The 72,089-nt window shown below is 35.3% G+C and overlaps 1 protein-coding gene and 1 pseudogene across 1 annotated transcript; one reads left to right on the top strand and one right to left on the bottom strand.

The window, feature by feature from the left end:
- Positions 1-18,120: 18,120 nt before the first annotated feature.
- LOC117694911 (eukaryotic translation initiation factor 4B pseudogene) lies at positions 18,121-22,142 on the bottom strand (annotated as a pseudogene).
- Positions 22,143-32,806: 10,664 nt separating this feature from the next.
- On the top strand, positions 32,807-61,957 carry LOC117695257 (uncharacterized). The gene is made up of 5 exons (XM_076918454.1): positions 32,807-33,548; positions 51,693-51,725; positions 53,869-54,063; positions 58,797-58,973; positions 60,430-61,957. Exons 1-5 carry the CDS (start codon positions 32,921-32,923, stop codon positions 61,905-61,907), a joined length of 2,511 nt encoding a protein of 836 aa, XP_076774569.1. The 5' UTR covers positions 32,807-32,920; the 3' UTR covers positions 61,908-61,957.
- Positions 61,958-72,089: the final 10,132 nt, after the last annotated feature.

Here is a 72,089-nt window from a genome sequence, read left to right as displayed (position 1 = left end):
TGTTTAGATGCTTTATCTGCTCCTGATTTAATTTTGATCCTTGGTATCTGTCTAGGAAATTGTCCATTTTATCCAGATTTTCCAATTTTGATGAGAATAGGCTTTTGTAGTAGGATCTATTTTTTTTAATTTCCTCAGTTTCTGTTTTTATGTTTCCCTTTTCAGTTCTGATTTTATTAATTTGAATACTGTCTCTGTGCCCTTTGGTTAGTCTGGCTAAGGGTTTATCTATCTTGTTGATTTTCTCGAAGGACCAGCTCCTGGTTTTGTTGATATTTAGTATAGTTCTTTCTGTTTCTACTTGGTTGATTTCAGCCCTGAGTTTGGTTATTTTCTGCTGTCTACTCCTCTTGGGAATATTAGCTTCTTTTTATTCTAATGGTTTCAGGCGTGCTGTCAAGTTGTTAGAGTATGCTCTTTCCAGTGTCGTTTTTTAGGTACTTAGAGCTATGAGTTTTCCTCTTAGTACTGCTTTCATGGAGTCCCACAAGTTTTGGTATAATGTGTCCTCATTTTCATTAAATTCTAAAAAGTCTTTAATTTCTTTATTTCTTTCTTGACCAAGTTATCATTAAGTCTGGGCTGGCATTTGTGTTCTCTTAGAGTCTGTATAATATCAGTCCAGGATCTTCTTGCTCTTATAGTCTCTGGTGTGAAGTTTCGTGTAATTCTTAGAGGTTTGCCTTTATATGTCACTTTACCTTTTTCCCTTATTGCTTTTAGTATTTTTTTCTTTGTTTTGTACATTTGATGTTTTGATTATATGAGGCAGGAGGTATTTCTTTTCTGGTCTAGGATATTTGGAGTTCTGTGGGCTTCTTGTATATTTATGTACATCTCTTTCTGTAGGTTAGGAAAGTTTTCCTCTATAATTTTGTTGAAGATATTTACTGGTCCTTTAATTTGGGAGTCTTCCCCCTCATCTATACCTATTATCTTTAGGTTTGGCCTTCTCATTGTGTCCTGGATTTCCTGGATGTTTTAGGTTAGGAGCTTTTTGTATTTTGTATTTTCCTTGACAGTTGTGTCAATGTTTTCCATGGTATCTTCTGCACATGAGACTCTCTCTTCTATCTCTTGTATTCTGTTGGTGATACTTGTGTCTATGACTCCTGATCTTTTTCCTAGGTTTTCTATCTCCAAGGTAGTCTTTCTTTATCATTTTTTTTTATTGTTTCTACTTCCATTTTTAGATCTTGGATGGCTTTGTTTAATTCCTTCACCTGTTTGTGTTTTCTTGCAAACACAAGGCAGGTGGGTGTCCATTTCAGGGACCAGGCCCAGGCAAGCAGCTTAAGGGGCTATTCTGCATTCTTGATTGGCATCATACTTATTTTGTAGATAAGGATTACCTTAACCATCTGATTCTCCTGCCTTTACCTTTAAAATCTGATTTTACAATCATGCAAAATTATGTCTTGGTAATGCAGTTTTACAAGCAGAATATGAAGTTTTGTGTACAATGGACAAGTACTCTACCAACAGAACTACAACCTCAACCATAAAATTTTATTTATAAACATTGACATATATCTTCTTCATGTACTAGATACTTTATTTGCTAACTATATGGTCTTATTAATAACTGACCAACTTTACCTGTAAAAATAGTCATTTACAACACTAAACCAATAGGCTTGGATATATTTCAAGAAAATATTTTTTACTAAATAGGTGGATTGAATACTTACTTTTTAATGAAAAGTTTGTGCTATGATCTTTTTTGTTATGATAGCATAAATAAAGTAATAGTTACTGAAGTGCTTCATTGGCAATGAGCATTTTATAACTTTTGGAGAATCTGAGACATAAAGTAAAAATACATATGTGAAGATTTTTCTTTTCTTTTGGTTTTAAATGAGGAAGATAATTAAGCATGCAGTGAAAACAGCTAACCATTGAACTGACCATGGGGTTTCCAATAGAGAAGTTAGAGAGAAGACAGAGGAGCTGAAAGGGTTTGTGGCCCAATGGGGAGAGCAACAATACCAACCAACCAGAGTGCCCCAGGGTCTAAACCACCTGCCTGGGAGCACATAGGAAGGAGAGCATGACTACAGTTGTATATGTAGGGGAGGATGGCCTTGTTGGGCATAGGTGGGACAGGAGATTCTTGGTCCTGTCATGGTTGGATGTCCCAGTGTCAGAGCAATTCGAGGGTTGGGAGGTGGGAGTGTGTGGGTGGGTGGGTGGGGGCACATCCTCATAGAAGCAGGAGGAGGGGGGATGGAATAGGTGATTCCTAGGTAGGGGAAATGGGAAAAGGGGATAACATCTGAAATGTAAATAAAATATCCAATTAAAAAACCATGCAGTGAACAGAAGGAAAAGAACAGAAATAGCAAGTAACAAATAGAAGCAGTGTGCAGATAGCAAAATATCAAGTCAGAATTTACAACTGGGAAGATTGAAATGGACTGACTGAAACCAAGGTTATATCATAAAATAGAAGGCTTGAAACCCTGCAGTAAAAATCTACTTAAGGAGCCTGAGGTAGTCTGCTTGCTTTCTATACTGAGCTCTCTCTCCTTAAGTAAGTCTTACACAGCTAAATTTCTTTGTTTTGCCTGTTCCCCAACTACTCAAGGGCATTTTACATGTAATTATGTGATATTATATAATAATTTTGGAAGCTAAAAATATATTTTAAAAGATAAGTTTATATTTAATGATAACTTTTATGAATAACTCTCAGCATTTCTCATTTTATTTCATGTTTAGCTTACTTTAGCTTAAAAATATTTACATATTAAGAAAAATCCTATAGCAAGCTTTAAATATATTTAGTATAATATTTCAGTGCTCTTAAGTTATACTTTCATCATTAAAATTCTTTTTATATTTAAAAATGTCTTTAGCATTATTTTCTTTTTTAAAATTCTTTTTGTTATTGTATTTATTTATATCTCAAAATGTTATCCCCCTTCCTGGTTTCTGCTCCACAACTCTCCAATCCCACCCCTCCCTATCTGCTTCTATAAGGATGCTCCTCCACCCACCCACCCACTCACCTACTCCTGCTTCACTACCCTAGCATTCCTCTAAGATGGGGCATCAAGCCTCCACAAGACCAAAGGATTTCCTTCCCATTGATGCCAGAAAAGTCAATCCTCTTCTACATATGCAGCTGCAGCCATGTGTACTTTTTGGTTGGTGGTTTAATCCCTGGGAGCTCTGGTAGGGGGTCTGATTGGTTGATATTGTTGTTCTTCCTATGGGGTTGCAAACTCCTACAACTTCTTCAGTACTTCCCCTACCTCCTCTATTGGGGTCCCAGTGCTCAGTCTGATGGTTGGCTGCAAGCATCTGTTTTCTATTGGACAAAGTATAGTAATGATTGGAAATCTCATCACTACACTATAAAGATTTTTCTAGAGAAACGGACAACAGGTGAACTAAATAAAGTAAAGCAGTCCCAATATAATAAAAGAACTTTTAGTGGTATCATCATCCTTGATTTCAAGCTGTTCTGCAGAACTATAATAATAAAAACAACATGATATTAGCCTAAAACCAAACAGGTTGATCACTGGAATAAAATTGAAAACAGAAGTAAATCTACACACCTATGGCACTTGATTGTTTTAAAAGAACCAAGAAATATACAATGGAAAAAGAAATCATCTTCAACAAATGTTGCTAATCTAACTTGATGTCTGCATGTAAAATACAAGTAGAATTATATTAATCATCATGCATAAGACCTAAACATTAAATCAGATACAATGAACTTGATAAAAGAGAAAGTGGTGAATAGTCTTGAATTCATTAGCAAAGGAGTCAATTTCCTGAAGATAAAAATGATAGCACAGGCATTAAACAATGATGAAGACATCATGAAACTAAAAGGCAAAAGAAACCTTCAATGGGACAAAACTTCAGCCTACAGAATGGAAAAATAATTTTACAAGCTCCACATCTGACAGAAGACTAATGTCCATATATATAAATAACTCAAAAAATTAGATGTTAACAAACTAAATAATCTAATTAAAAATTGAGCAAAAATCTAAACACAGAATTTTCAGAGTCAAACAGAAATCTCAAATGGCTAAGATATATTTAAAGAAATGTTTAACTATTTTAAACATTAAGGAAATGAAAACCAAATGACTGAGATTCTATCTTATACCTGTCAGAATGAGTTAAATCAGTAACAACAAGTGACAGCTCATACTGGCTAGGATATGGGGCAAGAAGAAACGTTCCTCCATTGCTGATGCGAGTGCAAATGTGTACAGCCACTTTGGAAATCAAAATGATGGTTTCTTAGAAAACTGGCAATTGATCTACCTAGTGACCCAGCTATACCACTTTTGGGAATATACCCAAAATAAATTATGCTCTATCACAAGAAGACATGAGTAACTATGTTCATAACAGTTTTATTTATAAAATATTGAAACTAGAAATAATCAAGCTGTTGCTCATCCAGCAAATGAATAAAGAAAATGTGATATATTTCCACAATGGAGAATTATTCATCTGTTACAAAGAATAACATCATGGAATTAGCAGATAAATGTGAGGAACTAGCAAAAGGAATTATCCTGACTGAGATAACCTAGACCCAGAAAGACAAACAATGTATGTACTCACTTATAATTGGATATTAGCTGTAAAATAGGAGATAGTCATGTTAAAATCCACAAACCCAGAGAGGATAGCTGTGGGGCACTGAGCTGAGAGACAACCGGGTGCCTGGTCGAATGAGCTTTTGAACCCCGGAGACCCCCTGGGATGGAAGGCGTTCAGCTCTGTTCCTGGGCCCCTGCCTCTCTGAGCTTTTGCCCTTCACATCCCTTCCCACAGGTTGAGAGGTCTAAGATCATCAACCATTGGGTCATGTAGGAATGGTGCCCCAGGCTCTCCTCACATGCATATGAGGCATCCCCAAAAACCTCAGACTAAGCCAATGAGGTTACCTGCTGCTAAAACCTTCACCCACCCCAAACTGTATATATTGAGCTTAATTGAGAAGTAAAGCACACACAAGAACCATCCTGTTGTCTGAGAGCCTGAGAGCGTCCGTCCGTCATGAACCCTCCCCTCTTCGCCAGTTAGCTGCTCCAGAGCTGTTAACACTGGGCAAGGGATTTACTGCCTTTCCCTGCTACCTGGCCAGCACTTCCCGGCTTAGCAAAGAGCTTTAACATTTCGGAACCTGCCTGGGAAACCAGGCTGCCTCCTTGTCAGCTAGTTGGCTCCTTATTGGCCTAGCGGGCCTGGACTTGTTCAGCGCAGAGAGACAGGAGTAACACCTGGGAGAGACCGGTCAGCGATAGGGTGCAAGAGGCAGCAGCAGGGGCAGGCAATCCCCCCTCCTGCTCGCTCTCTGTGTCCTTTGTCTTCAAACTCCCACATCAGGTCAGGACAGAGATCTACAGACAGCAGAAATGCAGGCCGGAGGCATCGTGGAGACAGTAGTGAGCCCTCCCTGCTCCCACCCGGTCCCCAGCCAGGAGATCATTGTGGGACACCCTTCAGAACAAGGGTCCTACAGATAGCAAAATGGGAAATTCAAAGTTTAGAGTGACATGTAACTCTGCCTAGGAAAGGGACAGAGAATAGATTTTACAGGTGAACTAAAGGCAAAATGGTAGCAGAAAGAGGAGGGTACAGTTTGAGGGATGGAGGAAGAGAGTACTGAGAAAGTCAACTATGGGGAACATCTGTGGGATAAGGTAGAAACCTAGTGCAATGAAAATTCTCAGGAATCTACAAGGGGGACTCTAGAAGAAAACTCTTATCAGTGGTGGATAAGGAACCTTAACAGTCCATCTCCTGCTACCAGGAGTTATCGGAACACCACAAAAACAGACAAACAAACAAAAAAAAAAAACCTTTTTTCTACAATTTTTTTTATTCCTGCCAGATTGCAAGGGTAAAAAAATGGCACAAAACTTGTAGCAATGTCCAAACAATGACTGGCCCAACTTAAGACTCATGCTATAAGATGAAGCCCACATAAGACACTGTCTGGAGGCCAAGAGCCAGAGGCTGAACAGCCTAGACACCTAGGATAGAACCCAGAATGAATGGCAAAAAAAATGGAATGAAATGATTTGATGCATGATATTTCATCACACTGTGAACACCTTATACTGTGTTATTTACTAAAAAACTGTTTCTAGTTGTGGTATGGCTTAGATTTCAGCACACACCTTTAATTCCTCTGGCTGGAATACTTATCCTTATTATACACGTTTAATTCCAAACAATAATAGTAGAGTTTGGTTGTAGAAGGAAGCACCCATGTTTGAAACTGATGTCTAATTTAATGGAAGACAAAGAGAAAGATTTGATATAATAGGATATGCCCAAATCTCTTGAGAAGAGAGAGGAAGGGTAACCTACTTTAGGGGGCTGTCAAATAGAGGAAGAAGTCAGTTATAGGGGGGACAGATTTCAGAGAGAGAAAACGTTTCTCACAAATGAAAACAAACTGGCCAGAGAATGAGAAGGAACCAGACAATTAGGACAGATTTCCAGAGTTAATTTGGAGTCACAAAGAGCAATTCAGAGGCCCAGAGAGAAGCTATATTGAATCAGTCAGCCTGGAGAGGAGCTGGAGCCAGAATAGATGAGTTGAATTGCCATCCAGAGTTCACAAAGAACTAGAAAGGGTGAGTTTGTTCATCATTAAGTCTCAGAGGATGAAAACATTCTAGGCCTATATTAGATTGTATGGCAGTTAGAAGCTTCAAGGACTAGGCCTAGGTTAGCAGATGGAAGCAGTAAGCCTCAGAGATAAAAATTATATCAAGGAGAATAAAAGTTACTTCAAAATGATTCTTAATGATATTCTGCTATACTTCTAGACAGGAGCCTATCGTAATTATTATCTGAAAGGCATCATCCAGGAACTGATGGGAGGAGATGCCAAATGTTAGGAACTGCTCAGGGAATCCTGTGGAAGAGGGGATGGAAAGATTGTAGGAGCAAGTAGAGTCAAGAAAACCCATAGAATCAACTAACCCATATTTATAGGTTTGCACCAAGACTGAACCAACAATCAAGGAGTATGTATGGGTCTGACCTAGGTCCTATACACTGATGTATGGTTGTGTAGCATGATGTTCTTATGGTACATTTAACAATGGAAGCCTGCTTTTGTGACCCTTTCCTCTTCCTACTCTGGTGCCTCTTCCAGCTTTAATATGAGGGGATATGCATACTTGTTTTGTAACATGATATGTCATATTTAGTTGGTATCCATTGGTAGCATGCCCTTTTCCAAATGGAAATAGAGAAGAAGTGGTTCTGGGGAAGAAGGAAGGTGGGGGGAAAGAAACTAGGAGGAAAGTAAGAAGGAGAAACTACTGTTGGAATATAACATATGAAAGAAGAATAAATTTAAAAATAAGATGTTCATTAAAAAGATAATACAAGCAAACAACAAAAAAAAACCCAACCACAAACAATCTATCTGTCTATAGTAAAAGAAGATGATAGGAATATCAGTGAAAACAAAAACATAAAGCTTCTCCCAAATTTAATATTCTGTGATTATATAACTGGTTCCAATTTTAAGACTATATCATTTTACTGAGTAATCAGCTAAGCTCTTATTCATTTCTGAGCTTCTCAGAATACATGAATAGTTGATAATTCTAACTTCTCATTGATGGTCATTTTTACATTAAAATAAAGGTGGTTACTCTGCAGAAATGTATTCAGTATGTATTGAATGCTACTGTAAATTTAACACCACTAAATGTTTAACAATATGTATTAATATCCTTACATTTAAAATAAATGTCATGTAAGGGTGTTAGTGCTGTTTGAAGGAAATAAACTGATTAAATTTTTATATATATATATATATATATATATATATATATATATATATATATTTATGTGAACTTATTCCTTTCAAAGTCACTGTTGAAAGTGTGTTTCTATGAAGTATATACACACTCCACATATCAAAATTAAATGTACTTTGACAAATGATAAAATGATCACTTACTTAATCATATTGTTTAGTATATTTAAAATTTGAGAAAGAGGAACCTAAATTGAGAAATGTTTCAATAAGTTTGTCCTGTAGGCAGATCTTTGGGTGTAGTTCCTTGATTTACGATTAATTAATGGCATCCAACCCACCAATAGTAGTATCAGTCCTGGGGAAATGGTTCTGCCTTATATAATACCTAGGCATGAACTGAGGAGTCAAAAGCAATGACATATACTTCTGTAGATAAAGCAAATAGCAACAGTTCTTTGGTTACTTTTGTATTTTTCAGCTATTGAAAATAATTCTAAAGCATATGTAGGTTAATATTTTGTATGAAGTTAATAGATTCTTTTATAACCTGAACTTCCACTTTAAATTCTATTTGTTGTTTAAAACATTTTTATATATGGAGTTAGATTGCAGTACAGTATAAAAGTATTCAATGAAGCAGATTACCTCTAAATGTAGAATGTAAAGCCAAATCATGAGTGTCTGTGTTTAGGCAATAATGATGGGATCAGTAAATGATCCAAGTATTTGGTAGGCCTTGTCCTGGCAGATAATCAAACTGGCATCAACTAGAGTCAGTATTTTGGTATATTTTGGCAAATTTGTGTTGTCTAGCCTTTGAAAGTATATAGTGCCTATTTGAACATCTCTTTAAAAGCTTGAAGAACTTGGGATTACACTTAGTGTGGAGAAAAACAATTATTATTTTAACATTTTTCTAGAAAGAGACTTTAAAATGGTTTAGATATAGGCCCTCCACAGAAGTCTGAGTTGATTTGACAATCTGACAGGTTAAGGGAAGTATCAAGAGGAGAAGAAAAGGAGAAGGTTCATTGAAATTTAAAGTTGAGAGTATTTAAGTATAATTCTGGCTAAATGGTTAATTAGCTTAGGACTTTCTACAAGGAAGCTATACATGCAGGAATTGTTAGACTTTCCACTCAGGGATCTGAGCCCTTCTCACTGCACAGGCAAGGAAATTTAATAGTTTAGTAGACATGTAAGTTAATAATGGACCCACAGAAAGAAAACAGTTACCACAGGGGGTTAATTCAGAAAATGGGCTATATTTCTAAGTATTTTTCCATTTCTTTCTGGGATGATTGACAGTAGTTATTGAGTATCCAGAACTTGGCAGTAGTTATTGAGTATCCAGAAAGACCTCAGTGCTGCCTTGCACTTAAACTTCTGATAGGGACAATTTCTGTGATGGTTCTGGCAACACATAGTGCCTTCTCAATGTGAAATGACATAACCAGTAGGTGTTAGTAAAATTAACGGAGTAGTTTGATTAATAATAAACACTAGGATCTCTTGCCAACAGTGTCTAAATAAAAGAAATGTATAGAAGCTTAGAAAAATGATAAAGGTCAGCAGCCATATTGAAGCCATGTTTATCCTAGTGTTTTATTTTTGATTGTTTTCTGAAGAGCAGTTCTAGATCTCCAGGTAGCTCACAGTAGTACTCCATTGTCACTGAATATTTGTAGTCTTGGATGGGCTTAACTATGAAAAGATAAATCTAGATTTTCATCCAAATACACTTCAGTGACATCAAGGTAATGGGGATGAGACTGTAAGATCTTTTCATTTGGAGTAAGTTGGTCTAATGGGAGCCTTCCTTCTATATCATTATTATTTCTTATTCCCCAAGGCTAATCTTGAGATCAGTGGAGCTATGATCTTGGATGGAAAAAGAGTGAGTACCAAAATTCTCCAATTGCCTTCTGAAATTGTCCCGAATTCAAAAGGAATCTTAGAATTTGTTTTATCTATGGGCTTTTAGGTCTTTATATAAAAATGGCCTTGCATATAACATCTCTTGAGATACTTTCCTTTTTGTTCTTGGAGTGTCTTAAGTTTTTATTAAGGTGGTGAGTAAAGTTGGGTGTTTTCTGAGGTTGTTTTACAAAGATTTTCTAGGATACACTTTTAGATTTGATTGACTCTGCAGAAGACTGTGTTTGTCCAAGAATAATGTAAGTAATAATGTTGAATGACTTAGTCATTTTCTCAGTTTATGGAATTTTTTTTGTAAAGTGAAGGAAGGTATATTGTCATTTTGTAGTAACTGAGGGTTTGATTAACGCAAAGAGAGGGATACCTTTTATTATTATGTCAAGTTCAGATAGAAAATACTACCTACACTGCAAAGGCATCTAACAGTAATAACTGGAGGCTACAGTCTTTGAAGAATGGTATATGAGTAAAATCTAATTGTCAGGTTTCTCCAGGGAAATGCCTCAAGTCTGAACTACATTTAGCAATAGTTGTGGTTAGAGTCTTGTGTGGTTAATCATAATTATGTGGAAGCCTGACATACTAATCTTATAGTGATTCTCAGTTCTGATTCCTAAAAACACCTTTAAACAATCACTGCATGAAAGAAAGTGATAACTCTTCCATGTATACAACAAATCCCCTCACTAGAATTTCTTCTAATTTCTGGGTGACAGGAGAATAAGAAACACAGATGGTGTTTTTAGGACAACTAATTAGCTTTTCTATTCCCTTCAAAATTTCACTACTATCTTGTTGACAGCCATTGCAGGGAACCATTGCAGGCAGCCATTGAAGTCATATTGTTAGGAATATGACTTCTATTTTGACATTCCACTCCAGTAAGAGTTGTGGACAGAGAAGATTGTCTATATATGAGTGGTCTTTAGAATATTAGACATTTTGCTTTATCCAGGAGTTATGGCATTTAATTTCCAATGCCAAGTGTTTGAGCTAGGTTTTCCACAGACACAAAAGGAGAGTGTGAGATACCTGATGCAGTCTTTTGCTCACTGCCAAATTTTCTACCATTTAAGCAAGCTCTCTGGGCCTTTTAGGGATCTATTAAAAACATTTACAGTTATATGTACCATAATTTTGCCTTGAATTTTATCTCTGCCTTATTTTCTTTTCTAAGTAGCACTTATGAAAGATAATGAAAGTCACATCCATCAGCTTGTCCCTCTAGGAGGGACTTTTTCCTCAGAATGAATACCATGTTTCCCACTGCAGAGATTCATGTTTGTAATTCTCTTGGCTCCAGTTAACTATCTTAAAGGAATGTGCCTTGTTTGGCCCAGAGTGTAGGGTTCCCTTGTCAGCATATTGGGGAAAAAAGCCTGACTTCCTACTTCTTGGGACTCAAAAGGATTATGTCCTAATGTAAAAATCAGTGAGTCAAAAAAGTACCATTCTTTAACATTTCCTTCTTCAGAATCTGAAAAAAAAAAAGAAAAAAGGAAGTTCAATCTATCAGATGTATTATATTTGATGTAATTAAGTAGGGATTCTTTTTTGGATACAGGGGTTGGGGAATTAATCTTGCTTTTTTATTTAGTAGAAAAGTCGGGGTTCCGAAGGTCTTGAACCTAGGAAATGAATTGGTTAAAAAATGTGCTCCCCACAAAGCGAACTAATGATTGTAAATACTGTGTGGCCACAATAAGAGATGCAGATAGAGACAATGTTACCAAACTGGAAGTCTTAAGTACAATACTAACGTTCAATTTGGTCTTAACATTAGAAATTTGAAAAAATAGCATGTTATGTTTTTCTTTTCTTACTCTTGTCTTATACAGTACACCCTGAGAACAGTTTCTCCTCCCTCCACTCCTCAAAGTCCCAGCCCCACTTCCTCTCTCCACCAAATCTGTTACTTTTTCCTCTCTCTTCCAAAAAGAGAAGGCATGTCAATTAAAAACATTAACAAGACGCAATAAGACACAAACCTTCATATCAGGACTGAGTGAGGCAACTGTGTGGAAGGCAAAGGGGTCACAGGAACAGGAGAAAGAGTCAGAAACACCCTCCCTCCCACTCTGTAGTCTGACCAAAACACCAAGCTATCAAACAACATGTTTACGGAAGACAGAGCACAGCCCCATATAGGCTCTGTAATTGCTGTCTCAGTGTCTGTGAGCCCTTATGAGTCCAGCTAATTTGATTGGGTCTTTTTGTACTTGTGTCCTTGACCCTTCTGGATCCTACAATCATTTCCCCCCATCTTCCTCAGGGTTCCCCAAGATCTGCCTAATATTTGGCTGTGGGTCTCTATATCTGCTATCATCAGCTGCCTTGGGAAGCATATCTGATGATGATTGTGTGAGGCACTGATTTACGAGTATGGCATAATATCATCATGAATCATTTAATTGCTTTTTATTTTTCTGTCAGTTGTGTTTGGTTCTATCCTAGGGCTCTGGCCCATCCAGCTTCTGCTTCCTGGCCATCCAGACAGTATACACAGTGCCTGGCATGGGCTCCCTCTCCTGGAATAGGGCTCAAGTTAGAGAAGTCATTGTTTGCCTAGTACTGCAAGATCTGAGCCACCATTGGCCCAGCATATCTTGCAAGCAGGACAGGTGTCAGTCAATGATTTTGCAGCTAATTTGGTGTCACAGTCACACCACAGGAAGCCTTTCCTGGTTTTAGAAGACAGCAGGTTCAGGCTCTATATCCTTCATTAACTAGGAGTCCTTGCTAGTGTCTCCGTCATAAGTTCTAAGAAGTTTTTTACCACTCAAGGATTATACAACATCCCCTAAATACTCCACTATTCCAGGAATCTCGTTCTGTACTTCCTCCCTCTGCCCCTACCTCCCATTTCTGATCCCTCCTATTCTTATGCCCAACCTACCCACAAAAAAATGTATTCTATTTCCACCCCCCAGTTGGTTGTTTGCTTCTCTTCCCAATCCATCCTTGTTACTTAGCCTCTCTGGGTCGGTGAATGGTGGCATGATTATCATTTACTTAATAGCTGATAAGCTAATATCTACTTATGAGTATCAGTGGATGTTTGTCTTTCTAGAACTGGGTTGTCTCACTTGGGATTTCATTTGTCATTGTTGTTATTGTTCTATTTGCTTGCAAATTTCATGTTGTCATTTTTTCCTAACAGATGAGCAATATTCCATTGTGAAAATTTACCACAATTTCTTTATCTATTTCTTGCTTGAAGAACACATTGTTTCTAGTTTCCGGCTATCATGAATAAATCTGCAATGAACAAAATTGAGCAAGTATTCTTGTGATAGGATGGAGAGTCCTTTGGGTATATGCCCCAGAGAGGTATGGCTGAGTCTTAGAGTAGATCACTTTCCAGTTTTTGAGGAATTTCATTATGGATTTCCATATTGTTTGCATAAGATGGCATTCTTACCAGTAATATTCCCCTTGCTCCACATCCTCACACTCAGGAGCTGTCACTTTTTTACTTATTTATTTATTTTTGATCTCAGCCATTCTGACAGGTATAAGATGGAATCTCGGAATAGTTTTGATTGGTAGTTCCATGGTGGCTAAAAAAGTTGAACATTTCTTTGTGTGTTTCTCAACCATTTTAGATTACTTTATCAAGAATTTTGTGCTTAGATTTGCACTCCATTTTCTTTTATTTAATTAACCTATTTACATCCCAAAGGCTGTTCCCCTTCTTGGGAGAACTCTGCTGTTTCCTCACAGTCAGCCTCCTACTATTATCCCTCCACATATCCTCTGAAAGGGTGGGTTCCACCCTGAGTATCCCACAACCCTGGCAGTCTTTGCCAGATTAAGCACTTCCTCTCTCACTGAGGCCAGACAAAGCAACCAGAAAAACTAAGTTGTCTGTTGGCTACTTGTGTTTCAGGGGCCTTGTTCCAGTCCCTGTATGCTCTTTGATTGGTGACTCAGACTCTGAGAGTTCCAAGGAGTCTAGGTTTGTTGACTCTGTTGTAAACATGATACATCCCACAGACTTAAGGAAGTTAATAAGAGGGAAGGTCCAAGCAAGGATGCTTAGATTATACTTGGAAAGGAAACACAAACAGTCATAGGATGCAGAGAGAAGGAGGAAACTGGGTGAGAGTTGAGAGGAGGAAGGGAATGGGAAGACAGGGTCAAATGCAAGGAAAGACAGGAGAGAGGTCCAGAGGGCCAGGAGAATGAATAGAAATCTGTAACTGCCTGGGTATGGGGGAGGGGATAGTCTCTTGGATGTCCCAGAGACCAGGGATAGAAGAAGCTAACAGGAGTCAATCTGGGTGACCTTAGCTGGGATGATCCCTAAGAGTAGCAACACAGAATCTGAAGATGCCACCTTCTGTAGCCAGTCAGAAGCCCCAGTAGAAGGATAAAGACACCAACCAACCCATAAAACTTTTGACCCCAAATTTATTCTGACTAAAGGAAATGTAAAGATGGAGCAAAGACTGAATGAAAGGCCAAACAATAATCAGCCCATCTCAAAACCCATCACATGGACAAGAACCAATTACTGATATTATTAATGATAATCAACACAGTATCATAACAATTCATGCAGACAGGAGCCTAGAATAACTGTTCTCTGAGAGGTTCTACCCAGCAGTGGTCTGAAAAAGACGAAGACACCTACATCCAAACATTAGGCAGAGGTCAGCAAAATTTACAGGAGAGTTCAGGAAGATTTGAAGGCCCTGGCATAGATGGCATGTACACAGGAAGATCAAGTATACCCCATTTAATTGGATTACTTGGCTTACTAATTTCTAGATTTTTGAATTCTTTATACATTTTAAATATTTGCCCTCCATCAAATGTGGTAATACTTATTGCAGCCTGATTATTGAAAACTAAAGAGCTAGCATACACAAATAAATCAATACATACTATACTGGTATTTCAGGTTCTGGGTTACTTCACAAAGTATAGGTTTAATTTTTTAGTTTGATCCATTTACTCGTGAATTTCAGTTATTAACAGCAGAGTAATATTCTATTGTACAAATGTACCACATTTCCTTATTCAGCTGCTGATAGACATCTAGGCTGTTTTTAACATATAGCCATTTTGAAAAGAGGAGCCATGAACATAGTTGAGCAATTGCCTCTAAAGTGAGATGAAGCATACTTTGGGTATATGCCCAAGAGTGATAAAGCTAGATTGTGATGTAATTGATTCCCACCTTCCTGAGAAACTGACACATTGATTGACATAGTGCTTGTACAAGTTTTTACTCCTATCAGCAGTGGATGCATGTCTCCCTTACTTTACATTCTCAACACTATAAGCTATCATTTGTTTTATTGATCTTAGACATTTTGACAAGTGTAAGATGCAATTTCAAAGTACCTTTGATCTGCATTTTCCTGATGGCTAAGGGTGTTTAACATTTTTTTTTACCTGTTTTCCACTCATTTGAGATTCTTCCATTGAGAACTCTCTGTTTAAATCTGTACCAAACATTTTAATTGGGTTGTTTTCTAGATGTCCTTTAAAAAATTCTTTATATATTTTGTATATTACCTATCTATCAGATGGTTAGTTGCTAAAAACCTTTTTTCATCCTATAACCTACCACTTTAAGTAATGTTGTCTTTGCCATAAAGAACTTTTCAGTTTCATCAGGTCCCATTTATTAATTGTTGGACTTGGTTCCAGGAATAATGTAATTTCCTTCAGAAGTTTTCTCCTCTGTCAATGTGTGGTAGATTATTCCCCACTTTCTTTTTTGAACAAAATCAGTGGATATGGTTTTATGTTGAAGTCTTAAGCTTTGTTGAGGGTAATGAGAATTGATCTATTTGCATTCTTCTCAATAGAGCCATCCATTGTGGCCAGCATTTTTTTGAGTGTGTATTTCTGGTTTCATTATCAGAAATTATGTATCCATTGGTGTGTGGATTTAAATCTGTATGTTCAATAAGATTCAATTAATGAATATGTCTGATTTTATGTCAATACCATGATGTTTTATTACTATAGCATGGTAATCCAGTTTGAAATTGGTGGATGGTGATACCTCAGACAGTTATTTTATTATTCAGGACTGGATTGGCTCGCCTTGGCTTTTTATGTTTCCATATATAGCTGACGATTATCCTTTCAAGTTTTTTTTGAAGAATTGTGCTGGAATTCTTATGGGTATTAAATTGAATCTGTATAGTGCTTTTGGTAGCATGGATATTTTTACTATATTAAATGGAGTGAAGTGTGAGTACTGGAGATCTCTTTCAGCTTTTGGTAGCTTCTTTTATATCTTAAAGTTTTTATTTTTTTATTGGATATTATACTTACATTTCAGATTTTATCCCCTTACCCCACTAACCACTCCCCCCAGCCCAGGAACTTCCTATCCCATTCCCCCTCCTCCTGCTTCTAGGAGGATGTGCCTATACCTCCCCACTCCCACCTCCTCACCCTCGAATTCCCCCACACTCGGTGTCCAGCCTTCCTGGGACCAAGGATCTCCTCTCTCACTTATGCTTGACAAGCACATCCTCCACTACATATACAGCTGGAGTCATGGGTCCCTCCCTATGTGCTCCCAGGCTGGTGGTTTAGCCCCTGGGAAGCTCTGGTTGGTTGGTATTGTTGCTCTCCTCATGGGGCCACAAACCCTTTCAGCTCCTTCACTCTTCTCTCTAACTCCTCCATTGGGAACCCCTTGATCAAATCAATGGTTAGCTGTGAACATCTGCCTCTGAATATGTCAGACTCTGGCAGACCTCTAAGGAGAAAGCTATATCAGGCTCTTGTCAGCATGCACTTCCTGACATCCACATCAGTCTAAGTTTTTATTATACATGTGTTTTATTTGCCTGGTTAGGGTTACCCAAAAATATTATATATTCTGTAAGGTTATTAGCAAAGGTTCTGTTGCCCTTATTTTTGTTTCCAGTCTGTCACTAATATAAAAGAAGGCTATTGATTTTTGCTTATTAATTTTGTATCCTGCTGCTATACTGAAAGTGATTATCAGCTGTTGTAGTTTCCTGATAAAACGCTTGTGCTTACTTATTTGTTCAGTCATTTTATCTGAAAATAAAAATGCTTTGACTTCTTTCTTTCCTGTATGTGTTCCCTTGAGATTATTGCTTGACATTTTGCTCTATCAGAAAAATGAGTATAAGTTAAATACTCATACTAAATTAGGTTGTTCAGGCCTAGAAGTCAAGCCATGTGTGTTCTTTTCCATGAAGATCTTAGCTTCAAATATTTTGATATATGTATTAGCTTCAAGTACAAGTGGAAATTAGAATATTAGAAAGGGAAATTTGAAAAGCATCTTCTTAATGTGGGAGAAATAATAGAACACAGATAAAATGCTCATGGTATGGTTGAAGACTGGTAATAAAAATGCTAAAGCAGAGAGAATTACAACAGTATTGAATAAGGTCAAGAGATATAAGGGCAACAAATCCTAATAAAGGATATATTAAAAGCCATATCAACTTTCTTAAAGTAGAGGGCAAATATAATACATGTGAAAATAAAAAAAAGGGAGGTGAACACAGAATTAGAGCATTACAGAGATGGTAGAAGGATATATTAGAGAGGAATGTGAAAAATTCCAAACTATAAACCTATGAAAAACCTTATAGAAACCTGTAGTTAATAATCTAGTTTCAAAGTACAACTTTAAAAAAAAATATTAAGAAAAATGGCTGATCTTTCAGAAGATACAGATTTAATCCCCCCCCACAAAAAAAAAAAAAAAAACAGTATGACAGCCCACAACTACATGTCATTCTACTTCCAGAAGCTCATCAACACATTTTGTAACCTTATAGGCTCATGAACGTTCTCATGTGTGTGTATATGTGTGTGGATAAATATAGAATTGTATTCCACTGCCTAACAAATTTTTAATGAAATTGGTTTTAGAAGTTTTGTTTATCTAATTATATGTTGTTCATTTTCCATGATTTTGTAGGGTTTCTTCTGCTTCTATTGTTGAAATTCAGCTTTATTTCATGGTGGGCTGATAAGATACAAGGAGATATTTCAATTCTTTTTCATTTGTTGAGGCATGGTTTGTGAACAAATATATGGTCAATTTTGGAGGTGGTTCCATGAGGTACTGATAAAGTATATTCTTTTGTGTTTGGGTGGAACATTCTGTAGATATATTTTGGGTCTATTCAATTCATGTTAATTTCATTGTTTCTCTGTTTAGATTCTGTTTCAATGATCTATTCATTGGCGAGAGTGGGTTTTTGAAGTCTTCCCTTTATTGTTGTGTGTTGTGTGGCGTTCAATATGTGATTTAAGCTTTGGTAACTTTTGTTTTAATAAAGATCTTTTTTTTCAGTAGATGGTGAGTTTATTTTGTCTTGTCTGGATATAGGTTTGATTTACTCTTGAATGTTCTGGGGTGGAGATTAGGAGAAAGCACAGGGTGTCGAGATCTACTCAGTGCAGTCATCTCCCTAATCCTCATCCTCATCCTCACCATCCACACACAGAACAGCATACTTGCTTTCAGAACTGAACTTGGAGGCTAGATTCTCCTCAGATTTCTTTGGCTCAGGTGTAGATATGGAGTCTTGATCTTTTGACACCTTTCCTATCCAACTCCTTCCAGTAGTCTCTGTTCCCTCCATCCTCATGACCATGGCTGAAGTTTCCAGTTTGGCCTTTGGTGGCACTCATCCCATTGGCTTTATTTTCATCTTTCCTTGATGGTCGTACCTCAGAGAGCTGAGCTGGAGCTACTTTCCCTCCACCACTTGTAGGGGACGGCTGCTCTGTGGCTGAGCTCTCATATTGAGCAGGAGGATTAGAGCTTTGCTTCACCTCTGCATTCTTCTTTGGTGGAGGAGCTGGCATTACCTTTAGAGGCTTGTCGAGCTTAGGAGGCTTAGAGGATGGAGAATGACAGTCTTCTTCTTTATTGAGGGTTTTATTTTCTAGAGACTTCTCACTCTCCTTCGTGAATTTCTGACAGATGTGGCCGAGGTCCCAGTCTGCAATGACTCACTTCCTGTCCTCAACAGTTCTCTTTTCTGAGTTTCTTCACTTTGCCAACTTGGTTGTCTATCCTGAGCCAGAGGTCTAGTTTTGGCTCATCCAGCTGTTACTGCAGTTTCTCCTGCTCCTTTTGTAGCCACTCCTCTACTTGTTTTTCTCTAGCAGCTGTGTCAACAGGCTTCGCTTCTACAAAGACAGAAGATGCTCAGCTGAACTGGAAGGTGCTAGCAGAATAATCATTTTCTTTAGGAATACTCCAAGGCTTTAAATTCAGTTTTGGTCTTCGGGAGGGTGGGGACTTCTGTCATCATGCCTATAATCATCCCGAGGGCAATCATCCCTGAAACTCCATGACCAATCATCCCCTCTGCCATATCAGTCTTCATAGTGGTCCCAAACCCCTCTGTAGCCATCATTCTTTCGGTACCCACTTCCAAACGCTCTTCTGCCACTCCCTATTCTGGAGTCATAGCCTTCGTCATAGTCTGTTGCCTAGGTCATCATAGCGATCCCTGTGCCCATAGCGGTCCATATCTCTGTGTGGGCTCTCCCGATATCCGTCCCTATATCTATCCCCATACTGGTCTGAATCGTAACGATCTCGATACTTGTCCCAAAGCTGTCACTGCCTCTTCTAGGTGGGTAGTCATCAAAGCTGTCTGTGGCAGGACGGGCCCTCCAGTCTGTGTCTGTTTTATTAGAATCCCGATTTCTATCTCGACCAAAAGAATGGTCGCCCTTGTCTTTATCCTGTGCTTGATCATCAATCAAGCACAATCCACTTGAATTCTTCTGTTACCTAAAGACTCTTCATTGAGACTCAGAGCACTAAGCGGAGACTCCAGGTCCTCAAATGCTGCATAGCCGAATGCTTTCAACCTGTCTGGATTGCTGGGTTTGTGTGGTAAGTGTACAGCACTGATATTTAATCCTCTAAAGAAATCCTTAATGGAGTCTTCTCAGATTCCCTGGGAAAGGCTCCTGTAGATATTGGGTTCCAGAGCAGCCCTTGGAGCAGTGGGAAAGACAGACCAATCAACTGGAGGTGCCCTGTACACATCAACATCATTACATGCCAAGTTGTTGACACATCTCCTTCCAGATTGTCTGTTTCATCAACCCAACTGACTGCTTTGGGGACATAGGTACTTCCTCCACCAGTTCCCCCATCCTCAGCTAGAAAGTCCATTAGAAAATGGTCTTCCCCTTCTTCTTCTTCTTCTTCTTCTTCTTCTTCTTCTTCTTCTTCTTCTTCTTCTTCTTCTTCTTTTTTTTTTTTTTTTTTTTTTTTTTTTTTTTTTTTTTTTTTTTTTTCTGAGGCCGCCATTTTGGGAGAGGGAGAGAGAACACAAAGGACTTGGATGAGGCAATCACATGATTACAGCGTGTGCAACAGACTTGAAGACCAATAAAGTTTCTTTAATGAATGATGGTACCCTTGCATTTGGGCATAGATGCTCAGAATTGAGAAGTTGTCTTAGTAGGTTTTAACTTTGATGAGTATGAAGTCCCCTTTTGAATGTTTTTTGATTAATTTTGGTTGAACATCTATTTTATTAGATATTAAAATGGCTACTCCAGCTTGTTTCTTGAGTCTATTTTCAGTAAAAATATTTTTGCCACCACTTGAATCTGAAGAAGTGTCTATTTTTGTTTCTAAAGTTTATTTCTTGAATACAGTAGAATGATTGACCCTGTTTAGGCATCTACTCTGTTATCCTGTGTCTTTTTATTGGAACATTCTGTCTACTGATGTTGATATATATTAATGACCAATAATTGTTAATCCCTGTTATTTTGATGCTTATGTTGGTAGTGTGTATTCATGTGTGTGTTTGTGGGTTTTTTTGTGTGTGTCTGTGTGTGCTTGCGTATGTGTGTGTGTGCGCGCATGCGTGCCTGTGCATGCACTTCTCTTGGATTTGCTGGTGTGAAGTTATTTACTTTTTAGGTTTTCTCGGGATGAGTTACTCTCCTTGTGGTGGTATTTTTTCTTCTAGTAACCTCTGTAGGTCTGTATTAGTGGAACGATATTGGTTAAATTTGATTTTGTCATTGAATATCCTATTTTCTCCTTCTATGATGTTGGAAGTTTTGCTGGGTATGGTAGTCTGAGTTGACATCTGTGATCTCTTGGGGTCTGCAAAACATCTGCCCAGACCCTTCTGGTGTTTTGAGTTTTTGTTGAAAATTCAGGTGTAATTCTGATATGTCTCCCTTTGTGTGTTACTTGTTCTTTTCCCCTTGTAGCTTTTTAATATTCTTTATTTGTTCTATACAAATAATGTTTAGATTATTATGTGGCAGCAGGATTTTCTTTTCTGGTCTAACTATTTGGTGTTTTGTAAGCTTCTGGGACACCTATAGCTAACTCTTTTTAGGGAAATTTTCTTTTATGATTTTCGAAGATATTTTCTGGGCCTTTCATCTGGGAATCTTCTTCTTCTATTCATATTATTTTTAGGATTGTACTTTACATACTGTCCCAAATTTCCTGGATCTTTTTCTTAGAAATTTGCTATATTTAGTGTTTTCTTTGACCAGTGTATCAATTTCTTCTATTGTATCTTCTAATCTAGAAATTCTCTCTTCCATCTCTCATATTCTTTTGGTGATTCTTGCATCTGTAATTCCTGTTCTTTTTCTAGGCTTTCCTTCTTCATGAGTGCCTCATTTGTTTTCTCTTTATTCCTTCTATTTCTATTTGCAGGTCTTGAACAGATTTATTCTTTTCCTTCTCCTGTTTAGTTTTATTTTCTTGTACTTCTTTATATTTATTCATTTCCTCTTTAAAGGCCTCTGCCTGCTTGATTGTACTTTCTTGTAATTCTTTAAGGGATTTATTCATTGCCTCATTAAAGGCCTCTATCATCTTCTTATGATTAAGTGTAATGTTATTTTCTTGTGCTTCAGGTATTTTAGAATATACAAGACTTGCCATAGTTGGAAATCTTGGTTCTGATGGTATCATATGACTTGGGTTTTGTTGATTGTGATTATATGCTGGCATTTAGCCTTCTGGTTGTTCCTGTTGTTGTCAGACCTGGTAGATCTTGATGGCAACAGGTCTCTCGGATTGTAGGTAGAGCTGGTTGTCATGGTTGGCAGAAGGCTTTTAGGGATGCAGGCAGAACTGATAGTGCCTGGTGGCTTCAGGACTCTTGGTGTTCTGGGAGGCAGCAATCCTCCAGGGAGGCAGGCAGGGTTGATGTTTCTTGATGGTTGCAGAACTTGAGGATTACAAGTAGAAATGTGTACTAGAAGATGGAGCACAGGGGTGATAGGGAAAATCTCATGGCTACTGGGATTGCCAGTATTGAGCAAGCATGACGATCTCACCTGTTTTTCTTGTGTGACAACAGGACTCCAGTGTTGCAGGCATAGCTGTGGTCTGGGCAACAGTGAATGGAGTGAACAGGATAGAACTGGCCCGCACTGCTGCTGGATTCTCCCCCTCCATATCAGCATTTTTACATTCTTTTTAAAAACATTAAAAACTTGTTTTTCTCTAACCAACATGCAGTTGACAATTTGATAGCTACTTATAGTGATAGAGTTGGGTTTTTGTTTATATGTGGTTTTTTTTTTGTTTGTTTGTTTTGCTTTTTTTGTTTTGTTTTCTATGAATGTAATGTAGCTCCTGGTAAGTTCAGCACTGAAGGACTCACACATCCTAGAATAATACATGGATAACACAAACTTGTTTAAAGAAAGCAAAAGAGAACACAAATTTAAGTGGGTAGAGTAAAAAGGGTGAGTTAAAATATATCATATGAAACTATAAAAGGACTTAGATTTTTTTACAGACTTACTTTACAATTTAACATTTTAGTTTTATTCTCTCTTTGTTTATTTTCAGCCTAATAGTTAATTTTAATCATGTAGTCTGTAGCCCAAATTTAATACTAGTTGATTTCATCAGCTTCTGCCTTCATTCCCCTTTTTTCCTTGCTACAGCATTTGGGATGCCCAACTGCAAAAAATGTTTCTGCCACTGGGTGGTGCTCATAGTACATGTTAGATGTGTTGTTTATGTGACTTAATCTTACTAACACCCAAAGTTTATCTGGAAACCATAGAACATTTACTGTTCTTTGTTGGTTTTGCTTTGTTTCCAAAGTTAGTGATGAGGTTGAGGAACAATTAGATTGTATCACATTGTACCTGATTTAAATGTTAATTAGCTTAAAGAGTTCAATCTGACATCTTAAATAAACATGGCTCTCATATCCCACAAGTTATACTGATACAGATAGAGTGGTAGTTGTATTTAATCATTAACCAAGGAACAGAGGAATATCAATCAGAATAGACCTGATAAGCTCAAGAATACTGGGAGGGTTCATCAGAAAATATATCCTGGGCAGCCTTTCTGTATTCATGTTTATATTTCTGAATTGCAAATAATTATAATTTAGGGATTAAAACATTGAAAACTTTACTTTCTGGGAATGGTATAGCCAATGCAAACATGATCACACAACATCTGGATTACCTACCATGAGCCTGCACAAGAGTGAGCCATTAAAGAATAAATCACAGATAGGGCCATACCTAGGATCCCCCCTTCTCTGCAGAAGCAATAATTGATGTAGGATTCTAGGGAGGTACACTCATTATCTTCATAATGCCTCACAAAAGTAGTCATTCAGGCTCCACAAGATAGTTCAAAACTCATGGTAATGCAAACAGTCCTGGTTAAACTCAGTGAACCTTAAGAAGGTATGAATGTGAAAAGGGGACTTGTAGAAAGGAGTGTATTAGAAGTAGAAGTAGTATGAGAGACATTGGGATATTACATTGATCAGAGTACATTAGTATGGAATTGTAAAACAAGTTTAGTATTAGTAATTTAGAAAACACAAAACAATGAAACAGTTTTGTTAAGTAGATTGCTGAGTGATTGTTTTTCAGAGTATATATGAGTTCCTTAGCTTGCTTTCAGCCACCATTATAGAAAGGAGGAACAAAAAAGAAGCAATGAAAGAGAAGGGAGATTTGCTATGGTCTTATCTTTAAAAATTTACCACCCTAGTATTGATGATTTTAGAGCAATGCTACTGTATAATATATAAAAAGGACCAGAAAGGACCAGAAGCAGTAGGATTATAAAATATAATGTCATATTTTCTACCTGGAAGATGTGCCTAAGATGTCTCAGTAGTTTCTAGTCTGAAAAGTTTGAATTTAATGTATTAAATCATTTTTATATATTTTATTTCATAACTCATTTATATCCATTTTATTGAATTTTTGATATAATTCAAATACTAAACCTGGCATTAGAGAGAAAGACCCAAGATATAGAATATAACTGTTTCATTTTTAAATTTAAATTATCTTTAGAAACATTAATTTGTGTCAAAGAGGTCCTGATTATTTTCAAATATAATTGTTTCATTTTGACACTCAACAATAAAATCAGTAGTAGGATAAGGATATTCAGTATTCTACTAAGAATAATCAGGGTTGGGATATATTTATAGAATGCTTAATTGTAGTTTTCTTTTGCTTTTTTGTTAGCATACAACAATTATTCATTTTATTATGGCATTTTATACATGCCTTTACACTGTTAATTCTAAAATAGTTTCAATTTTTGAAAAACAATTAATCATTATTACAATTTGGTTATTTTAAAATTTCCCTGAGTTTTGTTCTGAAAGTATAAAACAGAATCTCAGGAAAAAGTAATGAATGTAATTTTTTTCCAAAGCAAATTTTAGTAGTGTAATTGGAAATTATACATACCTCTCAGTTCTATGTAGGTTTTTATTAAAAAGACAAATATTGAAATCTAAAAATAATACATTCTGTCATATCTCTATACAACTCATATCCAACAGGCATATTGGAATGTGGACTTATTTGGTTAAATTATATCTGTAGTTGTATTTATTTGAAGGCCTAAAAAATGAAATAATATGGGAATTCAGGTAGGTACTACATTTCTAACTGGTATCATTATGAGAGAAAACCAAAGGGAATTTAGATGTAATTTAACAGAGACAAAGAGTAGTGTAAAAGCCATGTGAAGACAGTGTCTAAGATTGGGGCCATGCTGCCACAAGCCAAGTTATACTAATAATTATTAGGAAATCAGAAGGATCTATTAAAGGAACTTCCAATAATTGGAGAGAACTTTGAGAAGAATACAACTTTATCGGTACCTTGATTTTCGATAGCTGGTATTTTGAATTGTGAAAATTAAGTTATTCATATTTCAGTCTGTAAAGTTGGTGGTAGATTGTCTTGGCCTACCTAGGAAATCTATACATATATTAGGAACAATTCTATTTCTAATCGAACTTTTACTGTCAGTGCCAAAATTTATTGTGAAATTCTTGCAGATATTTTAATAAATTCTCATCTTCACCTCATATAGGACAGAGGAAACTATGAGTAAAGAGTATTGTGTATGACACATTCCTTTGTTTTTTTCTATTGTTGTTAACGTTTTGTGATTGTCACTCTTAAGATAACTCATGATTGATACAATTTAATAGCATCTCATAAGTGGTCTTATTCATGACTGCCAGAAACTTTTCAGGAAATAAAAGAAAATATAAGATTCAGAGAAAAAACTTGTAGAACTTTTGGAGAATATACTCAAGCAATTTCAGAAAGTAATAATAAGCTAAGGTATGTAGAAAACAACTGAAAAAGGAGAATTACTAATTAGAGCTATGTGAAGAGCAGCGTTATAAAACAGTAAAACAACTATCTGTAAAAGGCTATTTTTTGATTGCTTGTTAATTTTAAGTCAGAATCATTCTTGATAAATCAGGAAGTTTCATTGTTCACAGAAATATCCTCCTGAGATCCCTGTGTAAAATGGTCTCCAAAACTTGGAGTCTGCAACATTTGAGAGTAAGACTAATGGAAGGAAGTTATGTCATTGTAAGAAAGTGCTGGGAGGGGATATTGAAATCTTTTTCTGCCTCTAAAAACAAAAGAAGCAATTTTCTCTATATTATACTCACAATGTTATGAACTACTTTCCCTCAAGCCCTATAGCAAAAAAGCCAACTGACTACAGACTGAAAAGCATTATACTCACCTTCAATATAACATGTTTCTCTGGAGTATTTTGTTGAACAAACATAGGGAGAATGAAGTAAATGACACATGTAGGCTATATTATCAGTGTTTGAAATTAGCTGTATCCTGAAAAAAAAAATCTACACAAAATTAGATAAAAGTTGGTTGACTATGATATAAGAAATTATCTTTGCAATTACATAGAAAAATATGTTACGAGTTTTCTATTTTCAACATTTTAATATTTGAAATAAATACAGAGCTTAAAATATATAAAAATCGAATGTGATGCCTCATTGAATTTTCATATGACAATGAGTTTACTTCTATGTCATGTGTTCCCCAGCACTGGCCTGTTACTTCTACGCTCAACTGTGTCTCCACTGTGACCATCATTATATCATCTAATTTCAATGTATTAAAGAGCTGACCAGTCTCTCTTATATCACTGCAGTGAAATTCTTGAGGAAACCTAACTTTATAGTTTTATTTGGCTTAGAGTTTTGGAATCTGAAAGCTAATGATAGGTTAGTATCACTATAGTGATATCTGGTGAGGGTCTCACAGTTGGCAGAAGTAGAGGAATAAGTATATATAGTGTCTTAAAACAAGAAGCCAAACTGATCCTTAAGGCTTAGCATTTTAAAGTAACTTACTTGCAAAAAACTTAAGAGGCCCATGAGAGCAACTGTAATTGCTGCAAAATAGCTACACCCCCCAGTTGACCTGGGAACTGCATAATAGTCCTACCTGTTAAGGTTTTATACCTCATACACATACTGCAAGCCTGAGAATCAGGTGTCAAGAAGAGGCTGGGAACCAAGTCTCAAATTCATAGACATTTGAAAAACAAATGAAATATAAAACATTACAAAATACATCCTTGTTTGTCTTTACTTCTTATACTTTAAATATATTCCTTATCAAACGCAAAGCTCTATCTTAAATATTTATAAAACAAAACCTTCACTGGATTTTATTCATAGACACATTGAGTACAAACTTCTAAGCTACAACGTGTGTGTGTGTGTGTGTGTGTGTGTGTGTGTGTGTAATTTAATCTTTTTAAATGTACAGACTTTATCCCCCTCCTGGTCCACCCTCAGACTGTTCCAAATCACACACTTCCTACTCCCATCTCCAAGAGGATGTCTCTACCCCACCCCTACTCCACTAGACCTTTCTACTCATCTCTGGGGCGCCAAGTCTCTTGAGGATTAGGTGCATAATCATGTACTTTGTTTAACCTTATCTTGTTTAGGTAGCCCATATACTAGTAAGAAATAGAGAATATACTACCAGCTTTAAATTACATTTACTTTTATTACACCGTATTCAATGTTTTACTTATTACGTATCCCTACTTACTATATTCGTTTTCTGATAGATATTAACAACATATCTATGATTTCAAGAGTGCATACTTCCATGATTATTTGATTTCTCATAAACCTAAGTCACATATACATATTACTTTAATGTTATCAATATATCTCACTGAAAAAGCCATAGTGTAGTTCATATTGAACAAAATGATTGCTTCTATATTTGCCTAACTAACTCATTTATTGAAAAGAATTTCCTGCATTGGTATTCATTACTAAACCAGCATATCCATTCCATTACCAAGGCTTAGATAATGGAATTTTTGTTACATACTTGCTCCACATATGATTCTATTAACTCTGAAAGGGATTAAAAATTGAAGCTATTATTAATTTATAGTGATATTTTACATATTAAATTGTAAACAACTGCTTGATAAATTAATGGTGAATTAATTGTCAACTTATAGGTCATGTACTCTATATAAGTAGCTTCAAAATAAGTTTTAAAAAATCTGACAATAATTTCTATACCTGAAAATATTATATCCAAAATGAAAAAAATGAATGATACACCTTTTAATTCAAATAAATATTGAAACTACATGATAAAATTATTTCCTAGTACTTTCCAGCACCTAAAAATTATCTTAATTTCTACTTGAGGATGAAGAACACTGTTTGCGAAATGTTTTCAGTGCAGATTTAATGGACTAGCTAAAGAACCAGCATAAGTGAATGAGAAAAGTATAGTCCCTCTATAAACACAGGAGGGAGCTATGAGGTTTATTTTTGCTTCTTTAGTGTTTTAACTGCAAAAAGATGACATGAGTATTAATTTAGGAAATAATGAGTGCTCTTCTATTTTTTGGCCTGCTATAAAATTATTTCACGAATAATTTTATTTTGAATTTTTGTGTTTCCTTTTTTTAAAATTGTCTTAAATGTATATTCTTGTAATTAGAATTTTTCTGACTATTTCATATACCTACCTTGATTTTGATCTCACAAGTTTAATGCTTTGATAGAATGACAGAAGACTATTTTCTATGTGTTGAGTGCTTCAATGATATCTATTCATTTTGTTAAGTAGTTTTCTTCCTTTCTAGTACTTCTGTCTTTTGTGCTTTAGATAGTATAAAAATGAGTGCATTATAACATCAAAAATTCTGACTGAAAAAACTTAACTCATCATTATCTAGCATCCTAAGATATTAACCAAAAAAATAGCTAATAAAAGACATTTACACTTTAGGTGAAAATAAAAATGACTGCCATTTAAAATAAGTTGATCATATCTGGTCTGCATAATAATATAAACACATATTTCATAATTTCTTATACAAAGTGATATATGCATTGTAAGGCATCACCCCCAGAAGATACTAAAGACTTTGTACAGAGCTGAAACCATTATGTATATACAGTTTTCTCTCTGTATTCATATGTTCAGAACAGATAATTTTTCCTGGCTATTCTTGATTCTTTGTTGGTTGAGTCCACAAATATAGAATTCACATATATGAAGGACATGGAGTTTATCATATGTACATGCATTTTATAGTAAATAATATAGAAATTATACACATTAAAAGTTTAATTACAACAGAATAATATCAAGCACTTATAATAATATACTGTGGTAAATAAAAAATTAGTGTTACCTTTCAGAATTTTATATTGCATTGTATCCCCATTTTTGTGCTTATATAGGATGATATGCTTCCTATATAATAATTTTAAAAATTGAGTCACCTAGGCATCATTATGTAGCAGTAACATTGTACTGATTACATGCTTAAACACACTAATTGGGATATAACCAATTTTATATATATGCATACATATGTGTGTATGTGTGTATATTATATACAGCACAAATATACTGAAGAACTGAGAAATCCATGTTTTAAGTAAGGAGAGCATGACTGCATGGGACTTTATTTTTATTCCCATTCTCAGCAAAGCATACAATTTAAAACTGAGTTGTTGATTTCTCCAATTTTTTTAAATGATTTCAAGCCACTGCTGACCATGAATAACTAAAAATTTCTGACTACTTTTCTGACTACTACTTACCATATATATGAACTTTATCTTCTCTCTTTGAATTTGAGCAAGAACTCTAATGGGTCAATTTATATATATATATATCTATCTATCTATCTATCTATCTATCTATCTATATATATATATATCTTACTTTCAACAGCTAATCAAATTTCTCATTTCATTGCTCTTATATCTTTGATATTAAATCCTGTATCACACACTTTGCACATCTTATTACTTTGGTCTTCTTTCAGCAACACTCCTATTAAGTTATTTGCCAAAATGTCAGAATGCTCTTTGTTCTATAGTTTGTAATTAGTCTTTAATGATTTGCCTTATTTCTTGGTTGTAAATTTTTACTTGTTCATATATTGTGAGTTGTCTGAATACAATCTGTTATCTTTAACAAATATCACGATTATTTTCTTTTTAAAAACTGCCCTGACATATGATTTCTAAAGCCATCACAGTATATCACCCATTTTTGTTGAAAATTAATTAGAAAAGAAAGCATCAAAATACACATGAGTATTATGTCTTCATTTTTCATCAATGTAAAATAATGATTTGTGTACATAGCATATTGTAAATTACTACAAAACTGATAGGAGGAGTCCTTCCTTTGTAACTATTGAACACAATGGGGTTGGTCACACATACTTTTCATGTCAACACTCAGGAGAAAGAGACAAACATATCTTTCTGGATTTGAAGCCATCCTGATCTATGTAGTTAGGCACTGTCTCAAAAAACAAAACAACAAAACAACAACAAAAATCTAAAACAAAAACAGGAATAAGAACAAGGACAAAGTCCACGCCTATTCACCACTTTGTTCTTCAGCGATAAATCCTCACTTATTGGTATGAGAGTCCTCTGAAGAAAATCTGCATTACAAAAAATCTTTCTATTAAAAGGAATAATAATGAAGAAATATAAATTGCTTCAATATTCTCTCCCTTTCACATCTCTCACTAGTTACTCTTCTTTATTGTATTTCCTTTCACTATAGAAATGCTTCTAATTTTGCTTAAGAAAATAGACTTGATATTTTTCCACTGTCATGTAATCTCTCATTCATCTCTCAGAGGCATGATTGAGGAAGTCAAAGTTTATAGAATTTGAGAATTATTCAGCTAATAAGAGAGAGCTAACTGTTGTGCACATGTTTATGATAACTAATATGCTATTCCAATAAATAAGAGAAAGGTTGGTTATAAAAGCAAGCCCTCTAAAGAAATACATTGAAATTTTTAAATGAATAGGTTCAGGAAAGGCATGCCACTGAAGATCTTGAATGTTTCTTAAAACAAGAAGCCAAGGAAAGGGAAAATGAGTAATAGTACCCTTTTAGAAAATTTCCTGTTTATTATGAATACTTTGAAAAGCCTGGGTCTTTCTTGTTGTTTTATAAATGCATAGAATACTCACAAACAAAATTGTTTTTAAGAGGAATGTACCAATGACACCAAAATGAGAAGAAAGAGAAGAACTATTTTTTATTAAAAAAAACATGGCAATATTTGAGTCACACAAATATATTTGTAAGTTTCATATGCAAAATAAAATTTGTTGCATGGAAGATGTAGACAGTGGATGTCTTACTTGTTGGAGATTCATATTTGAAACATATTATCAGAATACTGACATCTTCTAATATATGTAAGTAGCAGTAGTCACTATTTCCTTTTAAAATTTGTCAGTGTCTGATTATATATTTTAGATGTAAATAGAAAAAATTTCCCTTTTTTGGATAAGGAAATAGACCTCTTGTGTTACTTATAAAATTTTGTTTTAAATTCTAAAGGAAACAAAGCTTTAAAAACTTATTCTTGAAGACATGGTAAATGAATAGTAAGACATAATAGGAAATGGGGCTGGACACTGGTTAAATGAGCTTAGTGCTTGTATAGACAACCCGAGTTGAGCTCCCAGATCCCATACTGGGCAGTTTACAAATATCTGTAATTCCAGTTCGAGACAGACTGATATGCAATAGCCTCGTTGAGCACCTATGTGAGGCATGTAATCCTATCCAGATGCACACATTAATGCATAAATAAAAATACATGAGAGAAATAAACTCAGCTAGATATATGTATGGATCCCAAACACTATTGTATGAGATAGTTGCCTGAAACTTCATGGTTAGGCCTATCTGTTTTCATAACCCTTTTTTTCTTTCATCTCTTTCTCTTTTTTCTCTACAAAGGCCCAAATCCTAAGTAATTTTTTTCAGATACTTGGGGCATTGTCACTGTCTGAAGTATCATTTCCCAACCTAACACATCCAATGCACATATGGAGTTTCACTGCTGTGTTGGTACATTTTTTTCACTTCTGGCTCAGAACTTATACTTTTCATTTTTTCTCCTCTACCCAACTTCCTGTGCCCAAGTTTTAAGATCTCCAGCATGCTTGAGTGCATGAATTATTGTTTTCTTTCTCCATTTTCAAATGCAGCTTTCAGTTCCCTTATGAGTATACTTTTAAAATTATTGTATCTATAAAACCAAGGACCTCCAAAAGGGATCCAGATGGAATAAACAGTTTGTTGTAACGCATTAGATGCTTATTTCTTTCATGAACTCTCATTAGATATGTACACCATCATTTTCAAGAATGGTATTATCTAAACCTAAAACAAAATAATTATCATTGTCACTATAAAGAAGTATTGGTGTTTAGCTGAAAAAGGTTATAAATTAATTTGGTTTAACTGACAGAGAACCATAAAAAATTTTTAGAAATTGTTGAGTCCAAAATTAGAGAAAACTACATGCTCAGTCGTTTACATTTTCAGTAGATTTTACTTGTCTGTGTATTTATTTTTCTTTTATTTAAATATATTTATTTAAAATGTGTATGTCAATGGCACTTGACTAGAATGTGTGAGGATCTAGGTTCAACTTCTAATACTCTAAAAAGTTATTTTGGGGTACAGGCCTGAGTGCATACATTCTTTATCTCAGTACTTAGGAAACAGAAGAAGATGGATCCCCATAAATTTAAAGCCATCCTCATCTACAATGAGAATTATAGGAAAGCTAGGGCTACATAGAGAAATTCTATCTCAAGATTAATAAATAAAAATATAAATTTTATTTAATTTAAAATAAATAAAAGAATATTGTTTAGACAAAAATAAATCATTAATTCTCTACTCTGGAAAATAATTATTTTCTAATTCATAATCCTCTTCTTTCGTATTGTTTCTACATAGATTATTGAGTGAAAGGAATAAAATCTTTAGTAACTTTATACCACTTTATGACTAAGAACATTGGAAGCTGAAAGTTATATTAAGTATAAATTAATCCAATTCTAATATTTTATTGGTGTTACACGTTTGAATTTATACTGGAAAAGTTAAAAGAATTGTGTTTTGATTATATGACTTGTTTAAACTGGCAAGTGGGGGATTAGAGCAATGGGTCAGCATTTAAGAGCAATGGTTGTTCTTCCAGAAGTTCTGAGTTCAACTCTAGCAAACAGGCAGTGGCTCACAACCATCTGTACAGATTCTCTCTTCTGGTGTGCAGAAAGACACTCATATACACAAAATAAATAACCTTTTAAAAATACTGGAGTGCATTTATATTCCCCTATTTTTTAAATGGTTTCTGCTCTATGAATCAATGGGGTTAATGTGAACCATTCTAGAATGTCTGGAAGAATATAACTGAAATCTAACGGTCAGGGCCTTGTGCTCAAATGAACTGGAGCGAACGTCCGTAGCAGTTTTTCTCTTCTCTTTCAGATCCAGTGTACTTTTCATTAAAAACTGCTCAATTCAGAGGATCCAAAACTGTCAAGGAGCATGAGTCGCTCTCATGATCTTCTCAATGTAGATGGAATGACCTGCCTCAAGGTTGAAAACCTGGCATACCACACTATATCTGGCAACCTGAAACATGTCTTTGAGGATTATGGACCTGTTCGTGATGTATACATCCCCCGAAATCCCTTAACTGAAGAGCACTATGGCTTCGCCTTCATCCATTTCTACAACAAATGTGATGCCGAGGATGCCGTGCGTGCCCTAAATGGGATTTTACTGGATGGTTGTAAACTGAAGGTACAGATGGTGCACAATGATGATCCAAATTATGCTCAACCTGATTGTGGCCAGGGAAGGCAATACGATTATAAGGAAGAAAACCATGAATTTCAGAGCCAATGTGAAAGACAGCAATGTTCCAATACCAGGATCCAAACCAGATCTCACAGCAGATCTTCTCCAGACCACTCAGAATCCAAAACTCAAACTTGTAATCATTCAGACAGAAGATTGTCAGCAACCGAAAGATCCAAGACCCAGTCTTTAGTGTCTACTCAGTGTTTGCCAAACAGGGCCTCTCCAAAGTCCAGAAACCTTTCAGGAGAAACGACGAAACCAAAATCTAAATCTTCACGTAAGAGTGCCTCCAAGTGTCCCTCAGGAGTAGGTAGGTACATATAGCCTAAAAATTACTCAACAAGTAGTCTGAGTACTAGGAAGCATGAAGGTAAAGGGGGAAGAGTTTTTGGTAAATGTCAATAGAAGTATAAAAGAATAACATATTGCATAGAATTTTATTGCAAACCTTTTTCATGATTTAAGCTTAATTTTATAGTTGCTATTTGAATATTATAACTTGCTGTAAATTGTTGAAAGATTTAATATTTTCTTATTTAGACATTTGACACAAATAATTATAATCTTTAGAATGCTCATTTTTTTAAAAAAAAATGGCTAATTGAGTATTAGCATCATTTGAAGCCTTCTATGACAATGTCTGTGGTTCCTTCTATCTAAAACTTGGTAATTATACATGATTCCTTATAGTCTTCATCCTTTCAAGTTAAAACCCCATAAATATTGTAAATGTACACTTGCTGTAAATTTCTCCATATATTTTCTGCTCTGAGTAAGAAAAATTTTCATTTGTTCAAAGAGATTAGAATTAGTTTCTTAAATTATTTATGAGGTACCATTCTAATATTTATACACTTTTGTAAGTATCAAGCACAACTGTATAACTGCTGAGAAAGTATATTTAGCCATTAAGGTGGCATTTTCAGTAAAGATTACTTGATTACTTTAGAGCTTAAAACTGCTATTGAAACTGTTTCTCTTTGTGCTTTGCATTTGCTAAAACTATTTCTAGTGTCCATCTTATTTATTCTTTACTTCATGGTTACCAACATAAAATTTCTGGATCAGAAATGTATTCAGTTTTTCACATCTTTAAAATTGGAAATAGATTTATTATACAATATATTCTGATTATGGTTTCTTCTCTATCAAATTCTCCAAGATCCTCCTCAACAACCCAAATCAACACTCCCACACTTCCTTTCTTATTCAAATTTTTGGGCATCTGAACAACATCAGACATGAGTTCAATCTTATGGGACAGGCCTTAAATCCAATCAAATAATGTTTTGATATTTCCATAACTTTTATGCCACTGTTGCATCTATCATGCAGAGAGATCACACTTGTAAATCAAAAAACTTGTGGTTGGGTTAGTTTCTACATTTTTCCTTTAGTACCATGCTGGATACCTTCCAGCACAATAAGTGTTAGTCAGTAGTTAGTAGAATTCTTTATGTAGGCACCAGTTTCATTTATCCACCTTCAATAAGTTATATAGGTCTCTTCAGCAACAGGGCTTTAGTATCACCATGTGGAGAGCAACCTGACTTGTTTTGGAGTTTCTGTGTGCCCCCTTTGGTGAGAACTCAATTAGATATAACACATTTCTAGCCCGAAAGTTTTCACTTGGTGGTAAGCAATATCTAGTAGGGCTTTGTCATCCCATTATTTGGTGATTACATTTATATTACTTTTATATAAGTATATTTTTAAGAAGCATTTACTGTAGGTTTCCATATATTTTAAAATATGTCTTTACTATTCTCTGTGTTTTCTTGGTATCTGATTTTATTTCCCCCATTTTGTCTCTGACTCTATTAATTTGAATATTGCCTCTCTACCTTTTTGTTAATTTGATAGATATATCAATCTTACTAGTATTCAAAAGGAACCACATCTTCATTTCATTGATTTTTTGTGTATTGTTTGGTTTGTTTCTGTTTTATTAATATCAGACATAAGTTTGATTATTTATTGTTCTCTACTCCTTAGAGATATTTTTTTCATCTAGAGCATTAATGTCTGCCCTTAAGTCTCTAATATAAGATCTCTTGAGTTTTTTCTATGTAGGTATTTGGTACTATGCATTTACCTCTGTTCATTTTTGTCCTGTAAATTTGGATATATTGTGTTTTCAATTTCATTCAATTCTAAATGTTGTTAATTTCTTCTTAATTTATATCATGTTGAATTTATTTCATTCAACAGTGAGTTGCTCAATTGTAATGAATTGGTAAACATTTTGTTGTTTCTGTTCTTGTTGATATTCAGCTTTAATCTGTGGTGGTCATGTAGGATACAAGGTGCTATTTAAATTTTCTTATAACCATTGAGACTTTCTTTGTGTTAAGCTTTTGGTCAACTATGAAACAGGTTCCACAATCTCCTGACAAGCTGGGTTAAAATATTATGTAAAAGTCTGCTAAGTTCATTTGATTTGTGATGATATTTAGATACAGAATTTCTATGTTTAGTTTTTGTTTGGAGGTCCTCTCTATTGGTGAGAGTGGGATATTAAAGTTATCCAATATCACTGTATACAGTTTTATCTATAATAGTGTATTTTTTATGAAGTTGGACACCCTTTAGTTTGGTATATAAATGTTTAGAATTGCAATATTCCCTTGGTAGATTTGTCTTTGATGAAAAATAGTGTCCTCTATCTCTTCTGATTAGGCTTTTTTGAACTCCTTTTCTTCAGATATTAAAATGGCTCCTCCTGATTGCTTCTTGGGTCCATTTGCTTAGATAATATTTATCCATCCTTTTATCCTGAGGTGATGTCTATTTTTTATGTTAAGGTGCATTCATTGGATATAGCAAAAAGATGGTTCCTGTTTTTATAATCTAATATGTTAGATGGTGTCTTTTATTGATGAACTATTGATACTGAGGGTTATCAGTGAGAAGTCCTTGTTGATTTCTGGTATTTTGTTGCTATTGTTTGGGTCCCCCCCGCAATCTTTTTAATTGATAGCTTGAGATTATTTATTACTTGTTTTTTTATGGAGTCTAGAAACCCATGTTTGGTTGAAGTTTTTCTTCTAGTGACTTCTGTAGATCTGAATTTGTAAGAGAGATACTGTATAAATTTGGTTTTATCATTGAATGTTTTTCTTCATCTATTGCAATCGATAGTTTTACTGCATATTATAGTATAATTGGCATATTTTTTCTTTGCATTTGAAGAATAGGTCCAGGCCCCTCTGGGCTTTAGAGTCTCTATTAAAACGTCACATGTTAATATAATGGGTTCTCCTTCATGTAATACTTGGTTATTTTCCTTTTCAGCTTTTAATGTTCTCTCTTTTTCTTCCACTATTGTTTTAATTATCATGTTACAAGGGGTCTTTCTTTTCTGGTTTAGTCTATTTGATGTTTTATATATGTTTTGTGCCTTGATACACAACTTCCTTTGGAAGTTAGTAAAATTCTCTTCTATGATTTTGAGACTATTTTATGTGCAGGTTGTTACTATCCAGAAGGTGAGACTGGGGAGTTCTTTTCAGAGGACAAAAAAAAAAAAATAACATCATTTGTAGACCTGATTCCCTGTCAAGTGTGTTCGCTGGTAGTGTAGAAAGTGTTTCTAGGTATAGGTGTTTACAGAAAGGAAAGAAGGTGGACTATAAAGTGGGGATTAATGGCTTCATAAAATGAATGAATGCTGGGATTACTGTAAGCCCACGGACGAAAGGTGGGAGGGCAGAACCTTCCAAGTGGCCTACAATAAGGCTGGAAATGAGGCTGCAAAAATTGTGGTGGTAGGCAGGAGAGACAAAAATGTTTCTATCTGACTCCCATCCCTTTTGCCTCTGAGTTCTGAGATAGAGAGTTTAGATTTAATATTTAATTTGACTTCTGCTTCAGCCAATGATTATTACTAGCAACAAAAATGGTTTTTAGACATGGCTCATTCTGTATCCCTCTCTTTGCACAGGACAGTTGATTCAGGTGTACTAAACCAAATAGACCAAGATTTTGGAGGTAAATTGTTTCTCTTTGGTAAAGAAGAGTACTGACATAAATAGGTTAAGGAGATCTTAAGCAGGCAAATAATAATTTTTTATTAAAAAGTAATAAACATAAATATTTCTATTATTTTGTACAAAATAAGTAAAACAATTATAGACTTCATCGATTATTTCTTTTTTATTGGATATTTTCTTCATTTACATTTCAGATGTCATGATTTTTCCCTGTTTCCCCTCTCTAGGAGCCCCTTATCCCATCCCCCCTCCTCCTTATTGACTTTATGCCATATACAGGCATACAGATGGATGCTCACCGTTAACCTTTGAACTGATCATGGAGTTCCCAATGGAGGAGGTAGAGGCAATACTGAAGGCGCTGAAGGGGCTTGCAGCCCCATGAGAAGAGTGACAATGCCAACTAATCAGAGCTCCCAGTGTCTAAACCTCCATCATGGGAAAAAATATGGAGGGACCCATGGCTCCAGCTGTATATGTAGGGGAGGATGGCCTTGTCAGGCATAGGTGGGAGAGGAAGTCCTTGTTCCTGTGAAGGCTGGATGCCCCAGTGTGGGGGAATTAGAGGGTGGGGAGGTGGGAGTAGGGGATGGGTGGGGGCACATCCTCATAGAATCAGGAGGAGGAAGATGGGATAGGAGATTTCTGGATGGGGGTGAATAGAAAATTGGGATAACATCTGAAATGTAAATAAGTAGAATATCCAATAAAAATAGTTGTCTTTTGACAGTGTCCCTTGCCTAATATAAATTCCTCAGTTTCATGAGGTCTCAGATATTAACTGGTGATTTCGGTGCCTCAGCTATTGATGTTCTTCTGTTCAAGAAGTTGTCTTCTGTGCCAGTATGTTGACGGCTATTCCCCAATATTTCTTTTTAAGAATAATCAATTTTAATGGTCCAATTATGTTGCTATAGATATGCTTATGATACTTATGTCTTCCTTGGTTCAAATTTTACACATCTTATGTGTCCTCAAATTTATCTTTTTTTCTATAGGTTTATATTTCTAAATATAGTTCACAGAACATTCTTTAATACTTTTGTGAATTTTACTACTATATGTTGTAAGGTTCTCTGTTTCGCCTCTAATATTTTTTATTTGAGTCTTCCATTTCTTTTTTATTAATTTGGCTAAGGGTTTGTTAATCGTGCTTGCCTTTTCAAAAATAATCTCTTCATTGATTCTTTGTGTTCTTTTGGTGTCCATTATGTTAAATTCTGCCCTGATTTTTTTTATTTATGTCAGCCTACTTACTTTGGTTTTTACTTCTGTGAACTTTATATGTATTATTGAGTTATTTATTTGAGATCTCTCTGATTTTTCAATGTAAACATTTATTCCTATAAATGTTCTTTTTAGAACATCCCTTTCTGTTTGTGAAATGTTTTCTCAAGTTGTGTTTTGAATTTCACAAGATGCTAGTGTACTGTACAGAGGTTTTTACCTGTTCATTATTATCTGGTCTTGTAATTGGTTGTGCTTGGCTGTGAATTTATCATATTTTGGTAAATTTTTATTATAATTGCATTGAATAGATTCTCAATGATTTTATTTTACTTTTCAGCTCATTTTTTTGTATTTATACTCATGTTGGCACCTTGATAATTTCTCACCAGTTCTATTAACACAAACCTATTTGTTATTTAATGTTCTTCACTGTGTACCTTTCTGTTCCTTTGTAGTTTTCAAATGTCTTATCTCATATTGTGTGATTCACAGTGCTTTACCACATTTTTATTTGGAATGGAGTTCATTTGTGGTATCTGACATTCAATGATTCACAGCACCACCCAGAAGCAGCTTGGAATCTATCATTCTGCCTTTGAAATAAAGGCAAAGATACTTTTTGAGCTCCAAAACCTGAAATGTTATTATAGAACTTACAAGAAATGTTTTTGTAGTAGAAAGTGATACATATAAAAGTATCATAAAAATCTGTGAGATGAGGTGTTTATTCATTTATCTTAATATAGCTTTTTAAATATATTGATTAATACTCTAACATTTTCATATATCTGGGGTAGCAATTTTATTTTATTTTTGTTGGTTACAGAGATGCTACACATTTAACAGCAAATAGAAATATAAAACTCTAATCAAATAAGACTTAATTGGAGACAACTGTGTTCCCCAAAAGGGCATACATAAATGCCATGAAATAATTGTGGGTTTCCAAAATAAGAACAATGGTGGTGCTATATTTATTTAGCTTACCCTAGAGCCTAGGAATGCAGCTATACTTCCTACATTAAAGATAGCTTCCTAATACAGCTATTAGACTCTCAAACTGAAACATACTTATGTTAAGAATTTCAGTTATAATCACAAGGCTACAATTTTCTCCCATTGAAAATGGGAGTGAACATTATCTTTAAAAAGTTTCCCTAAAATTAGTTATTGATTCTGAAAGACTTATGTCAGTCTCAAGAATAGTCTTATTTCAATGTATTTATTTATTCACTTTACAACCCAATATCAGCTCTTTATCTTCTCCCAGTACCCCATCAAACAAATCTTTTTTCATTTCACCTTCCTCTTATCTTTTGAGAAGCAGAAGCCCCACTTTAAGTGTTGCCCCCCACTCTCCTGCTTTACATCATATTGTTGCACAACGTCTCCCACTGAAGCCAGTCAAAGAGGTCCATTTAAGGGTATGTGATCCATATTCAGACAAACAACAACTGAGGGACAGCCCCTGCTCCAGTTGTTGGGGAACCTGCATGAAGACAAAACTGCTCATCTGCTACATGTATGCAGGTTCAGCCTGTACTTGGTCTTTGGTGATTCAGTCTCTGGGAGCCCCCAAGGGTCTAGGTTAGTAGACTCTGTTGGTCTTCTTCTAGAGTCCCTGTTGGCTTCAGGTCCCTCAAACCTTCTCCCATCTCTTCCATAAGACTTTCAAAGTTCCATGTAATTTTTAGGCCTGAGTCTCTGTATCTCTTTCCATTAGTTGTTGGGTAAAGGCTCTCAGAGGACAATTACACTAGGTTCCTATTTGCCAGAATAACAGAGTACCATTAATAGTCTCAGGGACTTACCGGTGGGATGGTTCTCAATTTAGAGCAGTAATTAGTTGGCCATTCACTCAGTCTCTGCTTTATATTTGTATCTGAACATCTGCTTGGCGGAACATGCTTTGCAGCTTTGTAGGTAGGTTGCTATCCTTAACCATCCTAGAGATTAGTACCCTCCCAACAATCTCCCTCCTCTCTTTCTTATTCTTGTTACATATGGTCTCCCTTATGGCCCCCTTCCCCATTCCCTCTTCTACCCATTTTCCTCTTTCCACAAACCACCAGCATCTATTTTCCTCTTTAAGAAAAACTAAAACACACTCTCCTTGTTCCCATCTTCATATTTGGCTTCTTTGGGCTTCTTGATTATGGCATGGTTTCCTGTAATTTATGGCTAATATCCACAAATAAATGAGTATATACCATGTATATCATTATGGGTCTGGGTTACCTCACTCAGGATGATATTTTCTAGTTCCATGCATTTGCCTGTGAAATTCATGACATCCTTTTTTTTTTTAAAGGCTGAGTAGTATTCTATTGTGTAGATGAACTGCATTTTCTTTACCCATTTTTCAGTTGAGAGATATCTAGGTTGTTTCAAGTTTCTGGATATTACAACTAAAGCTGTTATAAACATATATGAGCAAGTGTCCTTGTGAGATGGTACAGCATCTTTTGAGAATATGCCCAGGAGTGGTATAATTGGGCTTTAAGGTAGAACTATTCCCAGTCTTCTGAGAAACCTCCAAATTAATTTCCAGAATTGTTGTACAAGTTTTCACTGCTACTAGCAGTGGAAGAGAGTTGCCCTTGCTCTACAATATCATCAGCATGTGCTGTCTTTCAGTTTTGATCTCAGCCATTCTGATATGTGTAAGGTAGAATCTCACTGTGGTCTTGATTTGCATTTCCCTAAGGACTAAAGACTTTGAACATTTCTTTTGGTGCTTCTCAGCCAAATGAGATTCTTCTGTTTAGCTCTATACCCCATTTTAATTGGTTAATTTGGATTGTTGGTATGTAAGTTATTGAGTTCTTTATATATTTTAGATATTAGCCCTTTGTTAGATGTAGGGTAACTGAAGATCTTTTCCCAGTCTGTAACTTTTTGTTTTGTTTTATAAAAGTGTCCTTTCACTTACAGAAGAAGCTTTGCAGTTTCATGAGGTCCCATGTATTAATTGTTAATCTTAGTGCCAGAGATACTGGTCTTTGGTTCAGGAAATTATCTCCTGTACCATTGAGATCAAAGTAATTCTCTGCTTTCTGTTCTATTATATTTAGTGTATCTGGTTTTACATTGAGGTCTTTGATCTATTTGGACTTGAGGTTTTTGCAGGCTGATACATATGGATCAATTTGTGTTCTACATGACATCCAGATAGACTAACCCCATTTGTTGAAGATAATCTATCTTTTCCATTGTATGGTTTTGGTTTCTTTGTCAAAAATTTAGTGTCTGAATGTATGTGGATTTATTTCTGGGTATTTGAACCAACTCCATTGTTCCACCTGTTTGTTTCTATACCGATACTGTGCAGTTTTTATTACTATTGCTGTATAGCACATCTTGAGTTCAGGAATAGTGATATCTATAGAAGTTCTTTTATTGTTCAAAATCATTTTAGATATCCCGAGTTTTTTGTTTCTCCATATGAAGTTGAGTAATTTTCTTTTAAAATCTGTAAACAATTGTGTTGGAATTTCCATGGGGATTGAATTGGATCTGTAAATTTCTTTTGGTAAGATGGCTATTTTCACTATGTTAATTCTGCTAATCTATAAACATGGGTGATCTTTACATCTTCTGATATGTTCCTCAGTTTCTTAGGGGACTTGAAATTGTTGTCATATAGGACTTTCTCTTGCTTGGTTAGAGTTACACAAAGGTGTTTAATATAATTTGTTGCTATCATGAGTGGTACTGTATAACTTTTTTCTCAGCCAATTTTTTGCTTGTGTGGATGAGGCTATTGGTTTCTTTGGGTTAATGTTGTATCCAGACAATATGTTGAAGGTGTTCATTAGCTTCAGGAGTTCTCTGTTAGACATTTGGAGTCATTTATGTATAGTATCATATCTGTGAATATCAATCACTTGACATCTTCCTTTCCAGTTTTTATCTCCTAGATATCCTCCTGTTGTCTTATTGTTCTAGCTAGAACTTCAAGTACTATATTGGAGAGATATAGGGAGAGTAGACAGCCTTGTCTTGTCCCAATTTTACTGGAAATGCTTTCAGTTTCTCTCTATTTAATTTGATGTTGACTATTGGCTTGCTGTATATTGCCTTTACTGTGTTTAGGTATGCATCTTGCATCCCTGCTCTCTGAAGGACTTTTATCTTAAATGGGTGTTGCATTTTGTCAAATGCTGTTTCAGCATCTAGTGAGATAATCATGTGGAGGTTTTTTCCCATTAAGTTTGTTTATGTTGTGGATTACATTGATTTATTTTCATAAATTGCCCTACCCCTGCCCCTGCATCCTGTGATGAAGCCACTATGATGAAGATCATAGTGGATGATGTCTTTAATAAGTACTCAAATTGCAGTATTTTATCTAGTATTTTGGCATCAATGTTTATAAAAAATTTGGTCTGAAATTTTCTTTCTTTGTTGAGTCTTTGTGTACTTTTGGTACCAGGGTGACTGTGGCCTCAGAGAATGAGTTTGGCAGTGTTTCTTCTGTTTCTATTTTGTGGAATAGTTTGAGAACTATTGATATTAGTTCTTCTTTGAAAGGGGGGTAAAATAATGCATTGAAATGATCTGGGCTACGGCTTTTTAAAAAATATTTATTCATTGATTGATTGGTTGGTTGGGAGATTTTAATAACTGCTTCTATTTCCGTAGGGGTTATAGCACTATTCAGAGAGTTTACCTGATCTTTCTTTAACTTTAGTAAATGGTATCTGTTTAGGAAATCATCAATTTCATTGTGACTGTCCAGTTTTGTCGAGTATAGGCTTTGAAAGGAAGATTTAATGATTCTTTGAATTTCCACAATGTCTGTTGTTATGCCTCATTTTTTAATTTCTGAATTCTGTTAATTTGGGTATTATATCTCTAAATTTTTTAAAAGGTTTGTTTATTTTATAAAAAAATAAAGAAAAACCAGGATATGTTTTTAGCAGTACAGTGTAGTATGGTGAGGTGGAATGGGGTGCCTCTGTAGGCCCATGTTAAATCATCCCTTCTCTCTGAGCTACTAAATATAAGATGGATATAGTATGGAATAACATTTATTTAAGGAGAGAGAGAGAGAGAGAGAGAGAGAGAGAGAGAGAGAGAGAGAGAGAGAGTCAGAGAGACAGAGAGGAGAAGCCAGCCAGGAACAAGTACAGAGGGGCTAGGAAAATGGGGAGAGAAGAGACAGAGTGGGTAAAAGAGGAAGAGAGTAAGAGATAAGACATTGAGGAAGGGGCAAAAGCTATTTTCAGGTAACTGGGGCAGAAACTAGAAGGAATACTAGCAAGGTGGGATTTATCTATCCTGGTGGTTTTCTCAAAGAATGGGCTATTGTTTTTTTGTATGGTTTTCTTGGTTTCTAATTGACTGATTTCAGTGATGTGTCTCATTATTTCCTGCTGTCTATTCCTCCTTGGTGTATGCATTCTGTTTTCTTTTTTGGAACCTTCAGATGTACTTTTATTTCATTAATATGATATCTTTTCAATTTCTTTATGAGGGCACTTAGTGCTATGGTCTTTCCTCTTAGCACTGATTTCATTGTTTCCTAAGTTTTTATATGCTGAACCACATTTTCATTGAATTCAAGGAAGTATTTGATATCTTCATTTCTTCCCTAACCAAGTGATCATTAAGAAATAAGTTGTTCAGTTTCCATGAATATGTAGGTTTTCTGTTGTTTCTTATGTTTTTGAAGTCCAGCTTTAATCCATAGTGATCTGGTAAAAATGAAAAGGATTATTTCAGACTTCATGTATCTGTGGAGGCTTTCTTTGTGACTGATTATATTGTTAATTTAAGAGAAGGTCCCAGGAAGTGCTGAGAAGTAGGCATATTATTTTATGTATGTGTAAAATATTCTATAGATATCTATTATGTCCATTAGAATCATAACCTCTGTTAGTTTCATTATTTATGTTTAGCTTTTGTCTCTATGATCTGTCAATTAGTGAGAGTGGGGTATTGAAGTCTTCTACTATTAATGTGTGTAGTTTGACATGTGATTTAAACTTTATCAATGTTTCTTTTACAAATGCAGTTGCATTTGTTGTATAGATATTGAGAATTTAGATGTTTCCTCTTTTTTGGTTTTTCGAGACAGGGTTTCTCTGTGTAGTCCTAGCTGTCCTGAAACTCACTCTGTAGACCAGGCTGGCCTCGAACTCAGAAATCCTCCTGCCTCTGCCTCCCAGCTGCTGGGATTAAAGGCGTGTGCCACCACTGCTCAGCTTGATGTTTTCTTGATGGATTTTTTTTGATGAGTGTGAACTGCTCTTCTCTGTCTCTTTTCAATGCTTTATGTTGAAAGTCAATTTTATTAGAGATTAAGATGGCTACTCCAGATTGTTTCTTGAATCCATTTGCTTAGCAAACCTTTTTCTAGGCCCTTATAGTGAAATAATGTCTATCTTTGTTACTGAGATCTGTTTCTCATATACAGTTAGAATAATGAATTCCATTTACACTCCCATTCTGTTACACTGTGTCCTTTTACGTGGAAATTGATTTCAATGAGTTTTGAGAGATATTAATCACCAATGATTGCTATTGTTGTTATTTTGATGATGGTGGTGGTTTAGTGTGTGTGTGTGTGTGTGTGTACACATGTGTGCATGCACCTGTGTGTTTCTCTTCTATTGGTTTTAATGGTTGACATTATTTTTTATGGTTTCTTGAGTGTAGTTAGCCTCCTTTTGTTGAAATTTTCTTCTAATATCCTCTGTAGGCCTGGTTTACTGAAAAATTATTGTTTTAATTTGGTTTTGGCATGCAATATCTTGGTTTCTCCATAGTATCTTCTAAACCTGAGATTCTATCTTCTATCTCCTGTGTTTTGTTATTGATGCTTATGTCTGTAGTTCCTGTTCTATTTCTTAGGTTTTCCTTCTCCCAGATTGCCACAGTTTGTGGTTTCTTTATTGTTTCTATTTCCTTTTTCTGGTATGGACAGTTTTATCAATCCTTTACCTGTTTGATTTTTATTTCCTGAATTTCTTTATATTTGCTTGCTCCCTATTTTACTGCTTCTACTTGTCTTAATGTGTTTTCCCATTTCATGTCCTCTTTAAAGGCCTCTATTATTTTTATAAGACAAGATTTAAGAGCCTCTTCTTGTGTTTCAGTTTCATTAGGTTATCCAGTGTGTATTATATCAGGATGCCTGGACTCTAGTAGTGCCACATTGCCCTGGGTCTTGTTGAATGTGTTCTTTCACTGTCCTTTAGGCATCTAGTTTTCCCTGGTGTTGGCTGGGTGATGCTGATGGCAGCAGAACTTCTTGGGAAAGTGTTCAGATCTGTGGCCCAAACAATGAAATTCATGGTACCCTCCTTGGCTGGCTATGCTTCAGGAATACCCCATTTTGTAGGCTCTGACCTGGGTAGACCTTACTCTTCAGGATGTTTCCCAATCAGGCACAAATGGCATGGTAGGCAGACCCAACTGTGATGGAATTGGTGGAAGCAAGTACCAAGCTGGTGAGCACCACTACCATATTAACAAAGCATCTAACAACACTTGAGTTCAACTTTTGGAGCTTTCTTTTACAATGCATTCATCTTTTCAGTAAAATATTATCTAGGCATGTAATGATTCTGTGAATTTTATCAGTCGAGTTAATTTTTATTGTAAATGGGATGAGGACAACTCTTAGTACTTATTGATATGTCTTGCATTTAATAATACAAGCTTTGCCATTTTCATAACATTCATTGTCATCATTATTATTTTAAAAATGGAAGAATTCAACATCTTCAATACAAAGCTGACATGTTGCAAAACTGTAATCAAGTGGCTCTGAAATGGTGGACAAATTTCTTAGTTGTGAAATAATGGTGAGTTGGGTTGGTTATGGATAAGAGAGTTAATTTTATATTCATCTGTCAAAGAATGATCACAAATATTACCAAATAACAGACACTGCTCTCCAATAGAGTCATGTAGATCCCAAAGTCAAGAATATTGATACTGAGAATTCTACTAAAGGGAATCAATGCTCACAAAGTGAGCATTTGACATTTATATGAAAAATTTTAAGACATAATTTGGAATCCATTCAAAGGCAAGTAGAAAATCCACAATCTGAGTCTAAATTTTCAAAGACATACATATGACCAGGACATATAAGCCAAACAATATTTTCAGTTGCACCTACTAGAAAAAAGATGGAGACGAAGAAACTGTTGACTGATAGAACATGGACTGAAAACAAATGAGCTCAAGATTCATTGATAGAAAAATTCTATAAATTTTGGTTACACATGACATGAGACTTCTAACTATGTTGTTATAAATGTGAATGATATACAGATAGAATTATACAACAAGAGGCTAAACATTCAATTAGTTGTAAATCAGGAATATTTTTTAAATATTCTATAGCAAAGAATGTTTTTTCAGTAGAAAATTCTTCAGACACAACTACCTAATGTGAATATGGGAAACATATTTTTGTGGTAACCACTATAAATAGCTTCAGGTCACATTTTAGTACACTTTGGATATGCATCTATCAATGTTTAAAATTACTCATTATTTTAATATACTATTTCCCCTTCAATTTTTGAGAAGTCATAAATGTATCATTATTCAATAAAAATCCAAATTCTGCATTCAGTTAACCAATAAGTATCAGTTGAGAGCAATGATGTTTGTCCTTAGTGGGCATATACTAATGTCTTACATTTTTTAATGATTGTAAGGACACAATTAAGGCTGGAAGTACAGATATTTATAACAATGGGGAGACTATGAATGCTACTAAATATCTTTTTGTTGCGCGCACCTCTTCTGTGTCCCCTTCGCCCGCGAATAAGGACACGGAGGCAGTAATCGGGTAGTTACTACAGACGAGGCTTTACTTCTTGTAACAGCAAAAGCGGAAAAGACCCCAAGCCCGGGAATGGCACTGCTATATATACCCTAGAGTGGCGTGTTCACTTCTGATTGGCTGTTCACTCATCACCCCATATTACGCCCCGGGATGTGCAGTGACTTTGGCGCGCCTTTTGCCTTTTGCACCTGCGCAGTCAGTTGTTTACAAGTGGGAGGACAGGATGTCTGTGCCATCTTGGCACTGCAGCTCCCAACATCTCCCCCTATCTATATATTTAAGATGGAACAGCCTATTGCCTATCAAGCACGGCACCAACTCAGTGAGGGAAAGCAGAGGCCTGATCCCCTGTGCAAAATGTGATATTGTAATGGGTTTACTTCCCATACCCATCTCGATGCCTTTTGACGGGGAAAGGGAACCTCCACTCTGGGGCGCCACCAGGGGAGGTTTCTTGGCATCAAACCTTTGTGCAATCAGGCATACTTTCGGGAAATCTATCCACACTTGTGGAACATTCCCTGTCGAGTACCCACTCGCAAACACCTCTAAATATTCAGGTACCAGTTATTTAGGCAAGGGCTGGCTGGACTTAGACCTCTCATCGACCCAGTTCAATGGGCTGAACCCTTGGGGTGCATCGACTGAGGGTCTCAGTCATCAGCTACTTTCTTGGCCTAGATAGCCAAATTTCAGGGGGAGATGCTTGCTCCAAGACTTGTGCTTGGGCGATAGCGACCTTGTCACGTTTTTGTTAGGCTCTGAGCTTACAGACCAACCATCATGAACACTAATCCACAACATAGGGCTGCACCAAGCAGGCCTATTCCCACCCTTTAAGAAAGAGAGAAAGAAAGAAGGAAAAGGCAGAGGTAGGCCAAGAAGTAAAATCGCCAGGGGTAACAGGGTCTACTCGAGTTCCATCAAGGCTCGAAATCCGGATCTGCAATTGCTACTGCATCTGGTCCAGCTCCCTAGTCCAATTCTCTTTTAAATAAGCAGAAAGATCATGGCTTTAAATAAATGTATCATTCACAAATCTCAGAGGTGTAATACCTGGATGTGGGGTTGCTGACAGGCAGCTTATTTGAACCACATCCGTGAGCTGCTCCACATGGGCTTGGAGCAAATCAACTCTGATTGACCGAAGTCTCTTTTATGTCTCCATAATGATGTAATGGGATGGGCACAAAGGTAGGCACATGTATAACCAAGGCTAGGTCTAGTGATCCATTCTAGCCTTGTGCTAAAAAGCACGTAACATTCTTACAAACTAAGGTATCAGAATTATTCTGAAAGTTGGATAACATAAAGAAAAATGGAGGGTCCACACACACCAACACTGGTTGTGCAGATGCATTCTTAAACACCTTATTAATTTTAATGTCATTCAAATGGCTAGAGATATTAAATCATGTAGCCGAAACATTTTGCACTTCATGAAATATACCATTCAATAAGACAAAGGCAGATACACCCTTTTTAACATTTTAAACAGTGGCTACAACACATAATTTAATTGTGTTGAAGCAGGTTAAATTCAAGAAAATACACATATGATTTAATTTAGGACTTGCATCCCTTTGAAAACATCAAACAGAGGTTTAAATCCTCCTATGGTAAGCTTAAAATGAGGTTTTAGCCAAATAATATCTCTTAACAACTTTTAAAAATCGCTAAGAGCAAATCAAGATTAAAAGTAAACTATTTTCCTTTTGCATGTATAGTCACAGGCCAGAAGATGGCGTTAGATCCCCACCACAAATGGTTGTGAGCTACCATGTGGTTGCTGGGAGTTCAGCCTTTATTTTTTAAAAATCTAGCCTTTAATGGCTGAGCCATTTCTCTAGCTCCAACTGATTAGGATATAATTGAGGTCTCAAATATTGAAAGACACTGTCTTTGAATCCTTTTTTGGAGTAACAAGTACTCTAAATTTTTTTTTTTTTAAAGCTCGTTATATTGAAGCAATGGCTTGCAGAAAAATTTTCTTTAGAGAAATCCACTAATAAAGTATCACACAATGAACAATACCTACTAAAAGATTTAACCTCTTAATTTTTTGTATTAAAGCAGCAACAAAATTTATATATATGAAATGTAAAACAATTAACCATTTTCTGAAGCAATCATTTTTAACAAATATTGCTTCATGGGCTCTTAAAAATTATGAATAAATTTACTAATTGTAAACCTTTTACCTTTACTAGAAATGTAAAGGAATGATATAAAAACATCTTTTATGTAAACATTTACTGAAATGGCAGCTGGAGTAGGCAAGTTAGGCTGTATAAATCTTAAATTTGAACTTTATTTTGGATCAATTTAATAACCCATCTTTTTTAGTCCAATGAATATATCGGATAAAAGCCAACCTTATTCTCCAATAATTGTTACATATATATTAGAAGAATCCAAAGCATCTCATCCTCAACAATTCCAAATACAGAGGAATTAAAACAACCTGAACCATATTCTATCAGCAGGCACAGCTATACTCATGGAGGGAAGCAGGCATAAATTTAATTTCTGCAGCATAATCATAACCTTTAGCCCACAGACTGTTGTAAAATCTTTGGGTCTTAGGTTTACCCCTCCTCTCACAAGAAACAATGAGAACAAAAGACAAATTCCCTTAAGCACATTTCTAGGGCCTGGTCTAAAGACCCAGAACAAAAGGAGCTTTTAACACCTGAGCTTCTGCAGCTCAGTCTTAATTCAAATGTAAATGTAACCTCCCTCAGGCCTGTTCTCTGAGGCTTGGCTAAGCCAAATTGTGCATTTTGGCTTTTAGCTTAAAACCTTAAATTTAAACTGTAAACCTTAAAAGACACATGTTGTATCTTTTCTCTATAAACATAGGCAAATCAAAAAAACAATCTTTAACGATGTAAGCAATCTATTTTCTCTCAAATCAACACCAAGTGGATTACCTTTATGTTATAAAGTTTGCTGCCACAAAACAAAGTGTAAAGTCTAATGGAAAACTTGTAGCATTTATGACCCAGGCTTTTGGCGGATGTGCCTGAGGCCAGGGCAACCAAGTAACTCTCAATAGCTTTGAACTAGGCAGTACTTCAGCATTTGAATATACTGGCAAGAGAACAGTTTAAGATCTGACTATGGCCCACAGTGGTATACTTATCACCAACTCAGAACGGTAATCTTGCAACCTAGCTTCATTCTTCACAATCTGCACCAGCCTCGTAGGGACCCAAATTGAATTGTTTTCACCTGTGGAATAAGCACAAACAGCCTCCCTTCCTGGCCATGGTTCGGGCCTATCTCATCCCTGACCTTGGAAAAGGACAGCAGCCCTCTGTAAATTAACTGCCGCTAGTCCTGCGTTAGTAAGGGTGTCTCCCAAACCGCATTCAGCTGTGGCATTTTCAAGAATCATCCATTCTATCACTGGCATTGCTTGCTCTGAGTTCGTGGGGCACTCCCCGTGTGCCCGCCGCGTTTCCCAGGGCAGACTATCTCCCTCCTCTGTCTGCCTTTCCCGCCACGCTCTCTTGCTCTGCCTTGTTGCAAGCCGCTGCAGGTAGCAGAGCGCAGACATTTCCCCAAAGATTCTGTCATAAAGGAGGATCCTTTTTTCCTCTGACCTCTCTCCACCCACTGGTGGAGGTTCCATAAGCTTAAATAGCTCTTTAGTAGCCCTTGTTCCTTTTGAGTACTCTATATCTCCAGGTTCTCTGACCTGACCTCCAGACCCCTTGGCCTGATGCCGGCTAACACTAACACGCTCTGGTTCTGATAGCCTGGAGCGGACCTCTTTTGAAACCTCTTGACTTGACCTACTAGCTGAAAGCAACGCAAAGAAGAGGCTAGCTATTGCTGCGGTGGCAATGGGTGAATATCCACCGCAACAAAGGTTTCTACCCCAGGCATACCTTCCAAAGGTGTACCTCGATCCTGCAATCTTTTAACCAGCCCCAAAACTTGGGTGGTCTTCCGCAGCGCCTTGAAATTCCCGGGTTTCGGCTCCAGTTGTTGCGCGCACCTCTTCTGTGTCCCCTTCACCCGCGAATAAGGACACGGAGGCAGTAATCGAGTAGTTACTACAGACAAGGCTTTACTTCTTGTAACAGCAAAAGCGGAAAAGACCCCAAGCCCGGGAATGGCACTGCTATATATACCCTAGAGTGGCGTGTTCACTTCTGATTGGCTGTTCACTCATCACCCCATATTACGCCCAGGGATGTGCAGTGACTTTGGCACACCTTTTGCCTTTTGCACCTGCGCAGTCAGTTGTTTACAAGTGGGAGGACAGGATGTCCGTGCCATCTTGGCACTGCGGCTCCCAACATCTTTTGACATACAAAATGGCTTCAAAATAAAAGCCATCTGCCCCCAAATGCCATTAGTTATAATTTTTTGAAACCTTACTCTAACCTCAAGATTTTTTCTCTTCCAGTGAGAAATAAGAAACCTAACAACCAAACAAATGGTAAGTAAAATACTTTAGTCCTTGGCTATGCTCTTACATGCATACAATGAGGAGTCTACTAGTTTTCATGTCCAGGGGGAAAACACAATTCCTCAAATGGGTGTACAAACTCAAAAATGATAGTGTTGACTTAGCTCAAGATAGAGTATAAAGGGATTTCTGGTGAGATGTAAACCTACAGTTGGTACTCCTTAAGCACCAGTAAAATATGTTTCCATCAGCCAGACAGCACCACTTCCTTTGGCATATACATGTCAAAGCCTAAAACTAACTTCTAGGCTCCTCTGCTCTCTGGCACTTTATAGCATATATATATATATATATATATATATATATATATATATATGGCACTTTATAGCATATATATATATATATGGCACTTTATAGCATATATATATATATATATATATATATATATATATATATATATAGTGTCTCACAGTCTCTAATTTTCTGGCCCTTCTCAACTTCCCCACTATTCCACTACTATGTTACTTACCAAGTTGTTTCAGATAACTAAACCTTCTCCCTCTTCAACATAACTTCTTAAAACTGTCAGCACTCTTACATTATTTTTGCTATTTTCTCTTTTCGGGAGAGAATGTACTGGTGAATAACAGTTCATTGTTTCAGATTCCTCTGTTCTCTCTCAAAGCTACCTTCCTCCCAACTATGAAGTGGTCATTCCACTGGTTGCTTAAATGTGTACTTGCTTTTACTGGTCTACTCTAATAGTTGGGTTCTTTAACAGGATTTTATACTAGCACAATTTATCTAAATACTTATTTGATGTTATCTACAATTTCAGGACAATTCAAATTTCTATTAAAAATATAGGTTATATTTTTTTTAGTTGTCCAGTGTCTACAATAGATGTTTTAAAAACAATCTCATACATTTTCAAAATTACATGTATTATTAAATGTATCCTAGAAATAAAAATATATGTAACTAATATAAAAGTATAAATAACTAATAAAAATCAAATAATATTAAAATTTGAACTAAAACATTAGTACTTAATTTTAACTGCAATAAATTTGTTTGGTCATATTAGTATCTTTACCATTAACTAAAAGAAATTAATTTTTGATAATTATTAGAGTTGTATACATAAGAGCGATAATTTTAAAATATATTTTCTGATTTTCTTTAAGAAATTCCTAAATTTATCCAGGAAAATATTAAATTTGCTAATATGAATTTGTACCACCCTTCTCTTTACTTAAATCCAGTTTACATTGCCATATTTTATTGTGAAAATATTACATCTTCATGATATATCTAACTCTTTAGAATCTTCTTCCTGTGTTTTTTATTAAAATAGATTCTTTTCTCATACAATACACCTCTATCATAGTTTTCCCTCTTTAAACTCCCCTAGTTCCACTCACACTTCCCTTTTCACCCAGAACTATTGCCCCACTGTTTTCCTTTAGAAAAGAGCAGGTCTCCAAAAGACAACAGCCAAATAGGATAAAGCAATATACAATAAGAAAAGGCAAAAGAGGCCAGGCAGTGGTGGCGCACGCCTTTAATCCCAGCACTTGGGAGGCAGAGGCAGGTGGATTTCTGAGTTCGAGGCCAGCCTGGTCTACAGAGTGAGTACCAGGACATCCAGGGCTACACAGAGAAACCCTGTCCCGAAAAACAAAAAAAAACAAACAAAAAAAAGGCAAAAGAATTCATATCCAGGCTAGACAAGGAAACACAATAAGAGAAATAGTGTCACAGGAACAGAAAAAAGTCAGAAACACACTCACTTTCACTGTTAGGAGTCCTATAAAACACCAAGCTAAGAGCCAGAAAATATATGCAGAGAACCTGGTGCATGTAGTTGATAAAATACAGCTTTTGATAAATGTTTTATGATGAATTTGGTATTTTGAATTCCTTCATAATTCTTCCCTTCTTGTAATAACAGGTAAAAAAGACCCTATACATGATATGCTTTGTTGAGCTATTGTTATTTTCCAGCCAATTACTATGAAACAATTCAAAGTCATACCAGAAGAAAAACAAAAACAATGCCCATCTCAGACAGCAACATCTCTGAGAAATTCACAGTCATAATTTCAGAAATATACAGAGTGTTGATAATCATAAGAACCAAGATTTAAACATGATCATTTATATTTTGCAGGACTTCTTCTAGAAGAAAATATGGAGAACAACCAGAGGCAACTGGGAAATGTGCAATCCAATTCTACATTTGAAAGGCCACATAGATCAAAAAGAACTGCAACTCGCACATTGATGGCAAGGCCAAATACCAGAAGTCAGACAAAAAGTAGATGCAAAAGCTCACAAAATTCAAGAGAAAGTCCAAGGATGGAGCGTAAGTTGTATCAAGTAATAACATGATTGTTTCATGGTATAGAAAGTTTTTATTTTATTATGAGAGAGAGACAGACAGAAACAGGGACAGAGACAGAGAGAAACAAAGAGAGAACAGCCAGAGGCTTTTTGAGGAGTACAAAACAGAGAAAAAGGCAAAGTAGAAGAAACATGGACAGGATTCTGGACATAGCCAGATATTTCTGTGGGAGATTGGAGAATAGCAGGAAATAGACAATAGTGAAAGACTAGTAAGAATAGCAGAAAATGTTGCACAGAATAGTGGAAATAGGGAGATTATAAGTAGGATCAGTATCTGGGTGAGAAAAGGGCCAGAAGAACTGTGTGGGGGCTTTGACATGTATTTGTCTGTAAACAATGAAGGATCCTAGAGATGTGTATCTTAATATGAAGAAAATCAACATTAGTATATATTAATTGGAGAGCAATATGTCCCTTTAGCTAGAGGTAAAGGAAATTACTCCTTTTGGTAGCCAGGGAGATAGTTTCCTAAGTTCCTAAGGTATGCTAGCTTTTATCTAACTGCCAGGAATTCTTCTATTGTCTAGATGGAGCTAATTTCATGATATTTGAATTGCCTTTTGGAGATTGGGTAATTTGTGTTTCCTTTGGACCTGACATAAGTCACCACTAAATTCACTGAGTAAAATGTCTTAGATTTTTTTTTCAATTTTTTTTATCAAGAAATTACTATTAAGTAGTATGTGTCTCAGGCAACAGTGAATTTGTGACATGAAATTTTATCAATTTTTTGACAGATATTTTCAATGGAATTTCATAACATATCCATTTATTTTGATAATCCTCCATACTGTTTATTTAATAAAAGTCATCATTTTTACATATATGTTAGATATTTATAGTTCTATCTTGAAAAGTACAAAAAAGGCTGCATTATGTTATCCAAGTATCTCTTACTTGTAGAAAAGTATGTTTTCTATGAAGGAATTTTTAATCTTGAGAAATAATTGTGAATTGTTTAAACTGTTTAGGCACCATTCTATTAGTCATCCACTATAGAGTAATTAATTATGTTTCTCATATCTCACAATGCAAAGAATATTTTCCCATCTTTCATCTTGGCATAAGTTCAGTATTGCTGATTTTGAAAAGTAAAACAAAACATGTTCTATCCATAGAATTTTTATTGCTTTCTCATTGTGAAATATGGATTATTACTCTCATGCCAAAGGTGATTAAAAAGTTTACTTCTTAAAATTGGTATTATAATAATCTAGCAGATTAGTCAACAATATTTTAGATTCTACAGAATATTCTTTTCTGTATTATTAGGTCCAAAATATTGACTTAATATGATAGAAAATTTATATAGAATCAAAATCATCAAATTATTAAGAAGCATATGGAAAATACCACAAATATGTCTTGTTTGAACATTTTCTCATTCCTGGCAGTCTTTTGCTCAAATATTAATAAAACATAACACAGAAGTAGTGTATCTCTTGTTTTTCCTAAGCCTTAATTTGTTATTAATAGTAAAAAAATTATAATTGTTATATGCCTTAGTTAGGTTATGGCTTCAATACAACCCCATGATCAAAAGAAAAGGTTTTTGTTTCATTTATAGTATAAGACATTGTAATTTACAGTGTTTTCTGAATGGCATTAATGGTCTGAACTCAAAGCAGAATCCTGGAGACATGGCGAAATGAAGAAGAGACAGTGAAAAAATACTACTAACTAGTTTACTCTGGTGACACACTCAGCCTGCTTTCTTATACCACCCAGGGCCTTTTTTCAAGGGGAAGAAACAACCACATTGGGCTGTATTCTCTCTAATCACTAGTTAGGCAGATTCACACCAGACTTACCTATAGGCAAATGTAATGAAGGCATTTTCTCAATTGAGCTTCTCTCTCCCCAGATGACTCTGGCTTCAGACAATTTGACAGTAAAAAAAAAAAAAAAAAAAAAAAAACGAAACAAAACCCACTGACCAATACATTATCTGAGAAAATAACTTAAATCTGTGTCACATATAAACAACATCATTTTGCATGGTATTAAAATACACCAATTTTACTAGGATTCTATAAATTGGCTAAATAAAAGAAAATGTGTTTGTATCTTTAGTGACACTGATTTAGAATTTTGATAAACAAGTTCCATCCAAATTCTTTTTATGTTTACCACTTACATAATAATATGCTTATCAATTGTTGTAAACCAATTTTCAGTTCTTCCTTCCTTATAATGAAACCAAAAAATCGTACTGATTTCTGCAGTGCATATAAGTTAGTTAAATGAACTTTAAGTGTTATTTCACTATGGTAAATGTATGTTAAAAACATGTTTCACCACAAAACATATGCAAATGATTTCAAATCTATATAGACCTTACTTCATTTTTCAATCTTTACATTAGTCATATTTTGTGAAGATCACAAATATCAAAATCATGATAGACAGTATCCTATAAATAATTACATGTGATAGTGAGTATTACATACTGATATAAGTTAAATTACAAAACTAGTATTCTATCTTACATAGAATATATATTACTTGAACATATGAGTATCATGACCCCAAGATATAAGAAATTGGCCTTTGCCATGTCTTCCAGAGTAAAATGTCACAAAACCCCCATATATTCCCCCTTTGTACTATCCATCTCACAAACAGTGAGGTAAGCTAGAAAGTAGATTTTATAATTAAAGGTGTTTTTAAGTCTCTAAGTGCTGGAAAGGCAGTCATCAAGCTTTCCTTGGCAAGAGTTCGGGCCTAGAATCTTTGAACAATCGCTTCCTTCTGCTTATCATTCAGGTGAAAAGTTAGTCTCACTGTATCCTAGTTCACTCTATATTTCCACTAAATGGAACACCACACTAATTTTATTCAGCATTTTCTCTCCAAGTAGAATTATTCTACATACCAGGATCCAAAGATCCATGTCCCTTGCCTTGGGTTCCCATGGTGGACTATGTGGAAAGAAAAACATTTTCCTTTCTTGGATTCACCTAGTTATTTCATCAACAGGAGTCTGTTTTGTTTTTCTTCTTTTTGTAAACTTTTAATAGACTTATTTTACTATTAGAATTTCATACATGAGTACACTGTACATCATTTTTACCTCCCACTCTAACTGAAACTTCTCTCATATATCACTGAATACTTCTCAAATTCATGCTTTGGATTGTGGAATGAGTGAACTATGTTGAGAGTCTCATCTCTAGAGGAAACTTACTATACAAACACTCTTGTCACCCACTGACTGCCTATTGCTCTTCATCTAGGAGTGCCTCCTTACTAGATGGACCCTATCCATATTGACATATATAGTGGTAAGGTAATTATGCAGTCTGATTTAAGCAGCCATATTGAAAATATCTTCTTCTCTTTTTGATTTTCTGTTCTACATGTTCTAAGAATTTGAGGCAAGGCAGCTAGTCCCATCAGGGGTATAGGTAAGCAATGGTGAGTCAGAAACTTATGTTCAATACAGCTTCCCAGTCACCATCATCAGGGCACTCAGCAAGCTTACAGGACAGCATCATTCTTTGTCCTGGCATCAGCATGTCTCACCCATCACTCTGGCGGTGACCATGCTCCTTCAGCATCCTGCAGAAAAACACCAACATGCCCTCTTCCCTATATTTAATACCTGATTAGGATCATGCCTATGTCAGTAACTGGATCCTTCCCTTTCACCTATGCATAAGTATGCCTAGATGTAGAGCACCATAGACACTCAGCAGAAAGTTTCTTGACATCCAGCTTTCAAAAGAAAGAAAGAAAGAAAGAAAGAAACAAAGAAACAAAGAAACAAAGAAAGAAACAAAGAAAGAAACAAAGAAAGAAAGAAAGAAAATATCTTCTTGCAGTTATTACCATAAAATACAAAAAGCAAAGATTCTCTGGGCACTTTTAAGGAATGTAGACACCCAAATCTGTATTCCATTGCACTTAATATCTGTACAGTGATTTGTGTATGGTTCTCTTTAATTCACATCTGTTTTATACTGTTAATTTTTCTTTGGGCTTCACATCAACATCTGCTCATACAACTACCATAAGAAGCTCTCCTTTCTTCTCTATCTCCCACTGCAAATTTTCTGGTACCGAGTGTACTGTGTATGTTTTCTGATACCAAGTATACTATGCAAATTTTTGGAGATTTATTCATCATCTTCAGCTCCATCTTGAAACATAAGTTTGATTCAGTTCACAGTAGAAGTAGCCCCTACCTACAATGAACCTTTCAGAATGAACATATCACTGTTTTGTTGTTATTGTTGCTGACAACCATCTTTTATTGCCATGACTTACTTTATTTGATAGATGCTCTCTTACTATCATTATTACGCCCTGGAAACCACACCAAACCTTGATGTAGCATAATCTGCCATCCTCTTTTCCCCTTGCTATTATTTTTATAGCAAAATTTCAAAGTACAATTATATGATTTCTTGCCATTTTGGAGTTTCTTTCCAATCTTGTGATATTTGATGGTAAATTATGTAGGCGATCCTTTGTATGATGTACTTAGTGTTATTTTTAAGGGTCTGTCTAACCTGATTTTTATATTATTAAAATATGGCAGATATTAAACTAAAAAAATTACCAAACTTGGACAGCAACAGATCACAATAATTCAAACATCTGCAATGTCAGTAGAATGGTAAGTGTTAATTAACATGTATGGTATAATCTTGACTGCATGAAACACTATTATTTATAAACTTTTTGCAGGAAATTATGTACAAAATAACCAAAGGCAAATGGAATATCTACAATCTGAGTCAATAATAAAAACAACATGTTTATCAAAAGAAATTAAACCTGAAATACTGATGGTATATGATAAATCTCAGAGAAAAACAAGAAGGAGGAGCCAAGGACATCCAAGATCCAACATTTCAAGTAGATGTCAGTAACTTTTTAATTCTCCTAATTCAATATTATGGAAATTTCTGTATAATATATTACCTGACTTTCTTGACCATATTACAGTGAATGAAGCTGTAAAATTCTAGCAAGACAAATATTTGGTGGGGATAAGATTTAAATTGCAAATTGTAGGTGATTGTTAGGCTTTTCCAACAAGGAATGTTCTCAAAACACTATTAACAATAGTGATTATATAGGAACAACCTCTATTATTTTAGTTTTTCTTGACTCTAAATTGTAAACCATATATTATTATACTTAGTAATAGTAATAATGTACTAAACTATGGCAAATAAGTGAGAGAGCATCTCAATGTTATTTTGATATGCCCTTACTTCCTGATGGCAAATGATATTCATCATTTTCCCATGTATTTGCTGGTTACTTGTATTTCTTCTTTTAAGAATTCATAAAAGAAAATCCATAACAACAAATGAAAATTAGCATAATTCTCTTTTCCTCCTCAGGGCCATCAATTAATATCTGCAAAACTATTTTGATTATGATGATTGGTAGTACCTGTGGATATGTTTATTCTATTCAGTGTGACAAGGCTAAGAATCCTTCTAGTCTTCTTGCCACACAGTCCTATCCAACACAATCATGTAGACCACAATATTGTTGGTGCTTCACTTAAAAATCCTACTTGAAACCAACAATTTGTGTTTCTCTCTCAGGAAGCAGTAGCAAATATTGCTATATAAATAATACCCACTACTATGTTTTATTTGCTTCTTAGATTTTCAATGAAACCATGTAATTTATGAGCCTAAAATACATTTACATATTAACAAATATTTACAAAACAAAAATTGTATTTTGATACAAGTGTTGTATCTAGTGTAGAATTTGTTTTGAAGGTTATAAAGATAACTCCGCAGTTAAGATCACCTTGTGTTATTCCAGAGGACCTGAGTTCAATTTCTTTCCCCATTTTGGGAATATCACAACTATTTAGAAATCTAGATCCAGGAGATCTTATTTCTTCTGGTTTTAATAGGCATCTGAACATATTTAATATACACTCACACATATGCATACACTTGTATATAACATAAGTAAAGCTTAAAAAATCTCTTTTTTTAGAATTTTACGTGGAATTTTTTGGTTATATTATTATCTTGATTATATTCTTCTCTATGGTGATATATAAAATTCTGAATATTAATGAAATGCCCTCTGATTCACTTTAAATTTTCATAAATTTATCTAGAATGAGCTAAATTATTTCAAAGGCAATTTTGAAACCCTCTTTCCTTGTAAATTTAGATTTTATGCTTTGCATTTGTATTGATTTTATACAGAATCTGAATCAAATTCAGATTAAAGTATTTATTACATATTTGTATTAATGCTCTTTTGAAGCACTTCCAAAGAAGAATATATTCTAACTTTGACAATTTCTTTCTGATTAGTTTCTATTTTCTATTTACAGGTGGAACAAACACTGCAGATGCTCTGCATAGAGGTGGTTCTAAAAGAGGCCAATTTAACTCCCTTAAGCAATCTGAAAAGAGAACAAAAATGCGAATAGGGGAGTGGGGGTTTTGTACAGCAAAAAGTGATAGTAACCTGAGCAATAATGATATCACTGAAGGGATGAGATTTACTTTTCATAAAGGGAACACAAATCCACAAAATGACCTTTCAGGGCTTAGCCGTCAAGACGGTAATAGGAAAATACAGAAGCAAGTGGACTATCAACAACTTGAGTCAATATGTGTAATTCCTTTTACACAAGAAGGAAATATAACTGAAGTTTTAATGGAAGACACATTTAGTAATGATAGAAGCAAGAGTCCAGAAGTTCTGATACTTGAAGAAGCAATAGAAAGTAGGCTACTTCCAGATACTAATGATGTGGCACTAGTAGAAGCTCATCAGTGTTTATCACCTGAAACTTTTGAAGATCTTAGGAATGATGTTCCTTGCAATTTTTCTAATAGTCACACACTTTTACCATTAAGAGAAGATTTAGACATATCTGAGATGCAAAACCTATATTTTTTCACATCTTTTCCAACAAGAGAACAAATGATGTCAGGGAGCACTGCTCATAGAAATCAGTCTACGTCTGTAACACCAACGAACTTTGCCACTGCAGAAACTGATCTAAAAGAACACACAAACATCTCTGTCTGTCCTAACCAAACAGGTATACAAAATTCTGAAATAATTTTTGATGACGAAACTTTGAATACTAATTTAGATTTTGCAATAGCTACATCATCAGTAAACATCATGACAGGAGTTTTTGAAGTAGATAACAATAATCTCACTGAGATTAACTTAGAGTTTTGTGAGTCATTGTCAAATCAAGATAATACAAGAGTTCATTCTGCTCACAATAGTATTTCTAATTCTGTTTCCAGCTCTAATTCAAATTCTACCAGTAATTCTAGAATGAATTACTCAGTGCTTTCTTTGTTAAATTCCAGTCAACATTTTCTTCCTGTTCCTAGTACAAGTGCCATTACTATTGACAATGATATTAATTTACCACATACTTCACAAATTAATCAAGAAAGTAATGAATTCATTGTATTTCATTACCTGCCTTTTGAGGTCAGGCAGCAAATGCATGTTCCAAGCACAGAAACGTCAAATGATAATGATTCTTGGCCAGTTTTACCTGATTTTTCAAACTTCAATTATATTCATAATAACCACCCTAAAGGACTTACCAAAGAACAGATTAATACTTTACCAATAAGAATGTTTTGTGAAGATGATAAATTAAACCAGTGCAGTATTTGTATTACACCATACACACAAAACAGTAAGATTCGTGTACTACCTTGCCTTCATGAATATCATGATGAATGCATTGATCGCTGGCTGATTGACAACGCTACCTGTCCTATTTGTCGCAAACATATAATAAATCCTGATGACACAGAATTTCTATTTTGAGTCTGGGAACTCAGATAAATAAATTGTTATAATATTGAAAGAATGAATTCATTTACTGTCTTATTTTGTGTTTTTAATGGTTTGAAAAATTTCATGATCAAAACAACATTGGGCAGAAAGGATTTATACTCAAAAAGGCAGGAACCTAGAAGCAGGATCTGATTCAGAGAGCATAGAAGAGTGCTGTTTACTGGCTTTATCTTTATATAGTCATTTTTTTACACAAAACTCAATGAGCTGGGCCTGCCCACAATTAATCACTCATTAAGAAAATACCCTTCAGGCTTGTCTGCCTATAATCTAATTTAATGGAATAATTGTTGCAATTGAGTTTCACTCCTCCAAGATGAATCTAGCTTGTGGCACATAGATCAAAACTAGCCAATAAAATTAATGTTTTGTTAATTTGGCACACAAACATCATCACATTTTAGATATATCTCTTCCTTTCTAGTTGTTCCCAAGAGTTTAATTAACTTTGCAATATAAAACGTTTAAACTTTCAAAGTACCACATTTTTTCTTAATAAATTCTACTGCTGTAAAAGTTCAATCTCTCTCTCTCTCTCTCTCTCTCTCTCTCTCTCTCTCTCTCTCTCTCTCTCTCTCTCTCCCTCCCTCATTTTTATATCATTGTCTCTATAAACTCCAAAGTTTCTTTAACAGTTCAAAGTCTCTCAAGTGTGGGCTCTTACAGAATTAAAATAAGTTAAATGTTTTATTACAAGAAGGAAGAATAAGAGCATAATTACAATCATATCAAAGCAAAATGAAACTCCAACAATTTAATTTCCATATAAGACTTCTAGGATTTGTACCAGATTTTCTTGACTCCTCGAAATGGCCTGTCAAAATCTCCATGACTTGTAGTATAGGCTCAGGCAAGCTCCACTTGATAGATGCTGCTCTCCTTGGGGGCAATTGCATAGTTCTGACTCCTCCAAAATTCTGTGTTTTCCTCCTAAAACTGGGCTTCACTTTCACCAAGTGTATCTCCTGGGCTTTCCTTATGGTACCAGGTGACAAATTCTCTTTGTGATCCCATCAATCCTGAGACTTCAACTGATACTGAGGCTACACCATCACAAATGATTTTCCATAGCTTCTCACAGTTTTAAGCCTCAGCTGTTCTCCAAGATCCATTCATGTCTTCAAAACTAGTAGCCCTTAGTATATTCTATATTTGACAAGGTTGGCTGCCAATACAAGGTATTACATTAGCTGACTTTAGAACACAACTTCTTTGTACTGACCCTCAATTATGAATATCTATGACCCAAAGACAAGGACACAAACTAATGTAAAGGAAACATTGTTAACGCTTACATTGCACACCAAACCCTATATATTAATAGTGGAAAGACTTTCACATCCCACTCTCACCAACTGCCAGATCATCCAGATGAAAACTCAACAGAAATGATAAAACTCACTGATATTATGAATCAAATTTACCTATTGGACATGTACAGATTATTTTGCCCAAGATGCTTCTCCAGTATTGATCATATAGTGAGTCACAAACAAAGTCTAAACAGATATACAGAAATTAAAATAATGCCATATATCTTATCAGAACACCATGGATTAAAGATAAACTTCAACAACAGAAACACCAGAAAGCCTATGTACTGATGGAAATTGAACAACTCTACTCTGGGTCATGGAAGAAGTAAAGAAATTAAATAATTTCTAGAATTCAATGAAATGAAGTCATGACATACTCAAAATTATGGTACAAAATGAAAGCAGTACTAAGGGGCAAGTTCATAAGGCTAAAGGTCTCCATAAACAAGTTAGAGAGATCTCATACTAGCAATTTAAAAGTACACCTGGAAACTAAAAAAAAAAAAAGTAGAAGAAGCAAACACAAGAAAGAGTAGATGTCAGGAGATAGTTAAAATCAGGGCTCAAATCAATCAGGTAGAAACAAAGAAAGTAAAATAATAAAAAAAATCAATGAAATCAAGAACTGATTCTTTGACAAAATCAACAAGATAGAAAGTTCCTCAGCCAACAAAAAATGGAGCAGAGATGGGAAGAAAGGCCATACATAGACCTCTTCATCTTGGGAACCATACTATCTATAGACACCAAGCCTAGACACTTTTGCTGATGCCATGAACTGCTTGCAGATAGGAACCCAGCAGCGCTGTCCTCTGAGGCTCTTCCAGTACCTGACTAAGATAGATGCAGACACTCACAGTCAACCATGGAACTGAGCCTGGGAACACCAATGGAGGAGTTAGAGAAAGGACTGAAGGAGCTGATAGTGATTGGGACCCCATAAAAAGAACAACAGTATCAACTCACCAGACACATCAGAGATCCTAAGGACTAAACCACCAACTAAAGTGTATACATGGGTGGGTCAATGGCTTCCATTACATATGTAGCATAGGACTACTACATTTGGCATCAATAGGAGGGTAAGCTCTTTGTCCTGTTAAGGCTTGTTGCCCCAGTGAAGGGGGATGCTAGAGATGTAAGGTGGGAGTGGGTGAATATTGGACAAACCTCAGCAGCTGCAGACCTGGAGCTGGTTCACAGAGACACAAGGGAGTCCAGGATTCCAAAACGGCTTTGTTGTTCATGGTGAATGTAGACAGTCTAGGTGCACCCCCCAGTTCAATCCAGAGGGGAGTTGGCTTAAATAGGGAAGGGAAAACAAGGAGTGACCCGGAATAACTTAATTTAGCCACCCCCCCCCATCCAGGCCTTTCGGTAATTCATGAATATGGAAATCTTGATGTAGAGGCCTGTTAGTCAAGTCCTCTACCTGTAGCTGTAGATAGTGATGCATAACCTCTTTGGAAGGAGCTACTGAGCCAAACATGTCTGCAAGCACAAGATAATGGGGATGTGGGCCCCACTGAGGAGTGTGAAATCCGGGGGAGTGGGGAGATACATGCCGTCCTCACAGGCCATGGTCACCTGTTGGGTCTCTGGCTATCTCAAACCCAGTGCTCTACCTGGGAGACCAAATGATGGCCCTACAGGTGAATGGCTGGGGGAGTACACTCTAAGAGCCAAAAGAGAGGGGGCATTGGGTGGTGGGGTTACAGAGGGGAGACCAGGAAGGGGAACATCATTTGAAATATAAATAAAATAATTAATAAAAAAGAAAAGTACTCAAAAAACACAAAACAACAAAGAAAAATGAAAAAAAATCCCTTATCCAAACTAACCAAAAGACAGAGACAAAGTATCCAAATAAACAAAATCAGAAATCAAAAAGGAGACACAGCAGAGAACTAGGAAATTCATAGAATCATTATGTCTTACTTCAAAAGCCTGTACTCCACAAAATTGGAAAATCTTAATGAAATGGATGATTTCCTAGACAGATACTACTTATCAAAGTTGAAATGAGATTATGTAATGTATTTAAACAGACCATTAACCCCTAAAGAAATAAAAGCAGTCTTTAAAAGACTCCAAAACAACAAAGCAAATTACAAAAAGCCCAGAGCCAGATTATTTCAGTGCAGTATTCTACCAGACCTTCCAATAAGAGCTAACACTAATAATCCTTCAACTATTGCCTAAAATAGAAACAAAAGGAACACTTCCAAATTCATTCTTTGAGCCCACAGATACTTTGATACCTAAACCACACAAATACTATACACAGAGAATTTCAGACCAATTTCTCTTATGAATATTGAAGCAAAAAATACTCAAAATTCTCACAGACTGAACCAGGAACACATCAAAAATATCACCCACCATGATCAAGAAGGCTTCATACCAGCGTCGCAGGGATGGTACAATATACAAAAGTCTAATAACATAATCCATCATATAAAAAACTGAAAGAAAAAAAATACATGATCATTTAATTAGATGAAGAAAAGTCATTTTGGTTCCAAGATCATGTGTGGGGAATGACTGGGGAGATGGCCAGATGGCTATGACAATAAATGGAAATCTGAGTCTGGCAAGAGTGGAGGTTAGGGGACATTTTGATTACCTACCCAAGACCTGGGATAGGGGAAGCCATCACAGATTTTTTGTGGTAACATCAGCTGAGACTCACAGAAGTGTGGATATGGAACCTAAGGAGGCTACCTTCTTGCTCCACCTGGGCAGTCACCAAAAGCAGACACTGATGTGGATGCCAGAAAGTACATGCTGACAGGAGCCTGATATAGCTGTCTCCTTAGAGGTCTACCAGAGTCTGACATATTCAAAGGCAGATGCTCACAGCTAACCATTGAACTGATCATGGGGTACCCAATGGAAGAGTTAGAGAGAAGACTGAAGGAGCTGAAAGGGTTTGAGGCCCCATGGGGAGAGCAACAATACCAACTAACCAGAGCTACCAGGGTGTAAAACACCAGGCTGGGAGCACATAGGGAGAGGGACACATGGCTTCAGCTGTATATGTAGGTCAGGATGGCCTTGTTGGCCATAAGTAGGAGAGGAGATCCTTGGTCTGGTGAAGGCTGGATGCCCCAGTGTGGGGAATTCAAGGGCAGGGAGGTGGAAGTGGGTAGGAGAGGGTGGTGGTACATCCTCATAGAAGCAGAAGGAGAAGGATGGGATAATGAGGGTTCCTGAAGTGGGGAATGGGGAAAGGGGATAACATCTGAAATATAAATAAAATTTCCAATAAAAATTAATTTAAAAACAGAAAGAAGAAAGAAAGAAAGAAAGAAAGAAAGAAAGAAAGAAAGAAAGAAAGAAAGAAAGAAAGGGAAAAAAAAGAGGCTACCTCCTGTAGGGAGGCAGGAAACCCTCAAGAGACTTGATATGCTAGTTTGGGGAAATTACATGTAGTGTTATCCATTCTTTCATAGCAGAAAGGGAGGGTGGATGGGAGGAGGGACTGTGAAAAGGGGGTTACCTGGAAGGCAGACAAGGATCTGAATATATAGAATTTTTTTTAAATTATCCAATAAAATTAATCTCAGGGACACACACACACACACACACACACACACACATATATATATATATATATATTTTTTTCAAAATGTAGCAACCAATCCAAGGTAATTAAAACTTAGTGCAAGTACTTAGTAGAATAATTAAAATGATGTGACTATGATAATTTATTGTTAAAAATCTTAATGTCTTTGTCTTCCAGATTGATATCCCAGGAGCTTGTTCTTCCCCTTTATACCTTAGATTTTTCTTATATTTTCTACAAAGTTCTTTCAAAAATAGATATGACACTTAGAGTGTTAGAATAAGACTATCTATATCGTTAAAGACCATTTATAGCAATTAAAACATTGATAGATTTGAAGAATTTTGTAGGATAAAAATTAAACTAGATTCATAAAGACCAATATAACAAAATACTCCCCTTTATATGACCTTATTTTATATATGATAGATAGATATAGATATGTGGAGCAGTGGGCTGTGAGAAGCAGCTGGGTGCTTGGTCGAGCATGAGTTTCAAGCCCCAGAAACTTTATTGGACTACAGGAGTTCAGTTCTGTTCCCAGGCCCTGGTTCATTTCATTAACTTCAGTCCTTCAACAATTCCTCCCACAGAAAGGTTTATGAACATCAGTCACGAGGAACCGTGCCACAGGCTCTCCCACATGCAGATGAGGTATCTCCAAGGTCTCAGACCAAGCCAATAGGGGTTATCTGCTGCCAGACCCTAACCCACCCCAAAACAGTATATAAGGGCTCTATTTAGGGGAAGTGCTCAAGAATCATTCTGGTGTCAGAAAGTTTCTGTCACAAGAGCTGTAACACTTGGGGAGAGCTCTGCTCTCCCAGAACCTGCCTGGGTCACCAAGCTGCCTCCTTGCCAGCAAGCCTGCTTCTTATTGCCCAGCCCAGGCCTGGATCTGCTCAGTGCAGAGACAGGTGCAGCACCTGGAAGAGACTGGTCAGAGACAGAGGCAGTGACAGCAGGCAGCAACAGTGACAGCAAGCGAGCAGAGTCAGCAGAGGTGGGTAGGCCAGGCCTGAGACATAGTCAGTGGAGAAGCAGGCTGGAGGCAGCACTGAGAGGGTAGCAAGCCCTCCCTGCTCTCACCCCTGTAGATTGTCCTGGGACACCCTTGAGAACAAGGGAACCACATAGATAGATAGATAGATAGATAGATAGATAGATAGATAGATAGATAGATAGATAGATTTATAAAGAAAGAAATGGAAGAAAACTGCAACTGTGTAAAAGTTTCAAGTATCAAAATAAAATTAGATATAATATGACATTAATGATGACTGTAAAAAAGTAATAAAAACTCTATTTTATATACCTGTAAAATTAATAATAAACAAGAAGCATGAGGGATAATCAAGAAATTGTTGGGTATTATGAGATACTTGTATGAAGATAATGTTTAAATATTTCCAGAAAGCATGTGTTTCCTATAGCCTAGTATATCCTGTGTTCATAATAGAGGGTCACCTTAAAAGAGTAATAAACTAAAGAAATATATTATTCACTGCTCAGTTAAAACATGAAAATGGAAATATTGGGAAATAAATGCCTTGTTCTTTGTTTCCTCAGATCATCTAATGTTTTGTTGATATTTTTCTGGGTTGATTACCTTACTTGATTATGACAATGTATCTGAAATTTATCACCATCCAATTGACTGGGAACCAAGCATTCAACATATATGAGATTAAAACTACAGTAATCTCTCTTTGATTATCAGAGACTCATGCTTATCTCAAAATTAGAGTATATTTTGTACTTGTTGAAGAGAATTTATTATTTATTAATTGTTCTAATGTGCTAAGTTTTCCAAGTTCAAAGATTCAAGGCATATAATTGGTGAATATAATATAGGTGAATTCTATCTTTAGACATAGATCCCATGTGTAAGCAATCTATATATTAAATAATATATATCATGTAATATTAGTACTGTGTAGGATATAATATAATAAAAATATATAAATTATATTATATTTTATGTGTTATAATATTTACAATGTATAATATTAAGTATATATAGGATATAATACAGAATACAGGCCTATAAATTATATGTAGTATAAAATATTACATTGTATGTATTATTTAATATATATTGTATAATATATGATATAAGAAAATACATCATATATATTTATTATTTATTATATATTGTATATTGTATATTATATATCATATATCATATACTATATACTATATACTATGTTCTATATACTATATACTATATATTATGTTTTACGTATTATGTATTGTGTATTACGTATTACGTATTACGTATTACATATTACATATATTACATATTATATATTATCAAACATAATTAGTTTAAATGCTAATATTTAAAATAAAAATCTAAAGCACTTATGATTCCAAAAAGTTTACATTAAGTATACCTAATGATATTTTGTTTCTAAAATCTAAAATTATTTTTTGGATATAGTGCATAGTAAATTAAACATACCAAATTATAAAAACCTGCTACATAGGACATTCTTGGACATCCTCAATGATGTGTCCAAACCTTGATTTTCATATTTTGAAGACAAATTAATTAAATGTGCTTTACTGACATATTTAATCTGCCATAGTCTAGGACAATAATTTATATTTTACATTATTTATATTATTTTACATTTTATGTTTTATTGCAATATTTTGAATATTTTATAAGATATGTTGCCTAATCACATTTAATTTCTGCCCACCCTTATTGAGCCGTTATTTTGCATATTGACATATGTATTGACTTATAATGTGCCAGTCCAATGCTTGGTATTAACATTAGATTTTGGAATCATAGTGCTTGACACTAATATATATGATCAGTTTTCAAAAACTAAATAAAGACATATATGACACACACCCTTTCTAGTGGGTGATCGAGATTTAGACATAGAATATAATGATTAGTGTTGCAAGAATATAATTTTATAATTTCCTTAACCGAAATGCTATCTAAAATTTTTGATATTTTAGTTTTAAATATGTGTATATGTATTTATCTCTGTGTGACCATATGATTGTTAGTGCAGTACCCACAGAGACCTAAAGAAGGCCTCAGATTCTATGGAGTGAGAATTATAGGTGTTTTTAATATGCTAGGAATCTGAACTCCTGTTCTTTAGAACTGTATTTGCCCTTAACCCCTGAACTATATTTCTAGTCTCTTTATTACCTGAATTTTATATGATAATACTAACAGCAATCTACCAAGAGAATGAGATCGTTAATTTTGTTTACAGTGCACAAAAAGTTTTAAAAAATTAAGAAATTACAAAAGAGTATATGATTACTGAATAATTATTTTCAGAATCAGGAAAGAAAGAGGTCTGAGTAAATTAGTGAAAGATAAGCAATAAAGACCAAAGTAAAAGGTTCCTATGTTGAACCAAGTCAGGGGACTAGTTCACTCACTCACAGAGTGCTTAACATAGCTTATGGAAGGCCTTGAATTCAAATCTCGGGACTGCCAGAAGAGAAAAACAAGTTTCTTTTTAATCAAGATATATTTATGATAATAATATACTTTATAAAAGAGTGAAGATCAAATGCACCATTGTTATGGCAGTGTAAATGTTATTAGAATTGTACTTGAGATAGTATTATGACAAAGACCATTCACTGGGATATAAAATTTAAAAACAAGTCTGGTAGATTAAAGAAAGAATAAGAAGAATTTTCATTTCCCCCACAGAGAAGTGAGAATCATATGCTTTCACAATAAACATGAATTAATAGTGATTTTCATTGAAAATTTCTTCGTTCTTGTTACTAGGTCCTAGAAAGGACCTTCAAAGGAGATATTTTAATAGGAACGTCAAAAATTTTTCTCTTTTGTATACATATGTGTTTTTTGTGTATAAAGTCTTATAAATAAATAATGCATTTTCCCAGAACAGGTTGTAATAATGAAACTTTATAGCATATAGTAAAAAAAAACAAAATTAAAACAATTCACATTATTGAGATGTCAATATGAGTGATGCATGAAATAATTCCTTCACTTTCATAAGTGATTCTTCACAAAACTAGAAAGAAAACACATTAATAGATCTTTAAATCTACAATTTTGTAAACCTTAAAAGTTTAATTGTAATTTTTTATGTTTAATTATAGTTTCATAAATTTTTATTTTGTAGACGAATGGGAACATTGAATTCTTAAAACAGGATAGGCTATGGATCCATATATATATATATATATATATATATATATATATATATATATATATATATATCCATACATGAATGGTAGATAGATGAGATATATAGGTTTTGTGTCAACTTGACATAAGCTGGAGTTATCACAGAGAAAGTAACTTCAGTTGATAAAATTCCTCCATGAGATCCAGCTGTAAGGCATTTTCTCAATTAGTGATCAATGGGGAAGAGCTCCTTGTGAGTGATATCATCCCTGGGCTGGGAGTCTTGGGTTCTATATGAAAGCAAGCTAAGCAAGGCAGGGGAAGCAAGGCAGAAAGTAAAATCCCTCCATGGCCTCTGTATCAGCTCCTGCTTCATGACCTGCTTGACTTTCAGTCCTGACTTCCTTTGGTGAAGAACAGCAACGTGTAAGTGTAAGCTGAATAAACCCTTTCTTCCCCAACTTGCTTCTTGGTCATGATGTTTATGCAGGAATAGAAACCCTGACTAAGATATACATACAGACAAACTGACAGACAGACAGACAGACAGACAGACAGACAGACAGGCAGACAGACAGACAGACAGACAGACAGACTGATGTATAGATAGATATACACAGTGAATCAATACCTCATGATCTGATGTTTACTATATGTATCATTTTTCATATATTTGCTATTTTTTCACTGCTACACTAAAATAGTAAGAAAAACTACTTGAGTAAGGATTTATTTTCACTTACCATTTGAGGATGCAGCCCATCATGGTGCAAGAGTCATCATAATAGAACCAATAATCAGGAAATAGACATGAATACTACTGCACATCTTCTATTCTCTTATTTCTTAATTGAGTTAAGGATCACAGCCAACAGAATTTTTTCACCCATTGTCAGAATTTGCCATTTCATCTAAAAAAAACCAACTTAGAATGTACCTCAGAGATATGTCCAGAGATTGTAGCCATAGTGATTCTAAATCCCGTCAAATTGATAGATATGCTGCAACATTGATATTAAATTATATACTTATTTTTAAAGGGATATTTCATAGAGCCTTATTATTTGAGAACTACTAGAAAATAAAATAGTTTTATGCCATACTATGCTTCGTAAATGAAC

The sequence above is a fragment of the Arvicanthis niloticus genome, chromosome X (assembly GCF_011762505.2).
Source record: "Arvicanthis niloticus isolate mArvNil1 chromosome X, mArvNil1.pat.X, whole genome shotgun sequence".
Taxonomy (NCBI): Eukaryota; Metazoa; Chordata; class Mammalia; order Rodentia; family Muridae; genus Arvicanthis; species Arvicanthis niloticus.
This window is presented reverse-complemented; position numbering and strand designations above follow the sequence as displayed.

Bases quoted from the DNA above. Each gene is read 5' to 3' on its own strand.
- LOC117695257 (XM_076918454.1), top strand. From the start codon at position 32,921: ATGAGTCGCTCTCATGATCTTCTCAATGTAGATGGAATGACCTGCCTC. The intron at 51,726-53,868 runs GTAAGTAAAATA...TATATTTTGCAG, and splicing joins ACCTAACAACCAAACAAATG to GACTTCTTCTAGAAGAAAAT. The intron at 58,974-60,429 runs GTCAGTAACTTT...TTCTATTTACAG, and splicing joins ATCCAACATTTCAAGTAGAT to GTGGAACAAACACTGCAGAT.